The sequence below is a fragment of the Monodelphis domestica genome, chromosome 8 (assembly GCF_027887165.1).
Source record: "Monodelphis domestica isolate mMonDom1 chromosome 8, mMonDom1.pri, whole genome shotgun sequence".
NCBI lineage: Eukaryota > Metazoa > Chordata > Mammalia > Didelphimorphia > Didelphidae > Monodelphis > Monodelphis domestica.
In genome coordinates this window covers 86,517,934-86,590,022 of record NC_077234.1, presented here as the reverse complement: position 1 = coordinate 86,590,022, position 72,089 = coordinate 86,517,934, and the positions used below count along the sequence as shown (strand labels likewise).

Below are 72,089 nucleotides of genomic sequence, written 5' to 3'. Positions count from 1 at the left end.
TGAGATGGAGCTGGCCTAGTGTCACTAGAATCCTTGCTTGGACAGATCTTGTGGTGAGTGATTAAGGACTGATTGATCTTTTCTCTTAGGGCTTAGGCCTGGGTTGGCCAGGACTGGCCAGAGCCGGCTTATCCCTTTCTCATTATTCCCTCTTTTTCTCTCTTTCTCTAATTCCTCATTGTATTAATTAATTAAAATCTCTATAAAACCCATTCCCTGGCGACTACCTTATATATTGATTTAAAAACAAGACACTGTAGTGAAAACATATTTTCTGCGGTCACAATTTACTCATCCACTCTTATATCTACTACAATTTATATCTTCCACTATTTTAATCACTACAGTTTATGGCCTTCAACCATTTTAATTATTACAGTTTATGACTCCCACTATTTTAAATCTTACAATTACCAATATGATTCTCCTCCATGAATGAGTGAAAGGTCAAAATTAAATTGAAGAAGCAGAACTAAAGTGTAAACCTTAAAATTTCTTAGACTTATAAATGTTGGAAATTTCACCATTGGGAAATTTCATACCTGAAAAATTTCCTATTGATAGTGGGAACTCTATTGGAATGTGAACCCCATTGGCATGGGAGGTTCCTCCTCCTCCCTTCTTAAGATTACTTTAGGACAGAAACTTTTTGCTGAACAATGGAAAGGGCTTTGACCTATGCTTAAGCATAGAACAGGAATTTCTTTGAGTCATGATTGATTTTAGAATTGATACAATAGAGATACTTGGAATGACAGAACCAGGTCTTGGAACTTCCAATCTCCACCCCACTCAGTCCTAACAGGATTTAGGAAGGGCTGCAGCAAAGGATCAAGATTTAATTATTTGAGAATATGACCTTCAACAGACATGTGCAAAGCCACAGACCTCTGGGCGGTCCTGGGTTAAGCTAGAGCCACCATTGGCACAGGGAAGACATGGACAGTGATTGGTAGATGTGAGAACTGAGGGGAGGGAACTTGGATGGTTTCCTTAAAGATAAAGGGGTCTGAGGACTAAGGGGTGGTTGGTGGGAGAGGTTTTTGGTCTGAGAGGTGGTGCTTTGAGAGTTGGCTCTGAAGGAAGCTGAAGGTGGGGGCCTCTGAGACTGTTTCTCCATTTTGGTCACGTGAGTAATAGGGACTGATCTCCTTTCTTTGCCCCAGCTATCTAAGGGCTTGGGCCTTTTGGCCCAGCCTAAACAGAAGGGGTATTTAAGCCCTATTCCCTTCTCTCCCCTTTCTCTCTCCCTCTCTCTCTCTATCTCTAATACCTTTCTTCATCCTGTTTGTAATTAAACTCCATAAAAGGTTGACTGCTGACTTGAGTTTTCATTTAGGAATTACATAGCTGAATTCCTTGGCGACCTTAAATTAATATATATCAGTCTTTTAAAGTGATTTCCTTGTCACAAAAGCTAAACCTAGTTGGCCTCTCAAGAAAGAACCATGCTATGACCCTGAAAGTAGAGGATCATAACTTCCTAACACACACACACACACACACACACACACTCACACACTCCTGTATTCTCTTGAAGATGTTCCTTACCTTACCCTCAGCATTGAACAACTTGAATCCCATTGTCAGATTCAAGAGATCTCAGCTGTCACCTAATCAAACATGAACCTGAAAAAAAATTCTTTTCAAACAATATTCCCACAAATGATTATCCAATCTTTGCTTGAAGATGTTCAATGAGGAGAATCTTACCACTTCCAGAGGCAGCAGATTCCATTTTGGTATAGCTCTAATTGTTAGGAAGTTTTCCCAGACATTAAGTCTAAATTAGGTTCTTGTAACTTTGATTCATTGTTCCTAATTTTGCCCTCTGGGACTAAAAAGAACTAATCCCTTTTCCAGATGTTTGCTTTTATAATAATGTCATCAATTAGATCTTCTCTGAGTCTTTTACAATTTCTTCATTAAGTCTTCATATGAGGCCTTTCAGTCAATAAGTACTGGTAAAAGAATTTGTATCAGTTACTCCTGTAAGCACAGAATACAAAGAAAGGGGAAAAAAAAGTCCTTGCCCTCAAGCATCTAGGTGGGACAATGAGTAGAATGTGGAATCTGGAGTCTAGAAGACTCAAATTCAAATTCAGCCTAGAACATTTCCTGGCTGTATGCCCCTGGGCAAGTCACTTAATCTATATCTGCCTAAATTCCCTCAGACATAAAATGGGGATAATAACAGTCCCTACCTCCCAAGTTGGTAGTGAAGATGAAATGAGACAATATTTGAAGGCACTTTGTAAAACTTCAAGTGTTATATAATTGAAGGATATAGTAAACAAAAAATTATATGTACAATTTATGCACAGTACATATAAAACAATCTCAAAGGGAAGGCAATAACTGAGGTGAGGGGAAGGATGGCAGAGTACTTGGAGAGGCTCTCTGCAAAAAATGGAATAAGAAGGCAGGGAAGTCAAAAACAAGAAATAAGTACAGAGAACATTGCTGGGCTTAGCAGTGGACTGCAAGTGAAAAGGCAGAGAAAAACAATTGAACTACATGAAAAAGAATAAAAAAGAACAATGACACTGAATATTGTAATATATAGAAGGGAACAAAAGGTAAGAACATAGGCACAGTAGAAAGGGGCCAATTGTAAAAAGTCTTAAGAGCCAATCAGAACATTTTATAGATGATCCTTAAGGTACAAGGGGATCAAAGGGGTTTTCAGAAAAGGGAGGTAACATAGTTAAACCTGATCTTTAGGAAAATCACTTTTGACAGTTAAGTAAAGAACAACTTAAGACAGAGAGACCAACTGTAAAAACTACTGCAATAGTCTTAGGGCAAGCTGATAAAAACCTGCACCAGAAGGGTGGTTTGAATAGGGAGAAGCAGACATATAAGAGTAGTTGTGCAGGTAGAAACAAGACTTGGCAACAACTTAAACATGAGGGGTGAATGAGAGCTAAACATGGAGGATGACTCAGAAAGGTATTGAGTCTTAAATGACTGGGATGATGGTGGTGACTGGAATGGTAACAGGAAAGTTTGGAAGAGGAGAGGATTTGAGGAGAAAGATGAGTTCTGTTTGGGATATATCAGGTTTGAACTGTTTTGGGGACATCCAGTTTGAGTTGTCCAAGAGGCATTTGATGATGCTTGACTGGAGCTGAGGAGATATTGGGAAAGTGATTGATGCATCTGGGAATCATCTACAGAGGTGATAACTGAACCTATCAGAGATGATAAGATCATTCATGCAAGATAGTAAAAGGGGAAGAAAAGGAGAGGATAGACTTTTGGACTGCATTACAGTAAATATGGCCTAGTTGAAGCTCTAGCAAAGAAGACTGTGGAGAAATGATCATAATATAGGAGAACCAGGAAAGAAAAGTATCTTGAAAACATAAGGAAGAAAGAGTATCTAGCAGAAGAGGGTGATCAAAGGCTGCAGAGAGATCAAGATGGAGAATGACTGAGGATTTGACAATTAAGAAATCACTGGTCACTCTGAAGAGAGCAGTGTCAGTTGAATGATGAAGTCAGATGTCAGACTGCAAAGGGTTTAGAATGGAATGAGAAGATTCCTTTCCTGGCTGCCCTCTAGGGAATACTCTCCAGTTTATCAATGTTTCTCCTAAATTGGAACTGAACTAAAAATGGTATTTCAGATGTATACTGAGTAGGGCAGAATATAGTGAATTATCACAGCCCTGATACTATATATTACGTCTTTTAACATAGCCCAAAATCATATTAATTCTTTGGCAGTCATATTATATAACAGATCCATACTGAGCTCCCAGGCCTTTAAGATACTCTTATCATGGCTTTAGAGTTAGAAGGCACTTTAGGGGTATCAGGTTTAATACTCTCATCTTCATCTCAGTGTCCTCATGAAGAAACTGAAGCTCAGAAGAAAGTAGTACCCAAGGCCACACAGGTTGCACATAGCAGAAGCAATATTTGAAATGTGAGATTTAAATTAGGTTTGACTAAATATGAAAGTTATAAAAGTAAGATTGTGGACTCCGCTTATAAAATATTAACCCTTAAGTCAGAAAAATTGTTAGCAGCTTTTATTTACAACAAGGTAGAGATATTAAAGTGGAAAATATAGGAAGGAAGTAGAGAATTATCTAGCCTACCAGCCTAAATGCTGATCCGGTGAAGTTGGGTTCAATCCCTGGCAAGGGCTCCCTCAAGTCCCAATCTCTATGTGGAAGTCTTGCTGGCGTCTTCAGCCAGAAATCCACCAATGCAAGCATCTTCCCTCAGTCCAAGTTTACTCACCCAGCAAGCCTCTCCAGTGTGTAATGCTTCAGTCCAGGATGTGTCCAGGAAAAAGTGACTGCCTCCAAGAGTCTCCCTTCAGCCCAGTTCACCAACACAGAACGAATGAATGAATCCTTGGGCTGGTCTTTTTAAAGCAGTTTTCTTACATCACTTCCTGTTGCTCCCCCACTTCATGGGAACCTGTTACAACCTCCCAATTTACCTAACACTGCCCAGGGTGGGGCAGTGGTCTTTCGAGGTGTGAGCTTTCTCCCAAAAGTGACTTGTGAACCTTCTTTCTTAATGGTTGGCTAGGCGTTAAGTAGGGGGTACTTTAAGTTCTTGATTTAATTAAATTAAAGGTTGCTTATTGACTACATTAAAAATAAACTAAGAGAGTCTAATTCTCTCTTTACAGAAACTATGCATTTTTGCTCCAAATTCAGTGTTTTTCTATCAAACTAATCTTTTTATACAAATTAACCATATGTTTCCCATCTTATACTTATGAAGTTGATCTTTTGAACCCAAATGTAAAATTTCATATTTGTTCTTTTTAACGTTTCTTTTTATTTGATTCATTCTAATGTTCCAGGCTCTAAGGCCTTTCTAGAGACTGACTCATTCAGAATATAGTTAAAATCTCTCTAAATTCTGTGTAATCTGCATATGTGACAAGTACTCTACTTATTCCTTTATTCAAGTCCTTGATAAAAACAACTCAAGTTCCCTAGGACGCATCACTAGGGACCTCCTTCCAAATAGCCAATTCCAGAATCTCCTAATTTACCACCTCTTGATTCCCCATATTTCCCAAAAGAACAGCATGAGAAAAAAAAGTCAGGTAAACCAAATAAATAGCTTTTCCCTAGTCTGCCAGTTTGAGAACTGTCAAAAAAAAGAGAAAATCAGGTTGCTCTGACATGAGCGGTTCTTGAGGAAGCCATGCTGGCTCTCAGAGATCACTTTTCCCTTGTCCAAATGATCACAAACAATCTCTTTAATAATAAGTTTTAAAATGCTGCCAGAAATTGAAGTCAAGATCATAGGACTATAGTGAAAGGACTGCATTCTCTCCCATTAAAAAAAAAAATCAGCACATCACCCTTTTCCAGTCCTGTAGTACCCTTCCTATTCTCCATCATCTTTCAAATATCACTGAAAGTATATCAACAATCACATCTGCCATTTTTTTCAGCATCCAAGGCAGCAATTTATCTGGGCCAACTGACCTTAATTCATTGAACACTAGCCAGGTACTTTCTTCTTATTATCTCCTTACTCATCTGTGCCATTAACTATTTTTGTTTTATCCTTTCTAGCCCAAAGGTGATTCTCTTTGGAAGGGAAAACAGAAACAAATAATTAAATTCTGCTTTCTCTAGCATTAGTTATCATCACCCAATACACTACCAGCAGGGCTTCTAGACCTCCTTTTATCTTCCTAATTAAAAAAAAAACCAACCAACAAACTTTTTTGTAATCTAGTTTTCCATGCTATAAGATATGGTAAAATGTTTTATAAAACTTTATGAGCTATATAAATGCTAACTATTATTATTGCTATTATTATTATTATTACCAGCCTCAGCTCATTTAGAGGATTAATAATCCTGACACTATTTTTACAGAACTGTGCCATGTTATATTCATTCTGTTATGTGCTCTTACTTTTCCTTTCTCCATGACAATAAACTCTAATGTAGTTGATAAGTTCTTAGTGCATCTATATTAGTCCCTTAAGACAATGTCACTTTTACTGTTCATCAGAATTCTTTTTCTTTTCTTTTTTTTTCAGAATCTCACATGAGAGATAGCATGGACAATAAAGAGCTAGCCTCAGTTAGGAAGACCCAAGCTCAAGTCCTGCCTCTGAAACATACTATTGGGTAACCCCATTTAACATCTCAGGCCCCTATGCAACTCTCTGAGAACCTAACTTGCAGAGGTGTTGGTATTCATTGGGAGATAGAATTTCTCCTTCCCTATTCCCATACTAATGAAATTATGAGTCTAATCCCTATCCCTTCAGAATTTCATTCCTGGGAATTCTCCTTCAATCTTAATTAGGCTGACTATTCCTCCACAATTTTAATTTTTTGGTTTCTATTTCTTCTTTGAAATCTGATCTCCCCAAATCTAAGTTATGTACCAGATTATACCCAGCCTTTTTTTCTTTTTCTCTATCTCAAATGTTAACATGGACTTGTCATTTCCTCCAAGGAAATCATCATTGCACTCCAGAAACAAGTTCTTCCCTGTTGATAAGCATCAGATTAAAAAAAAGTCCAAAAGGTGGTTCCTGTACCTTTTGAAAGTTGAAATTGTCATAAAGACAAATCAGGAAATCATTAGCAGTTTTGCTTTTAAGAGTGCTCCAGAAAATTTGGGACTATCATTAATATAGCATATATCTCTGCTTACAAAGTTTCCTAAGCCTATTTCCTTTTTCTGTCCAGGTAACCTGTTTTTTTTTTTAATTTATTTATTTTAAGTATTTTTCCAAGGTTACATGATTCATGTTCTCTCCCTCCCCTCTTTCTTCCCCCATCCCAGAGCTGACAAGCAATTCTACTGGGTTATACATGTATTATCACTCAATACCTATTTCCATATTATTCATTTTTTAAGTCTTTTAAAACTCAAACCACAAATCCTATACCCATATAAAAAAGTGATAAATCATGTGTTATTCTTCTGCATTTCTTTCTCTTGAGGTGGATAGCATTCTTTCTCAGGATTCTTGAGATTGTCCTGGATCATTGCATTGCCATTGTAGCAAAATCTATTACATTTAATCAACCCATGTTTCAGTTACTGTATACAATGTTCTCCTGGTTCTGCTCATTTCACTCTGCATCAATTCATGGAGGTCTTCCCAGTTCTTATAGAAATCAAGCAGTTCATCAGCCGTATAGCACAATAGTTTTCCATCACCATCATATACCACAATTTGTTCAAGCCATTCCCCAATCGAGGGACACCCTCTCATTTTCCAATTTTTTTGCCCAGGTGACTTGGTATTAAACTGCAACGACAGCATTGCTACTATCTCTATCTCCATCAATGCTCTTGACCATATCTCCCCTTCCGGCTCCTGAATTTTTTCCACAAAAGTATATCTGCTTAATAATATACAATGCACTACCAACTTTTACCTGGCCTGTTTTTGTCTCTTGTATAAATTATATTCTTCAATATTCAAATGCCAATGATGGGTCTCATTATACCAAGTCTCAGTGATACCTCCTTAGATCAATTTTACTTCCTTAGATGTGGAAATACTAGTTTCCTTCCTCTCCTACTTAATACAGTAATCTTCCATAAGAAAGTAAAAGCAAGCCTATCATAGGCTTTTTTTTCTTCTTGAAATGTGCTGTCAGTCTAAAGTTAAAGAGGATATAGTTCAGTGGTCCTGACATCTGACCTTACTATGGACTTCTGAAATGACAGCACTACTTCCACCAAACCTAGATTTATCTAAGTGCTTTATTGAGGCTACATAGCTCTATCTAAAGGTATGAGGAATGGTATTGCTGTGCAAACATAATCCAAGTTTACCCTATAATATGAATATAGGACATCACATTTATTAAATTGTGGTCTACTCTCCTCCCATCCCCAAGATATCTAAAGGCATCTTTCCTCTCTTTCTCCTCATCAAATATACCTATCATCTCCCCCAGATGTCCTACCTTAGCTGTTATTTACATATTTTCATTTTACAATCTTGTATTAGTAGAGTCTCTGATCCTCCCTCTGGGCAAAGGTTAAATTCTAACATGCACTGTTTATCCCTGAGTTCATGGTCTTACTGTTCTTTATGGTTGGCAACAACCAAAACACTTTTTTATCATCCTCCTTTTCTCTCCTCCCTAATCTAGTCCAACCTCAGATATTCAGTCATCAATCCTTAGAATGTAATCACATCTCCTATCAAACAGGAGTTAGGAAGGGAATGGAAGAACATATCACAGTTTACTTTAAGGCACAGAGAACACTATCAGACTTTGTGTTCTTAGATAATTCTTGCCTAAGCCAAGATCATTTTATCCTTTAGTCAATTTAAACCCTTGCTCATTAGTACAGAGATCTGAGATCTTCAATATTACACTAGGAATTAGCTCCCCAGAGAATTTTTAAATCAACTGGATTTTGAAAAGCATATTAAAATATCCACTTGATATATGGGTCAGACACATTTAATATAGATCTCTCCTCACTGAACAATGAGTTACTTTCTGGCACAGCTGGGCAATTGGGCAAGCTCTTAGAAAGGTATGTGTTTACTCATGCTTTTGATACTTTTCCAGTGGAAAGACATGGCCTAATACCTCTGAAGATTCTTCCTTATAGTCTAGCAATTAAAAACCCATAATAGACAAAATACATAGTAAAAAAATTACTTGATTCTTACCTACTTTTACCACTTACTAACTGTGGGAATGTGGACAAGTTACTTTATTTTACTACAAAACAGTTTGGACTTTAAGGTACCTTTCAGCTATAAATCTACTAAAATTTAAACCTAGTTAGTAGAATCATAGATGTTGAGCAAGAAGAAATATTAGTTCAATCACCTCATTTGACAGATAAGGAACTTGAGGTCCATAAAAGTGAAATGACTGATCCAAATTCACATTGATGAGTGGTGAGTGATGAGAGATTCAGGTCCTCTGACTCCATTTTTACACTCTTCCCCTGCATCATGAGGATCTGTGCAACTTAGACTTTTTAAAAGGCCAGGACATGGGACAGTTTTCAGGCATGACAAGTGGCAGAGCTGGAATTCGCTTCCTTGTTAGCCACAGCATCTCTAGGAGATGTGCATGCGGAGTGCTCAATAAAGTTTAGTTTTAATGAATGGGTAGAAGAGGAATGACTGTTCTGATGGAAAGGGCACAAGGAAGTTCCCATGCAAGTTTAGCTAGAACTGAGTTTTTAGGAAGAGTACTTGAAAGTAATAGATTTCAGGTCATCTTTGTTATCACAGTATCAATGGTATTTTTTTCATCTATTTGATGGTTCTTTTGTGGATTATAAGGCTAAATTCTTTTGAGTTATTATAGGTCTCATTTAGAAGACTCTGCAGGGTTCTAGAGGTTAATGAAATCGACACAATATCTTCCACTAACAGTATTTGGTGGGGTATGGGAGAACCTAGGTATCTCAGATAGAGAGCCACGCCTAGAAACGGGAGGTCTTGGGTTCAAATATAATCTCAGACATGTCCTAATTGTGTGACCTGAACAAGTCACTTAATCCCCATTGCCTAACCCTCACCATTCTTCTGCCTTGGAACCAATAAACAGTACTGGTTCTAAGACAGAAGCTAAGAGTTTAAGACAAACAAACAGCATCTATAGGGAATCCTTCATTATGTATAAGGATTCCCTTCTTCATTTCTTCATTTCAATTCATTATCTATAGGGAATCCCTTCTCATTTGATTAGAGTTGGACATTCCCAAAGACAGTAGATACCTTAAATGAGCAAACAGCTAGTCATTTAGTAAGAAGAAAGGATAAATGATGAAAAGCCCTGGCAGTACATTGGTACCTGTACAATGTTAAAGGATCTTGTGAAAGACTGCCAGCATGTACTGTGGAAAGGCAGCAAAGTACAGTAAAAACAGCACTGTATGGGGAGTCAGAAGAACTGGGTTTGAATCCTAATTCTGTCCTTTACTAGCTAAGTTATTTTCAACAAGTCACGCAACTTCTTAGGGTTATAGCCCTTCATCTATAAAATAAGAGGTTTGTACTAGATAGTTTGGAAGGATCGAAGGTCCCTTCCAAATCTATATCTATGATCCTTTGATCCATGGGCTCTCTGAAACAGATATATGGAGTTTACTTTCACCTAGAAATGTTCAAGGAACTCCTAAAGGGAGGAGTTGATAACTGAGTAGGGCCCTGAAGAAACAAAAGTATAGGCATCCACATATTATAACCATTAATGCTACAAGAGTCTCGTCTGCAGACCACCTGGAAAATCCTCATGGACCACACTTTGAGAGCCTTTGTCTTAGAGGAGCTGAGAATTTCCTGTTAGATTCATTTCTGTGGTGAAAGACAAAAACCAGCACAAGCAAATAGTAATTGTATCCAAGAGCAGAGCCAGCTACTCTGTGGCTGCTTGGGGCTGTCTGACCCACCACATTACCATTCTCATCTTCAGTGCCCTCTGTAGTAGGCTGGCACCCTCTTCATCTCTCTCCTTGATGTGGTTGGACCATTTGCTGATCCTTGCAGATGTGACAGCAAGTGTGTACATCTGGAGCAAACAAACTGAACTCTTTAGTTCCAGGGCTTCAGGCAAGACTAAAAAACAGCAAGGCCCCACAAAGGTTCTCCAAGAAATGTTCACCCTATCTCACCCCTCCCAAGCAGAGCAATTGGACAGACAATCTCCTAATGAGACAACATCAAATGGGAACAAATAACCAACCACATTTTAAAATCTTGATTATTTTTTTTTATGTCACATAGGCAAATTCTTAGTCAAACAGCTCCTGGCAATACAGGCTAGCTAACTAGGGCTACCTAAACAGAAGATAAAATTATAAAGAAGCCAAAGAGAAAGCAAATAGGCCTTCCATTTTAATTAAATTTTCCTCAGGAAAAAAGCAATTATTCTGAGGCTTGTATATTTTTAAAGGAAATAAAACTATGGCCAGCTCCATTTCCCTATCACTATTAATAAGATGAGACATATAGTAGTCCTAGAGTTAGAAAAGATCTGGGCTGGACCTTACACTCCCATGAACTCTTTGATCCAGTGGCTCTGGCTTCCTTCCTGTTAGTTGAATAAGACAAGACCCTCCATCTCCTGGCTTCAGGCATTTTCTCTAACTGCCCTCCTGCCTGGGATTCTCTCCAACCTCATCTCCATCTCTTGGCTTTCCTGGCTTATTTCAAGTCCCACTAAAATCTCTTGTTCTCAAGGAAGCCTTTCCTGATCCCCCACAAATCTAGTGTCTTCCCTGTTGATGACCTCCAAATTATCCTGTATGTATGTGGTTTGTACACAATTCTCCTATTGTCTCTTTCATTAGACTGAAGTTCTTCAAGGCAAGGACTGTATTTTGCCTTTCTCTGTATCCCCCATATTTAGCACAGTGCCTGTCATATGCCAGGAACTTGATAAATGTTTATTGATTGACTTACTGGATTTATGTATACTGGCTTCATGATCCTGGTCAAGTCAACTTCTAGATCCTCCAGGTAACTCTAAGATTTTAAGTTACAGCGTAGTTGTTGATGTGCATTAAAAGAAAAAGTTTACCAGTAATTCCTGACATCAATGAAATTACTAGTTCTGACTTTAAAGATGTAATAAGTAGCCAATGTAACAAAGGAGTTGTGCTTCAGACAGCCCCTTTCTTAGCATTTCTCCAAATTAGTCCCAAATGCACTAGCCTGGGCCCAAGACCTGATAACCTTAAAAATAGGAATGAAACATCTCTAATATCATAGCCCCCTTTCCAATCATCTGCTTCTGGAAACCAAGAGTAAACTAACATCACTAACACATTTTCTTTTTGATACTAAAGGGGCTCTTGAATGCTCAGGGTTTCAACTGAGTGCATATTATGCCTCAGTGTGAGAGGACACAATCATAATGATGACAATGGTAGTAATGATAGTTAGCATTTATATAATGCTTTAAAGTTTGTAACATGCTTACAAATATATCAATTAATCCTTTGCAGAGTCTTTTAAAATGGGTCAAAATTGTCCCTATTATGCCAAAGCCTTCCCTTTAAATTATTTTATATTCTCTACAGAAGCATTATTTCCTACCAGGAGAATGTAAACTCTTTGAATCAGGGCCTGTTTTGCCTTATCTTTGTATCCCCAGCACTTAGTACAATGCTTTAAAAAAAAAAACACACGTTTCAAATTTGAATTGTGTTGGATGGACTCTAAGATAGACAGCTTCAAATCTCAGCATTGTTACTTACAATCTGTGTGATTTTAGGCAGATTGCTTGGCTTTCTTGGTGTCCATGGGGGTATCTGGGAGTAGCAGAAAGAACACTGGAATCTTGGATGCATTTCCTGAGTCTTTGGACTTCTCTCTTAGCCTCAGATGCCCCATCAAATAAGTGAGGTTAATCTGAGGTGGGATGCTATCTAAAAGCAGAGAGAGAAGCTATGTGTGAGACTACCTTGTTCAATAGGGAACTCTCAAATGAAGACATTTTCTCCATCTAGACAAGTTGGCACCTTTTCTTCAACTTTATAGTCTCAGAGATAGCTGCCTGGAGCACTGAGGGAGATTCAGTGACTTGCCCAAGGACACACAGCCAGCACTTATGTGAAGAGGGGCTGGCATCTAAGTAATTAAAATCGTCATCATAAGCACAATTATATTGCTCTCCACCAGTGCAGAGAGTCCAAAACTAATGGTTTGGGGGTCTGGGGTTACAAGTTTAATAATAATAATCATAATAGTAACTCCAGTTTCAACACCCATTGCTCCCCACCTATGAAAATAATCTAATAACAGTGGTTTTGGGGGCTGGGGTTACAACTTTAATAAGTAATCCTAGTTGGAAAATTCACTGCTCTCCACCAATGAGGAGAGAGTCCCAATTCAATGGACTTTGGTTTTGTGGGTACAAAGTAATAATGATAGCTAGCATTTATATAGCCCTTTAAGGGTTACAAGACACTTTATTAAATATCATCTTATCCAACTGGGACACTTTATTAAATATCATCTTAGCCACTGGGAGGTAGTTGCTATTATTGTGCCTATTTTGGAATTGAGGAAACTGAGGCAGGTGGAGGTGAAGTGATGCTCCCCCAACTAGGGAACTGCCTGTGGCTGGATTTGAACTCGAGTCATTTTGCCTCCAGTGGTGCCCCCATGCTGCCCTCAGAGTCCTCCTGGCACCAGATCTAGGGTACACTACCTCACCCTTTGGAAGACATGGGGAGTTGCTAGGTGGCTTATAGTGGATAAAGCGACAGGCCTGGATGAATCTGTGTTCCAGGACAAATCATTTGACCCCACCCGCCTGCCTTTACAGTTCTGCCTAGGAAACAATATAAAGTACTGATTCCAAGGTGAAAAGTAAAGGGGGGGAGGGGCAGCGGAAGAGAAGGGGGCAAGGAGAGAGACAGCGAGACGGAGAGAGAGGAAGGGAGGGGGAGAGAGAGACAGAAAGTATGCTCTGTGGTAGTTCCCCCACCTCACGTACAATCAAACAGGTCCCTCCCTAGGCCCCATGCGTCTCCGCTTCTCTCTGCGCAGCTGCGCCAAGAGTTAGAGAGTGGTGAAGCGCAGCGGGGGAGGGGAAGAGAAGAGCCCTGCAGCGTACTACAGGAAACAGTGAAGGACTTGGGCCTGGGCTAAAGAAGCCAGAGTGCTGTTAGCGCGTGCGCGCGCAAGCGCAGACCCCATGCCGGAACTCCCTGTTACTACTACGCATCTGTGTCCCGGGGAGCAAGACCCTCGTCCACGTGTATCTTTCACGCGCTCGCGGGCACGCGCCTATCCCTTTCGACCCGTGCTCACGTTGATCCCGGTGTTCTTCTCGAACAAGGTACTAAGTCAATTACAGGTGGCCCGGGTGCTTGGCGATGACGAAACGCCGCGGCCGGACGGCGTCCCGGGGCCCCGGCAGTAAGCCGCGCCGCTCCGGCAGTAAGCCGCGACTCCTGGCCCCGACGCCGCGGCCCGGGCTGTCGGGGAGCGGTGCGGCGGGGGCTGCGGCGGCGCGGCCCGGGCGGGAGGCCGAGCTGAGGAAGCAGAGGCAGGACGAGATGCGGGAGAAACAGCGCGCCGCCCGGGAGCGGGAGAAGGGCCTGCGGCGCAGCCTAGAGGGCCTGCAGCGCGAGGTACTCCAGCGGCAGCGGGAGCACGAGCAGAGGGAGCGAGACCTGCAGGCCCTGGAGCGGCAGCAGCACCCGCAGCTGGAGCGCGAGGCCTCCAGGAAGGCCTACTATCGCGAGTTCAGGAAGGTGGTAGATGCGGCCGATGTGGTCCTGGAGGTCCTCGATGCCCGAGACCCCCAGAGCTGCCGTTGCCCTCAGGTGGAGCAAGCTGTCCTCCAGGCCGGGGGCAGCAAGAAGCTAGTGCTGGTGCTCAACAAGATCGACCTGGTGCCTAAGGAACTGGTGGAAAAGTGGCTGGCTTATCTGCGCAATGAGTTCCCCACTGTGGCTTTCAAGGCATCCACGCAGCAACAGAACCGGAACCTGCAACAGAGCAAGGTTCCAGCCAGGCAGGCCTCCGCAGAGCTGCTGAGCACAGGCGCCTGCATCGGTGCTGACTGCCTCATGAAGGTCCTGGGCAATTATTGCCGAAGCCAGGACCTCAGGACCGCCATCAGAGTCGGGGTCGTGGGTTTCCCCAACGTGGGAAAGAGCAGTTTGATCAACAGCCTGAAGAGGGCTCGGGCGTGCAATGTGGGAGCCACCCCAGGCGTCACCAAGTGCCTGCAGGAGGTCCACCTGGATAAGTATGTCACGTTGCTGGACTCCCCAGGGATTGTGTTATCCCCCTCCACCTCGGACACTGCCCTTATCCTTAGAAACTGTCTAAAGATTGAACAACTGGCCGACCCTGTGACCCCAGTGGAGGCCATCCTTCGAAGGTGCAGTCATGAGCAGCTCTCCCAGCATTATGGCCTACCTCACTTTAATAACACCATGGAGTTCTTGGTGCTTCTCGCCAGAAGGCTGGGGAGACTGAAGAAGGGAGGGACCCCTGACCAGGAGAAAGCAGCCAAGGCAGTGCTAACTGACTGGATGAATGGGAAAATTGGCTACTTCACCCACCCACCTGAGACACACAAGTTGCCCACACACATCAGTGCTGAAATTGTTTCTGAGATGGGCAAAGCCTTTGATTTTGAGGCCCTAGAGCAGGGCAACATGGAGGCCTTGGCTAGCATGTCCACAGGGCCCATCAGCTTTGGTCAAAAGCCATTCAACCTTACCAGTGAGACAGAAATAGAGATGCCAGAGGAGGAGGAAGAGGAGTTCTGGGATGCTAGAGAAGACCTAGAGGATTTCATGGATGAAGACAAAGACCCTGAGTTTGGTGCCATCACTGTAGAGCTAAAGGGAAGCAAGATTAAGAAGCCAGAAGAGGCTAAACAGAAGCTGCCCCAGGCTCCCAAACTAGAAGAAATCTGGGCCATGGACCCTCTCCATCAGGGACAGGGCCTAGCTGCTGCCTGTAAGAGGAGGAAGAAGCTACAGAAGAGAGCAAATAAACTTGCAACAAAACTGTCTGACAGCCTGGTGGCTGCTTTGGACTTAACTATTACAGATGAATGAACAATCTCTTCTACCTGGCCTTGGTGGAAGTGGAAAAACTGAGAAGCTAATTTAGACTAAAAACTGCAATAAATTACACCCTACATGTTCTAAGCATGAGTGGCTTACTCAGCTAAGGTGCATGGGCAGTCGCTGTTTCCAGGCCATAGCTTGTCCCAGACAGGTGGACTTTGAAGGGTAGACCATAGGCCCTTACTTTAAACAATAGCTTTCTTAATTAAAAAAGTTAGAGCCAGAGGGTAGGCAAGGTCCTGATCAATGGCAGTATGTTGGTGGGTCATTGGCTTGGGGAGAGGGGCTTTTGTTCCAGGACTCTGTGGGAAAGAAACTAGTGAGTGAGCAATGGGGAGGAAATGAAGAGAGCCAATCATCCAGGGAAGTAGAGGGAAGGTTTTTAAGGGCAGCTGGCAGGGTGAAATGAGGTGTGTAGATCTCATTAAATAATTGGATTTCATCAAATGCCCTCGAGTTTTGTGTGCTTGTGTCTGCTAGATAAATTAAGCCCCACCTCAGTACAAGTTGGGCCAGGGGTTGGGGGAATCTTAAGTACTATATAAAAGACAGCTATTATTAATATTAGCAAGAGAGTTGAGCTCCACAGCTTTGTGAATGAGCAACTGTGTGACCTTAGGCAAGTCATAAAACTAATGAGCCAAAGATTTCTCATCTGTAAAATAAGTGTATTGGATTTGATAATTGGCAAGATCCCTTCCAGCCCTAATATTTTATGAGTAGATAGATAGAGATGAATATGTTAGATAGATCAAATGCTATATATGCCAGGTGTTATCCCATAAGACATTGTCTATAATCATAGAAGCTCTGTAATCAGGGCTGACACACCTGACTTGAGGAGAGTTTTCATAGTGCATTTGCCACAAAGGAGCTTCATCTCTTTCAGGCTATTTTATCCCTGAGAACAGTAATGGGGCAACATTTGGAACTCCAGTTGCTGTGAGGGAAGGGATCTGCCATCTCATCTCCTTCCCACAAATTGCTATCTTTCCCAGCCATTCTTTTAGCACTAGGATGGGGGAAGAGAAACCTCACCTGACCCAAAGGCATAGTTCTGACTATGTCATTTTAGTTAAATAAACTTGTGGCTCCTTACTGCCTCCAGTATAAAATATAAAGTCCTGTGACAGCTAAATGGCTCAATGAACTGAGAGCCAGGCCTGGAGTTCAGAGGACCTGGGTTAAAATCTAGCCTCAAATACACTTTCTAGCTGTATGAACTTGGGCAAGTCACTTAACCCCAATTGTCAAGCCTAGAACTGATGCTATCTATTATAAGAAGGTAATGGTTTTACATATGTGTATATATTCACCTATTATTTAAAGACCACCACAATTTGGCCCTAAACCTAACTTTCCATGTTTTGGGGTTTTTTTACACATTACTGCCCTTCCTAAACTCTGCAGTCCAACCAAATTGACCTTGATGTTACTCACACATGGAACTCATCCCCAGGCTCCATGCCTTTGCAGTAGTAGTCCTTCATGCCTAAGACTCACTGTACTTTCCTCTGCCTTCTTTGTTTCTTTTGAAACTTCTGGAGCACTGACTTCTTCATGAGGCTATTCCTGATTCTTCTTGCCCTCTCTCCACCAACACAACCACTCTCCCCAAATTACCTGGTATTGGGGGCAGCTGAGTAGCTCAGTGGATTGAGAGCCAGGCCTAGAGAAGGGAGATCCTAGGTTCAAATCTGGCCTCAGACACTTCTCAGCTGTGTGATCCTGGGCAAGTCACTTAACCCCCATTGCCTAACCCTTACCTCTCTTCTGCCTTGGAACCAATACACAGTATTATGTCTATGTTTCTTTGTGCCATCAAATGTCAACTCTTTAGATACGGAACTTTTATTTTTCACTTTATCCATAACACCTAACAGTGCAAGCACATGATAGAATGCTTAAATGTTAAATACGGATGACCAGGCAAGTCTGTAACACAGCCCCTACAAAGAATTGCTTTGTGAGGTACAAATGTAACCATTCACCCCCCCCCCCCCCAAATTAATGAAAAAGGTCACCAAAATTATTAATATGAAAACTGAATCTAAAATATATATTTGCATAGGCTGTTTAAGGGAAGGGTCTGAAGTAAATCTGATAAAACTAGGGCAAGCGAGAAATGAATATGAAGACTACTGAACAATTGCAGTGACCAATGTAGGTCCCAAAAGAAAAGGTGGTGCAACATCTTTTAATAGAAGTGAAAGATGAAAGGAAAATGTTTCAGTTGGTTTTAATTAATATTGTTAAAAGGGGAGGGGTGCAATAGGATTGGAGGAGAATATGGGGATCAAATTGATAGGAAAACGAGAAGGCATACATTTTAAAAATAGGCAAATCTTTTGAAAACAGCCTGACTGTATAGGGAAGCACTGGGAATCTGGATATCTAATTCTGCCATTCTCATCGGGTGTTCTTGAGCAAGTCCCTGCCCCTTTGTAGGCTTCCCTTTCTTCCTTTGAAGAGAAAAGGGTTGGATGAGATGATCTCTGTTGTACCTTTCAGTGCTAAAGTTCTAGGACTCCTAGAGTTCTGCTTCTGAAACATGATTTGAGGACAGGGAGTGACTGAGAACTATGACTTCACTGATCTCAGTCACAAAGAAAACAGCTTCCTGACCATAGGACCAATTGCTGACTCCAGTTGCTATAGCATCTTTACCTGGAAATGTTTCCTGTACATCCAGCCATTGCCTTGTCCCAGATCCTGGTGATGAACGCTATCCCAGGTCCTCGTACCTTGTTCCAATGTTTGGCTCCTTTAAACTGCTACCCCCAAACCCTTTTACACTCCAGCTCTGGGAAGCACAGCCATCTACAATGGCCTCCACATCAGTGCTGGAGGAAAATGCATTCTTTTGGGCCTGCTGGGTTTTAAAAGCTCACCAAGCCACTTGGAGGGTTTTCAGCTTTTTTTTTTTTGGGAAAATTTTAATTAACTAAATGATTTAAAATATTTTTCCATGGTTACAAGACTCATGTTCTTTCCCTCTCCTCTCCCTACCTCCCTTTGGTATCTGACATGTAATTCCACTGGGTTTAACTAAATGTGTCATTGATCAAGACCCATTTCCATATTATTCATATTTGCACTAGGGTGATCTTTTAGAGTCTACTTTCCCAGTCATAGCCCCATCAACCCATGTGATCCAGCAGTTGTTTTTCTTCTGTGTTTCTGCTCCCACAGTTCTTCCTCTGGATGTGCATAGCGTTCTTTCTCACGTATCTCTCTGAATAGTTCTGGATCATTGCATTGCTACTAGTCCATTATATTTGATGAGTTTTCAGTTTAAATGGTTGTGCTCCCTTTACCTGGAAGAGCAGAAAGAATTCTTGGTAGCCCACATGTCCAGTTGCCAAATCTCGGACATTCCTTCCATGATATCTCTTGTATTCATCTCCATCCCCACTCCTGCAGATACCACCCAATTCAGGCCCTCATTACCTCTTTCCTAGAAGGATGCAGTAGACACCAAATAGGTCTTCCTGGTTCAGTCTTTCCACTTTCCAGTCCGTCTTCCACACAAAGTGTAGGTATGACAGTTATTCCGGTGCTCTGGGAGCTCAGGAGGCTTCCTTTTGCCTCTGAGATAGAATATAGCCCCCTCAGTTAAACATTTAACGGCCTTTCCAGAGCCTCCCTCGCTACATCTCTTATATGTAGGGTTCAATCAAACCAGCCCACTTGTCTCATACACAAAATTCCATTTCCCATCTCTGTGGCTTTGTGTGGGCTGTACACCCCACCTGATACGCAATTTTATTGCCTCTGTCCCTGGCCTTCCTTCAAAGATATCTGTTCAAGTAGCCCACCTCCTATATGTGAAGCCTTTCTAAATCCTCCAAGTTGCTAGTATCTGCTTGATATTTTTACCTTGTTAATTCTTCTCTATATATTTATCATCTATTATATGTGTGTATATTGTCTAGAAGCCCATAAATTCCTTGAGAATAAAGACACTTTCATTTTTGCTTTTTTAATCCTAGCTCCTGTTACAGCATTTTGCACGTAGAAACTATTTCATAAATGCTAGTTCCATTGATTTTTTTAATCAATGGATTATCAATGGATAATATAATCAATGTTTCATCTAGTCATTATCCTACTGTTCAGCCTTGGGCAGACAACCCTGGGTTCAAATTTGTATTCTTTTCTTTTACTGTGTTTAGCATTGTTATCTATTTTGTCCTGGTTAGTGGATAGGTCCACTTACATTGCACTCATATCTTATGATTCCATATCCAGTGTTCTTTCTACTATTCTATATTGTCTGTAAACATTGATAGAAGAGATTTCTTCCCCTGCCAACTATACCCACCACAACCACATTACTATAGATTTCAATCCACAAATGCATAAAGAAAATTCTACCCCCTGAATGTTAGTAATTTCTTTGTCAAAGAGATTTCCAGGTCTTAGAGAAGGGCTCTAGTAGAAAAAAAAGCAAGAGAAGAAATGGTTGTTTACTGGTATAAAATGTTATATATACCATCAGACAGAGTTTGTTGGGTTTTGTTTAAATTTGTCTTTGTTCTGGGTTCAAATCTGACCTCAGACACTTCTGGCTGTATGATCCTGATCAAGTCACTTAATCTTCTGCCTTGGAACCAATAAACAGTGTTGATTCTAAGACAGAAGGCAAGTGTTTTTAAAAAATTGTCCTTATTATAAAGTAGGATTCCATGGAAAAGGCATATTGAAAAATGAACCTTATGTGAAAATGGAAAAGCATAAACAGTAAATGTTATTAATTGTGATTTTTTAAAAAGCTGGGGAATAATCTACATATGTACTCAAGAGAACTTTGTTCTATTCTAGTCCTGCCCTATCTAGATTTTTCCTGCAAAATTCCAGCACATGAGTCCCATCCTATTGTGGGCATTTTCATCCGGGTTATTATTACTTTGGTATTTGCTGAGAAGAAGGGGGGTTTTGGGGGGGGGAGCCTTTCTATTTTCTTAGATTGACAAATCAATACAATTGTAAATCAATAAAAGCGAAAAGTGCCCCAATCACAATCGTGTGTAACAAACGCAGCGATCCTGGCGAAGGGGGAACAGATTCAGAATTCTGACTCTCAACTAAGTTCAAGTGATTTCCCAAGACACTCAGGGTGGAGCCGAGATGCTGCTGATAACATGTATGGCATGGATTGAACAGCATGAAGAAAGCAACTGACTGCAGCTGTCGGTGCGATTTGGCAGCCTCCTAACCATTCAGACGAATCTAAACAAATCACAATCCGTGGTTTCCTGATGCCTGAAGGAAAGTCCTATAATGACTGCTCTGAGCTGGCCTCCCAGGCAGGGGTGGGTGGAAATATGCAGATTCTACAACTTTAGGGTCTTCCTAGGGCTTCTTCCTGCTCCGTGCAGCAGCTGCTGCCCTCCCACAATTTTGGCTGGGTACTGCAAAATCTAAGCTTTCATTCACTCATCATATGTCAGCAGCTCTTCCCGCTGTGATGGTAGCCAGCGCCACGGGCACCCCCACCCCGCGCCCCGTTCAGCCAACAGACCGAGTCTCCCCTCTCAGTTCCGAACCTGTCCTGCCATCTTCAAGAGGGAAGCCGTATTTAAGGAACCTTCGCCCGGAGGGAAGATGCTCTTCGAAAGAAGAGTCTGCCCTTTGGCCTTGGCTTTTCTAGCTCTTCCCCAGAAGCTGCCAGGAGTTCTGATGCCTCAGTAGCCATTGGGAAAATCAGGATTATAGATAGATCAAGCCATTTGCAAAGAAAACAAGGAAAGGGGAAGGAGAGGAGGAGGGAAATCTCGCTGCTGTCTATCTACTCAGCCTTCTCTCCTTCGGATTGATTCTCTCCCTTCCCCCTCCATTCCACTTACACAAAAAACCCAACACCACCTAGATTAGGGAGGCGGAAAAAAAAAATGAACTCCCTGCCTTTCCCCCCAAACGATTTTATAGAGAGCCAGTTATCATGGAACCAAAGTGACGTGAAACTATAATCAGCCACCTGCTGGGACTGCTCTGCTTCCTGCTGAGCACGTGTGCCGAGACCCTGATGGGCTGGGAGAGGCTGCGATTGACAGGGGAACCTGGAAGAGAATGTGCTTGAAACCCCTAGCAGCCAGCACATTTGGGATAGTCACCCTCACATGGGAAAGGGAAGTGAGCAAGCAAGATCTGTTAGCAGATAAAAAAAAGCAATCTGTTTGAGCTGCAGAAACATTTCTGTTCCCTGAATCGTCTTTTCAGTCTCTCGGGAGCCTGTTTTCCAGGGTCTTCTAGTCCCAGGTAGAAAGATGCTGGAAGGACCAGAGTGCAGGGGCCGCTCTCGCTGCATGGCTATAATCATGGAGCCCGGGTGGGAGGGTCTGGTTCAGTACAGGGGCTTCAGGAAAGCTTCTGAGAGGTGGTGGTCGAGGATGATATTCCTTGCTCATGGCTAGGGACCAGATCAATCAGGATCTCACCCCTGGCATGGCCAAGATGAGTGATTAAAGCTCAGAGATGCCTCAGGATCCCCCTAGCCCACCCCTCTCATTTTACTAATGAGGCAACAAACTTAGAAAGCTTTATGCCTTGCCAAAAGCTCCTTGAGGGCAGGCGCTTTCACTTTCATTTTTGTATTCCCAATCGATCAATACACATTTATTAGGTGACAGGCTTCGGGCTAATCATTGAGAACACAGAAGGAGGCAAAAGACAATCGCCTTTCAGTCAGTCAGCAAACAAATATATACAAAGCAAAATAAATAGGAGATAATTAACAGAGGGAAGGCACTGGAATAAAGAGGGATTGGGGAAAGTTTCCTATGAATAAAGGATGAAATGTTTAGTTTCTACTTAAAGGAAGCTAGGGTGGACAGTAGAAGAGAGAGACCATTCCAAGTAGGGGGAACTGCTTGAGAGATGGAGTGTTTGTGGAACAGCTAGGAGGCTTGTGGCTTGTGTCACTGGACCAAAGAGAGGGGGATAAGGTGTAAGAGGACGAGAAAGAAGGGGGCGAGGGATACTACGTTATCATTATTTTATTTGTTGTTGTTATTTTTGTCCAACATATATTATGCTTAATAAATGCTTGTTAATTATTTACATACTTTTTGGGGGGGGGGCAATTGATGTCTTGTATGGTACTGGGAAAGAACAGAGGAAGTAAAATGCCAGGGAATTTATTATTTTTTACAGTATAAATAAAGAAATTTAAAGGAAAAAAAAAGACTTGCTAATTGAATGAACCAGAACTGGAACCCAAGTCTCTTGACTTCCAATCTTTTCACTATAGTATGTTCCCTTTTTCCTGAAAATCATTTTGCCAACATCATTGACAGTACCTTTCCTTTGGATGCTTGTGCCCAAACTATGGGATAGGGAGTCTACAAAGGTGTTTTGTCCCCTGGAAGATGTACTTTTTCAGAAGGACAGAAATTCTCAATGAGCAGATAGAAGTTTGGTCTCCCAGAAGGACAACAGAATCAGTCAGTCAACAGTCATTTATTAAGTGTTTACTCTGTCCCAGACAGGAACTGTGCTAAGGACTGGGATAAAAAGAAAGTCCAAATTTAGAATTTTCCAGTTGGCAGGGTCATCAGAAGAACCTTCTGGTCCAATCCACATCCAAAGAAGAATACCCATGATAGCATAGCTGATAAGTGGTTATACAGTTGCTACTTGAAGACTTCTCATGAGAGGGAATCCACTAACTCCCAAGGCACCCCATTCCAATGTTGAATAGCTCTAAGAGTAAAGAAATATTTCCTAAGTGTTCCTCCTTTGTAGCTTCCAACAACTGAACCTGGTTCTGCCATCTGGGATCAAACAGAGCAAGCTCAATGCTTTTCTACAAGAAAGTCTGTCAGATTCTTGAACACAACCCCTCTGAGTCTTCTCCAGGCACAACCTCCCCAACTCCTTCAAACTGATCGTCTTATGAAAAATGCCCCAGATATTTCATTATCCTGATTGCCCTCCTTTGGTTGCTTTTCATATTATTAGAGTTCTTCTGAAACTAAGAACTGATCAAAATATTCCAGATATTGTCTGAAAAGAACAACATACAGAGGCGTGATCATTTCCTTCTTCCTGAAAGCTGCATCTTTCTTAATGTATCCCAATAGCACTTTAAGGTTTTCTTTTCTTTTCCATTTTATACTGTTAGCTCAGACTTTACTTGTACTCTACTAAAACCCTTTAGGCCCTTTCCAGGCACTGTTTTCTATACATGCCTCCCCCATTTTGTACTTGTGAGACCAATTTTTGAACCCAAGAGTAAGACTTCAGATTTATTCTTATTATATTTCATATGATTCCAGCTTGTTAAAGTCTTCGTGGATCTTGACTTTTGTCCAGAATGTTCGCTATATCTCCCAGTTTCATATCATTTGCCCATATTCAAGTCATTGCTTAAAAAAGGTAACAGCCTATATGTATAACCAACATCAGTTTGTTTAGCCTCTCAAGGAGAGGGAAGGAAGGGGGAGAATTTGGAACTCAAGGTTTTAAAAAATAAAATTTTTAATTGTTTTTACATGTAATTAGGAGTAAAAATAAAATGTTTTTTTTTTCAATTAATAGCACAAAATCAAGTAAAGACCTTTGAATTAGTCTCCTGAAGGCTGCCTTTCAAGTTGAACTTGAATCATTATTGATTACTCCTTGAATACAGAAATTGATCAGTTATAAATCTATCTAGTTATACTGTCTAGCTGACATTTCTCCATGTTTTCTAAAAAGAATAGCTTTTATTATATTTTATTAAGTGCCTATTTAAATATTTTATTAAATGCCTCATTAAAGAACATGATGGTCATCTACCATTACAGATTGCTAGGATCTTTCAAGAAAATAGCAAGAAAAAAGTACTTACATATACAAAAATATAACAGTTTTTTATTGTGGTGGCAAAGAACTGGAAACTAATGAAATGCCCATTCATTGAGGAATGGTTTATCAACTCATGGTATAAGAATGGAATGAAATACTATTATGTTATAAAAAATAAAGAAGGGAATGGCTTCTGAGAACCCTGAGAAGACTTATATGAACTGAAAAGAGTAAAATGAACAGAAACAAGAAAACAATTTATATAATAAAAACAGGCTGAAAGAGTTAAGAATTCTGGTCAGTGCAATGACCCATGATGAAATACATTGCTCACCTTTTGCCAGAGACATAATAGATTCAATGCAGATTGAGATATACACTTTTTTTTACATAGAATTCTGGAAATTTGTTTTAATTATGCATATTTGTCACAAGTGCAACTTTTTTTTCCTCTCTTTTCTAATGAGAAATGTGGCTGAAAAGGGGAGAAAATATATTTTTATTAATTAAAAAAATAACACCAGGTTTGTAGTGCCATCTCCACAGTTAGCAACCAACAACACATCATTAAACTGTTTTATTTCACTGGGGTTGTTTGCTACTGGCAGCTGAATTTTTTCCTTGAACTCTTAATCCTCATGTGATTGGGGTGCCATTAGTGTACCTTGGCAACATTCATATTTCAGTAGAAAATAGAACTGGGGCATAGGTAAGAGAATAATAGCCCAGGAATACATGCTTTAATAATTACTTGAAAGCCTCTTCTTAATCCAACACCAGTGATATGGTGTTCCTTTAAAGAAAGGCCAGTAGTTCAGTCCACTGAGATTAGCCTGATGAAAAAGTCTCTAGCACTTATTGTGTATAACATCTAAATAAGGTAAAACATTTCATCCTAATGGGTCTCTGAGAACTTTATAAATAAAGTGGTCAGGGCATTGCTTGGCCCAAAACATAGAGCAGAACTTATTTTCAGTAGAAGTCCTTTGACCACAAATCTTTCCAATCGAATATACCAACTTCCTGGTGCTATCTGGAACTCAAAAGAGGTCAGTAGTCAAGCTACAGATGTGGGGGTCATCTTTACTTAGGGTCAGTTGCAGATGCAAGAGTAAGATTCTCAGGGATAGAATAGAGAGAGAACTAAGGGAGAGAACACACACACAGTAAGAAGGATAAAATCCTGCAAAGGAGGAAGAAAGATTAGAGAAGTAGAAGCAAAATCTCTGAAGCTGAGAAAGGAAAACATTTTATAGAAGACATGGTCATTAGTATCAAAAATGAGAACGGTCCAGTATTTATGCACCTTAGATAGAGGACCATATGAAATTTTAGGCACAAGAAAATCAGTGTGGGAGGTGTTTGGAGAGGCAATGGGTACCCCTAAAATTGTACCACATAGGCAGTGGTCTAATCAACCTGTTTAAAGAAGTCCTGTACCCTGTATTATGGCTTTATGGGTCATAATATTTTCTTAAATGGGTGTTTGGAAGAGAGAGAAATCTTTATTCCAACCTCTAGAATAAGAGTGGTTTTTTGAGGGGGAAAAAATTTCTCATTTGTAAAGTGACTCCATGATTTCTAGGGTTTCTTCCAGCTATAAATCCCATGATCAGAAGATATTATTCACACTCCCTGGGGCAGCTAGGTAGATAGTGGATAGTGCTGGGCCAGGAGTCAGAAAGATCTGTGTTTAAATTTGGTCTCAGATGCTTACTAGTTGTATGACCCTGAGCAAGTCATTTAACTCTGATTTTTCTCAGTTTCCTCATCTGTAAAATGGGGATAATAATAGCACTTCTCAGGGTGGTTGTGATCAAATGAGATGATAATTGTAAAGCATTATTATTATTATTACTATTATTAGGCATGATAAGCCGTTTTCCAGATAGATTTGAACATGCTCAGATGATCCAGCTTGCTCTATATCTAGATCTTCTGAATCCTTCCCAAGATATAAATAAACGATCATAGATATCATGATCATGATATCACAAATGATGGGTCAGTCTACTGCTGGGCTGAATCAAGCAGATCACTCTTTAGGCTTGGCTCTTCATGGATTCAGCTATTTCTGGAGGTCTCTGCTACCAACTCCATTTGCTTTTCCAACCTTCTGAAGCTCACAAGATAGTAACCTGTTTAATACCATTTCTTTATTTTCATTCTCCCCAAATCATGAAAGAATAGTTACAAAAAAGACAAAATAAATAGTGTTACCATGTATTCACAGACACAGAGTTGCCTAGGGGGAGATAGAGCCCCCACTGGCATATTTCAAGAAAGAGATCTCTCAAAACTTTTATATTCACTATCAGTATATAGCTCCTCAGTCCCGGAGAAGATCCTTCCTCACCATAGTACCAGCTTCTCATCTGGTCAAGTCTGGAAGAAAGCTCACCAAGCTACAAAACACTGGATTAAAACCAGGCAGGGAATATAGCCCACACCCTCTATTATCTACCAGGAAGGGCAAGTCCATGCATGGTTAATGGACTGAGATCTCATTGACCAAGACCCCAACCCTGTTGGACACTGGTGATACTATAAAGGATTGTCTTTCTTCCTCATGAATGCACACTGCTCATGACCCTCTTAGGCAGACACTTCTCAGTCACGTCTGAGTCGGTTTCCATTGAGCCTGATCTCTGATCATCACAGTCTGAGTTCATTAGTGTCCTCGGGAGGTGCGGTCATACCCCTGGGTTTACTCCTACATTCCATAAATTTAACAAGAAAAACAAAGCTCCCACTAGGAAAGCCAGTTAGACAAACAGATGGGATGAATTTCTTGACTAGAAACTCCAGGGAATCAGACAAGAGGACAAACAAATATGGAAGTATAAGAGTCCATAACCCTAACCCTCTGACCCTGTCTCTCCACTATGTGGACAACCTACCTCAAGGGTACTCACTCTGTCTTCTCCAGAACTGGGAGAGCCAGCCTTAGATCGCCAGCATCAGTAGTCCTCCAGTACAGCTGGAAATAGGGCTGCCTTGACACTCCCTTGCAAAAAGAACTGAATAGTTAAGCATGTGTTGAGCCTGATTCCTTCCCAAATACTGTTATTTCTGAATCCATAACATCTCTCATGTACATCCTCTCCTCTCAACTCACACAGCCACTACCTTAGTACTTACCTCATCCCCTTTTGACTAGAATAACCTTCTAACTAGTCTCCCTGTGTTAACTCTCTCCCTTCCCCAGTTCATCCCCTTAGCAGCCAGAATGATTTTTCTAAAGCATAGATCTGCCCATGGCAGTCCCTTCCCAATATACTCGAGTGACTTCCTATTACTTACAAGATCAAATTTAAATCCGACATTTGAAACTCTTAATAACTTGCCCCTCTACTATCTTTCTAGCCTTCTTGCATTTTATTCCCTTAAAAAACTGCAATGCAACTATTCTGGCTTGCTTTCTATTCCTCACTCTTTGCAGCCACAGCTTAGCTTCCCTTGCCCCCTTCCAGACTCAGCTCCAAGTCCTACCTTCTGCAGGGTGTCTTTCTTCTCCCCACCAGCTGCTACTCCCTTTCCCATTGAGATAACTCTAGTTGATCCTAAGCATATCTTATAGGAACCTAATTATTTATAGGTTGCCTCTTCCCTTGAAATGTGAGCTTCTTGAGAGAAAGGTTCTGTTTTTGCCTTCGTTGTGTCACCAGCACCTTCCCACACTGCCTTGAACAAACTAAGTGCTTAATCGACGCACTTGGCTGACTGAGTCTTGCTTCTTGGGTTCTTGTCTCCCTTTCTCTATCAGTAGCCAGCTGACATGATGACCAGTGACTGAACTCAGAATAGGAACACAGCTACCTTCTCCAAGCCAATTTAACTTGGCAACATCTCTTTCAATTACTGGGGCCAATGCAACATACATGGATCCCTTGGTTCATGCATTCATCCAGCAATCATTTATCAAGACTTTACTATGTACCAGGCATTTTCCAGGTACATGCTAGGTTCAAAATGAAACAGCCCCTTCCCACAAAGATCTTACATTATACTGGCAGGAAAGAACAAAGCACATACACATAATGAATGAACAAATGGTTGAATGAATGAATGAAAGCATCTATTAAGTTCCTACCATTCTTCCAGCGTGGTGCCTTGTAAGTGCTAGGGCATCAAATACAAAAGTAAAGATGGTTCCTGCTCTCAGAGGCCTCAGGTTCTAACATGGGGAGAAAGTAAGAAGGTGATTGGAGGTCAGGGAGTGATATTTTGTTTTGGGAAGTCACTAGGGTGGGGAGTGGAACCTTAAGGGGACAAACTATCATCCCCTTTCCAGTAATAATGGCAGGGTGTCAAGGATGGGGGGTGGGGGAAAGAAAGTAGTACCCAGGTACCCAGGGGAAAGAAAGTGGTACCCAGGGGAAAGAAAGTGGTACCCAAAGGAAAGAAAGTGGTACCCAGGTACCCAGGGGAAAGAAAGTGGTACCCAGGTACCCAGGGGAAAGAAAGTGGTACCCAAAGGAAAGAAAGTGTACCCAGGTACCCAGGGGAAAGAAAGTGGTACCCAAGTTCCCAAGGGAAAGAAAGTGCTACCCATGTAACCATGGGAAAGAAAGTGGCACCCATGTACCCAGGGGAAGGAAAATGGTACCCAAGAGGAAGAAGGGCAGCCATTTATGTGACTGGGGAGTAATACAGAGTGATGGTGATAGAAGACCACCTGAAGTACGTACAACATATATATACAAAATAATTCAGGGTAGGTTGAAGACCCTAAAAAGTTTTGTACTGGAAAGTATTTCTGCTTCTGCTATGATGGAGGCCACAGTCCTCTGCAATGAAGCTGATGTCTTGTAAGGACCACACTGAAAATGGTGGCAGGGGTCCCTCCGCTCTAGCTGAGGTGCAAGCCTCAATGAAAATGATGAAGACATAAAATGGTATGCTACAGGCAACATCAATTTTACCACAAGTCGATGAGGCAGCAGCTTATGTAATATGGGTTCTAATCCTGGTTGTGCCGTTAATTGATTATTTGACTTTAAGTAGGTTATTTTCCTTCTTTAGGTCTCAGTTTCCTCACTTTTAAAATGGGGGGGGGAGGCTTGGATGATCTTTCAGGCCCCCTCCCAGCTCTTTCAGCCTATGATTCCTGTCCATTTTCAAGAGGAATTTATTCATGTATTGTAAATGAGTCTGTTTTTCCTTTTATCTACTTTCATCTCTTACCTGCCTCCCTCCCCTCTCCCTGGCAGAAAGGTCCCCAAATATACAGAAATGCAAGCTCTTACAGGTCTCCACACACACACACACATTGCTATGATAGCACTGGCCTACTCAGGGTTGATTTGTTTTGACATGCCCTTACTTCTGGGGAAAGTTTTCAAATTGCTCCAGATAAAACTGTTTCCCTTAGAACAATGCAGTAAGGATGTTCATCATTCCTTATCTAAAGACTCTGTGAAGTGCAGGAAGTGACATTCTAAGCTGGGGCCCTAAGCACTACACACACACATTCCAGTGGATCTCCTCCGGTCAGACTGAGTTTATCTAAATGGTCTCCCTAAGATGAGTGCCAGACAAGACAATGCCTATATACCCCGCCCAAGCCTTGTGGTAGAGGGTCCCCTGGCCAGCAGAAGCTGAGAGTTCCTGGGGTCAGAAGGGCATGGACTTTGAGTTGGAAGGGAATTCAGAAGCCACCTATTTTGGGGTTTTTTCTTACTGGAGAGAAACCAAAGCCCATAAGACTAAAATAACCCGTAGGACTTAAAAAACCCTTACCTTACCTTCTCTGGTGACTTTCCAAAATAAAATATCCCTCCCTGTCTCCAAACTCCTTCCTGTTTTCTCCCCATAGTAGAAGAGCAGCAAGGGCTAGGCAAATGAAATTAAGTGACTTGGAAGTGTGGGAGGCTAGATTTGAACCCAGATGCTCCCTACTTTAGACTTGGTGCTCTATTGTACTACTGCATTACCTCTCTGCCTCTGGGAACCATCTGTTTCAAACCCCTCATTTTACAGTTGAGGAAACTGAGCCCCAGGGAGATGAAGGTGATGAGGTGGTAAATGTCCATGGTGCTCTTTCCACCTGCCATTCTGTCTCCAGCCGTTTAATGGGAGACCCCTAACCATTTCTCATCCATCATTCTGGGGAAATAGAAGTACCAAGGTATGACCCTGATCCATCGCTCAGCTGTCAATCACTCCTGAAGTGTAGTTTATTTGAGTTCAGATGAAAAAGCCCAACTCCCAACCCCATTTCCCAGTGGAGCCCTTAATAAATGCTCAACTGCTTCCAACTATTTGCTCCTATAAAATGGTCACTTGAAATTGCATTGCTCCAAATGGAGAGCAGGTTCCAGGTGGAAGCATCCTAGGGAAGTTCAGTCTGAACTTGACACCCTAGAAGTCAGTTTATTATTTCCGTACCCTGCCTAGAAACAATGGCGAATACCATAAGACGAAGACACAGCAATCCCAACAGTGCTGTAGGAACAGGCAGAGAACTCTCTGCTTAGCTGGTGGTAAACTTTGCAGATTTTTCAAGGAAGTCCTTAGAAGACAATTGATTTAAGTAGCTTTTGAATTAAGACTTTCCTGGGGACACCTGGGCAATGTGGAGGCTAATTGGGGCTCCTGATGCTGATTGGGAAGGTGTTTTTCAATTGTTTGGGGGTTTTTTCCTCCTTCCCTCCACTGGATTCCATCTTCTCTTCTGCCATTTCCTGAGCTCATTCTGAGCTGCCCGTGCATGGGATAGAAAGAGCATTAAATGGAAGTGTGCTTTTGTGTGGAAGTCATTACTGGGAACACCTGTTCACTGTTGAGTTTAATTGGACTACAGCTGGTGCTGACTGTGTGGAAAGGGGGGCTGTTACTCTTTACTGACTAGTTCACTGTCAGTGGTAACAGTGGGGAAGTCAGTGCTCCAAAGTTCAGACAACACATTGTACCCTCATGTACTTTATGTCCTATATGGTTAGTTGCCTCTGAGGTACATTATGGCGGATTTAGGCAGGCGAGGAAAAAGCCAACATCTCAGGTCGATTTTATTGAGCAGCTTTAATTCCAAATAGAGAGATGCGGGCATGTGTGGGGGAGATGATTGATAGAAAGCAGGCAGGATTATTTCCAAAGGAAACAAAGAAATGGAACACTCAGGGCAGGGCTTTTAGCAGTATTAGCCGATCACCTTTGTCCAAAGGCGATAGGCATCATTGGAGAAAAGCACACTGGGATTGACAATAATGAAGCTTAGGGGTAGTCACATAGCACAAAATTAAGATTGCATTCCTGATTAGACTGTGGTGTAAGGAGGAGTCTAGCTGTGGTCCTTAATAAAAATAAACAAAAATAAAGTTCCAGTTGTTGGCTTGAAACGAATCAATGCTGACTTGCGTATTATAATACTTAACAACAGAAACTCAAGATACAAACTGCCCAGAAATTCCCCCTTTTATTTTCTGACCTGGTATCTCCTCCTCCTCCTGTTCTTTCCAATTCTGTCTAGCCCATTCCCCCATGCCCTATATGCCTTGCCTTCCTATCACCGTTCATTCCAAGACCATCAGGCATTAAATCTATGACATTCCAGGGTGGGTTTCTAATTATTCAAGGGGTGGAGCATGAGATATGGAGTCTGAAGATCTAGATTCAAGTCCTTGCTCTGTTCTTTACTAATATATGCTTTTGTCACAAGACTTCTCTGGGCCTCAGTTTCTTTATCTGGAAACTAAGGGGTTGGGCAAGAGAATACTGAGAATCTTTTTAAGCTCTGAAAGTATGGTTCTATGAAACCCTGATGAATCTCAAATGAAAATTAACTTGATGTTGCCTTAAATTCTTTTAATGCACATTTATTTTTAAAAGGGGGGAGTTAGGATGGCATAAAAATCAAAGAAAAGATGATAGCGGGGGCAGTTGGGTGGCTCAGTGGATTGAGAGCCAGCCCTAGAGATGGGAAGTCCTAGGTTCAAATCTGACCTCAGACACTTCCCAGCTGTGTGACCCTGGGCAAGTCACTTGACCCCCATTGCCTAGCCCTTACCACTCTTCTGCCTTGGAGCCAATACACAGTATTGACTCCAAGATGGAAGGTAAGGGTTTTCAAAAAAAAAAAAAAGAAAAGAAAAGAAAAGATGATAGCATATTGTTGATTATTTAGGGGTTGTACACCACAATCATTTCCTAATGAAATTTCATTCATTCAATTTCATAAGTTGCCAGAGCATCACGGCAAGAAGCAAAAACAAAAGCAAACCTTACCCCACAAATTGTCTTGTTTAGGGTGATCTCCATTTGGGCAGAGCTGAAGAAATTAAAGTTTTAGACTAGCAAATATTTGTGTTAATATTGATTTAAAAATTCTGAAAGGAAGCAAAAATTCTAACCCCAGAAAGAACATGTGTTCAAGGAAGAGAATGAGGGTAGGGGATGTTATAGTTCAACCCAAAGAAATTTTAGGGGCAGAAGGTAAGGAAGATATAGCCAGAAAGGTACTACATATAAAGAAGAGACAACTAGCTCATGCTTTAATACATAAAGTTTAAGGCCTGGAGGCAAGAAGATCTGAGTTCAAATTTAGCCTCAGATACTAGTTATGTGACTTTGGGCAAGTTATTTAACCTCTATATTCCTGGAATATGAGGATAATAATAGCACCTACCTCCTAGGATTGTTGTGATCAAAAGAGATAATAATTGTAAAGCTCTTGGTATAGTGCATGGCACATAGTTTAAGCACTATATAGATATTAGCCATTATTAGATTTTAGAAATTGTATTTATTTGTTACATTAAAATTCCCAAGCATCTCCCTCCCATCCTTCCCTCATTGCACTAGAGAGGCATCATTTGATAAAAAGATATGTCTACATAAAACTATGTCTTGCTTGTTTCCATTTATCAGTTCTTTCTCTGAAGGTGAGCATACACAATTCATTCTTTAAATTATTTTTGTTGCTGTATATAATATTCCCTTAGTTTTGCTCGTTTCACTCTTCATAATTTCATGTAGATCTTTCCATGTTTTTCTAAAATTAACCTGCTCGTCATCTCTTATGACCCAGGAGTATTCCATCATAATCATATGCTACAACTTGTGTAGCTATTATTATCCTGGAGAGTTAGTTACTGTGGTTCTGCGATGGACAGTTTTGACCTTAGACCAAGAAAAAGGCCAGGGAGTCAAAAAAGAAAGGACTATACTTTTTATTTGGCCTGAAGAGTGATGGGTGAGTTCTAGTTAGAATGGGGAAAGAGAACTGTAAGTAACTATAAAACACACACACACACACACACACACACATACATCCATGTAACTGGAAAAGGAGGTAGTGTGGCATGTAGTGAGAATGAGGAATAACAGATGGAGAGACAGCCTGGGTGTTACTTTGGTATCCCCCAAATTCCAAAAGGCTTGGGGAAAAAACTCCAGCACTTTGGGTAGATCCTCTATGAAAAGCTTATAAAAGAATACAAATGAAAATCTGATAGAACAACAAAGAATTATTAAGTGTGTACTATTTCATAGTATATGTCATGGGCAACCAGGTGGCACAATGGATAGAGTGTCAGACCTGCAGTCAGGAAGACTCATCTTCCTGAGTTCAAATCAGGCTTCAGACACTTACTAGCAGGAGGATCCTGGGCTTCACCCTGTTTGCCTCAGTTTCTTCATCTGTAAAATGAGCTAGAGAAAGAAATGGAAACCACTCCAGTATCTTTACCAAGGAAACCCTAAATGGGATCAAGAAGAGTCAAACACAACTGAAAGTGACTCAACATCAACAACAACAACACACTGGGCTAGCTCCCAAGGATACAAAGACAAAACAAAAAAACCAGTGCCCTCCTTCAAATGGCTTATATCAAATGGGGGGAATGTGTAATAACACCCCAGGCAGCAATGAAGAAAAACAGTGCTAGAATAAGGATGGGGATAGTCCTGTTGTGCTTTGTGCCAGTCAGATATTCCCCACTGGGAATATTGGGTTATGTTCTATTCTAGGCATCACATTTTAGGAAAGACAGTGAAAAGCTAGAGAAGGATGATGACCAAGAAAGGGATAGAAGCAGAGAACATGCTGTATGTTAAGATTAATTGAAAGAAATGCAGATGTTTAGTTCAGATAAAAACCAAAGAGAAGGGAGGAGGGGGAGAGCCAAAAAGATCATCTTTGTCTAAAGACGATAGGCATCAGAGAAAGGCACACACACAGAAAATAAGGAAGGGGAAAGTTAGATACCACTATAATTTTCCTTTGCATCTAGTTAGAATTTGTTTTGCTTAGGTCTAATCTCTCCCTTAAATATACCATAAATATGAATGTTTAAATTCATATTCATAGGAATTACACCAAGATTCTCCCCACTGAAAAACGAAAACCTAAGAATTCTAAATAGATCTAGAAAAATCAACAGACTACCCTGATTAGCAAATCAAAGCAGGGGGGGGGGGGGGCGGGGAAGAATCAGTGTAAGTCCTTAGTCCTTCCTAGATTGGCAGAGGGAGAAATAAATGTCTGTAAACCCTAGGGATGGGTCTGGCCAGGAGCAAGTGCCTAGGGAATATGCCCAAGAGAATGCCAAGGTCCAAGACCTACATCAGGGCACTGCGACCTCATGAAGGATATGGGACCAGGTGCCAACTGGCAGATTTGTCACCTACTACCCAGTTCCAAATCACAGATTCAAGGCAGACTGAGGAAAGGACCTGTACCCAAAGGTGAGGAGAGGTATCCCTAACATAAAGTTCAAAGTCAAGAAACAGCCTAGAAGAATGAGCCAACAGAAAAAGAATTACACCATAAAAAGGAATTAGGGGGGAAAAAGATTCATGGGACACCAAAAAAGAGAATTAGTCCAAACATTTACTGAAAAAAGCCTCAATGAATAGCACAGCTTGGGTACAAATTCAAATAGAATTCCTAGAAGAAACAAAACAATCATTTTAAAAGGAGTTTAAGGTATTTTATAAATTAAATGAAAGCACTAGAGGAATAAACTTTAAAAGAACTGAGTTATGGAAGAAAGAATTGGAAAGGGAATTAATAGCTTGGCACAAGAAATACAAAATCTTGCCTAAAAAACAAACTTCTTAAAAGTTAAAATGGAACAAACAAAAGCTAATAGACTCCATAAGACAATAAGAGATATTAAAACTAAAGGCAAAATACTTTTAAAAATAGAAGAAAATATGAGATATCTCAGAGCAAAAACAATTGACCTGGAAAACAGATTATAGGGAACAAATGGGTTAAGAACTCCAAAAAGAACCTAGATGTCATTTTTAAGAGATCTTCAAAGAAAACTGCCTGTTCCCCTTAGAACCAGAGGGCAAAATAGAAATAGAAAGAATCGACTGTTCACCTCTTGAAAGAAACCCCCAAAACAAAAATACCCCAAAAACCTTAGAGCCCAAATCCAGAGCTTCCAGATTAAAAAATAATAATAATACTGTAGGCAGCCTGGAAAAAATAAGTACTAAGGAGTCACAATCAAGATCACACACAATTTAGCAGCAACCACTATAAGGAATTGGAGAACTTGGTAAAGATAAAGGATATAAGCTTAAAGCCAAAAATAAAGCAAAACTAGATATAATCCTATGGGGAGAAAAATAGATCTTTAATGAAATGAAGAGTTTCATAGCATTCTCAATGAAAAAATTAGAGCTATTTGGAAACTTTGAAGTTCAAACACCAGAGTTAAGAAAAACACAAAAAGGTAAGTTTGGATGAATAATAATTTTAAAAAGACTAAACAAACCTAAACTTTCATTCTACTATGGGGTGATGATACATGTGTCTCCTCTTAACTTTATTATCATCAGGGGTCATAGAAGGAGTCTAATTAGGCAGAAGGCCTGGAAGTAAGCCTGTAATATCTTGATGTATTTAAGAATGGAAAAAGAGGAATAGAAAAATACACTGGATGGGGATAAGAGGAAAGAAAGGAAGTTTCAGGAAAATCATCTCAAGCAGGATACTCAAGTAAACATCCATACAAACAAGGAAAATAGAATGGGAGGAACAACAAATGAACCTTACTCTCATTTGAATTAGTCAAAGGAAGGAACAATATTCATGTTCATATATTTATATGTAAATACATAGAGAGCTCAGTACAGAATTAAATTTCACTCAACAGAGACTTAAGAGAAAAAGGAGAGAGGAGAGAAATCGAAGGAGGGCAAATTAAAGGAGAGATTAGTCCTAAACAAAACAAACTCCAAATATACACAAATATTTATAGTTCTTTTTAAGGTGGCAAAGAATGGGAATCTGAAAGAGTGTCCAATTGAAGAATGGCTGACCCCCACATATATCATATATATATATATATATATATACATACATATATATCACATATAAGTGTGATATAATATTATTGTGATTTTAGAAATAATGAAGGAGATAGTTCTAGAGAAATCAGGGGAGATCTATATAAACTGATTCAGGTGAAGTAAATGGAAACAAGTGAACAATTTATAAAATGGAAATAAAGTTATAATGACTTTAAAAGACTCAGGAACCCTAATGGGTGTAATGGCCAAATGCAATTCTGGAAGACTAATGAGGAAGCACATTACCATTTCCTGATAGAGAGGTAAAAGACTCGGTAAAGAAAGAGATGTATGTATCTGTTTTCTTTTAGAGGTGGTCTATTCAGAAATTTGCATCAGGGGGTTGGATTTTTGTGTGAAAAAATCTTAACTAAAAAAAATTGAGAGATGACATGATTGCTTCCTAGAAGCTTTTGAAGGATTAGAAATTGTTTGAAGAGAGCAAGCAACACCTGTTGGAGAGTAATGCCCATCAATGAGATCATGGATTTATTGAAAGATGCATGAAGTCATTCCAAGAGGAAATGTGAGCTGGTATACCTGTAGCCTCCCTCCTCTGCTCCCTGAGATGCCTTTGCACTGAAGTAAAATTGTCATCTACATTAATCAACTAGCAGTCTGCTGTGCTGGAGAGGATGGAGTGGGACATGTACTGCTGAAGTACAGGGAAAGATAGTCATCCCAGAAACCTGGCGCTGTCTTCCTCAGAGGTGCTGACAGAAAAATGCCCAAATGATGATGAAAATGGGGATGGGGAAGCTTTCTTTTGGGGACCAGCTTCAGGGTGAGGTTTCACCACCAGCACCTATTAAGAGTTTATTGTTTTAGACTAGAGGATACAAAAGAAGTACAACTCAAGGAATTTCTCACTGGGGAAACAAGACATACATACAGTGGTGTGCCAGCAGTGTGTTGTTTAACAACTGACTCTCCAGGGGAAATAAAATTATTCACACAACACATTTTCAAGTTTTTTCTACATTACTAATATTTTCCCAATCATTTTCTTAATTCTAGACAATCAACAAACAATAAATTAAATCCTAATTCACAGCATTTGCCAACTTCTGAGATGTAAATGCTCACACTGAAAATTTAACATTTAGTTTTTGCAAGCCAGCAAGATGGCACAGTGGATGGAATGCTGGGCCTGGAGTCAAGAAAACTTATTTTCCCCAGTTCTACCCTGACTGTAGGTTATTAGTAGCTGTGTTACCCTGGGCAAGTCACTGAACCCCCTGAGTCAGTTTAAACCAGCTCTAGCACAGTTCTGTATACGGATGTGAAATGGGATAATGCTTTAATGAGTTATCCAAATGGTGCTGCAGACAATATTCCAAGAGAACAGAGGTACTGAGGCCTGTAGCTATGCTAAAAGGTAAGGGAAAACATTCTTAAATTTAAATCTGGATATGCTTCACACAATTTTTTCGTGTGATTTTTGATTTTCCTAATTGTTAGTTCTCCTCCACCCCTAAAGTAATGCCTTACTTTGTAGTGGCTGTTTTTGTTACCTGTACACCTCCTGTTTACCCCCAGCAAAATACAAACCCCTTAAGGGCAGAGTCTGGTCACTTTTTGTTGCTCTATCCCAGCCCCTAGCACAATGCCTGGCACATAGCAAGGGCCTAATTTGTGGAATGGAAGTCAACAAGCTAAGGAGCATAGGAAGCAAAAGAGAAAGATGATAGATTATCTGTTTCCAAAGATAGAGCATCAGAAGTTACACATCCTTCATGTAACCATGGAAAAATATTCTAAATTAATTTATTAAATAAAAAATTTCAATTAAAAAAAGTTACATGTCTTATTCTAATCTTTGATTCTAATCTAGGTCTAATGGAACAAGAAGAGATCAAAGACTGCCATTGGTTGATAACCTCAATGGGCTCCAATGCTATTTCTAGCCAACCAATTTACCAAGGTATGCTATAGTTTCTTGGAGTTACAGTGAGAGGTAGGTGAGATGGAAACCAAAGGTGGATGAGCAGACTTGGAAGAGGTCAGCAAGCCCCTGAAGCAGAGGTGAGTGGAACCAGTAGACCTCAAACTCATCAGTGAGTTAGGGGAGGCTGTCTACCCCAAGCATGTGAACATTTCCCCCCAGTGGAATAGGCAGGTGAGAACAACAGTCATGGAAGCAGCTGAAGGAGATACTGTGGAGTACTTAAAACTTGGGTAGATATTGAAGATACCAAAGTCATCCACTGCATCCAAGCAGTCATCTTGGCTTTTGCCCTGACCCTGGACTTCAGTCACTGTGGAAGAGAGAGCAAGGCCAACAACTTTGTGAAACTCTGCTTTGTTAAAATCCAACTCACTCTAAAGTCAAGAATCACCCTTGTGAGGTCATGGGTTCCCTTCACAAAGGATAAGCAACAACAACAATCCAACCAATTCCATAGTCTGGCTTTTAGGGATGGGCATACCCCATGGGTAGGAGGAATCCCTAAAAACTTTACATAGGCATAAACTAAGATGAATACTCTTCTGCCAAACCACTCTAACTAGAGATGATATAGTATACATTTAAAGAGCAGCTCCCAAACTACCATGGCCATGAAATACTTTGGGACTGAAAATATATGACTCCTAGGCAGAGAGGATAATTAATTAATTAAGAGGGAGATCACTGCAAATTAAAAACGTAAATGAGAGGAAATTAAGTCTATTTAATAACCAAAAAAATGTTAAGGCAGAAACATAAGGTAATGAATTTATTTTAGCTCAAATCCAGGGACAAAGCACCCTAACTTGGAGGATGCCCCCACCACCCCCAGAAGATAGAGCCTTTCCCCACCAAGGTTTCTGAGGACTTTTGTGGGCAGGGCCAAAAGGTGAGTTATGCATAAATTGTTTAATCTCCTTTAAGAAAAAAATCCCTATTTTCTCAAAGGAACATCACAAGAACACCAGCTTTCCACAGAGAGAGTTTGAAAAGTCATTAATGAAGCAAATCGAAAGAACTGGAGCAATTCAAGCCAAATGGAAATTCATCCAAAGTCCTGGCCAAAATAGTCAAATACATGGTTTGTCTTTGGCATCAGCCTCCCTCTTCCATCCTCTATTCCTCCTCCCAGCCCCAGGGTATTTTGTGCTCTCTCTTACACAAAAATTCCTATTAAAGGATAAAGGATTAAAAAAAATTATTTAATTGATTAAGAGAATTTTTCCATAGTTACAAGATTCGTGTTCTTTCCCTCCCCTTATTCCAACCCCCTCCCATACCAACATGCAATTCCACTCAAGACCTATTTCCATATTATTAATATTTGCACCAGGGTGATCATTTAGACTCTACATCCCCAATCATATCCCCATTGAACCATGTGATTAAGCAGTTGTTTTTCCTTCTGTGTTTCTGCTCCCACAGTTCTTCCTCTGGATGTGGATAGTGTTCTTGCTCATAAGTCCCTCAGGATTGTCCTGGATCATTGCATTGCTGATAGCAGAGAAGCCCATTACATTCGATTGTGCCACAGTGTATCTGTGTCTGTGTACAATGTTCTCCTGGTTCTGCTCCTTTCATTCTGCATCAGTTCCTGGAGGTCATTCCAGTTCACATGGAATCCCTCCAGTTCATTACTAAAGGAACTTAATGCTGCTCCTGTCAGTCATTTACCTTTTAGGGGAAATGATTTTGTGGGTTGCTTTCCCCAAACTTAACAATAAAGGAATTCAGCATGTACAGGAGAGTTTTAGGCCCAAGCAAGTCTCTAGATTAGGGGGTTTTGGGGGGTAGGGAGAGTATCCCTAATGTCTGATAATCCCCTACTTCATTCTAAAGCTTGCTGTGCAGATATCTATTATCTATATACAACAGGGAGGTGAGTCCTTCTGAATTAACTGAGCCAAATAATTGTAAGCCCACAGATTTAGTATATTTGCCTTAACATAATGCAAGGTCTGCTGCTTCTTAATAATGAGAACTGACATTTACACATTAATTTTTTAAAGTCTGCAGAATGTTTTACCTATTCTTTCATTTGAGCCTTCCTACAACCTCTCAGAGCAGTACTATAGGTATTGTTATTCCTATTTTGCAGATGAGAGAACTGAGCCCTGAGAGGAGCAGAACAACTTGTCTTGGGTTGCCCAGCCAGTAAATTCAGAATTTGAACCTAGATCTTCCTGATGATGAGCCTAACATTCCACATACTTAGTTAGACTGCCTCGACAAATAAACAATTATTTCTTTCTTGGACATCTGCCATCATAGATACCATAGAGATGGAAAAATATTATTTAACAAGCCTCATAAATGCCCCAGAGGAGTGGTTTTATCCAAAAGTCTTTCTTGGATTCAGTTTTTGGCTGTTTTAATATTGACCAAACTCATTCAAAGGACTTGGGTTCAGATCCCAAACATGTCACTTAGTACCTGTGTAACCTTGGGCAAGTCACAACCTCTCTTGGGTCTCAGTCTCCTCATCTGTAAACAGAGAGGGATGGCCCTGATGACTCTGATTTAGCTCTAGGGAACTCAAAGCCCCATGTTTAATTGTTTGCAAAAGCAGCAGAGGACAGAGTTTCTTATCCTTAGATCAGGTTGGGGAAACTGAGACCAGTAGAAAATTTTGCCCAAGGTCAGTGACAGGACTGGGAGTATCATGCAAGGAGCCCAATCCCCAGATCAGTTTCCTCTCCACCAGCTATTCAGCTCTGCTCTCTCCTAACTTGCTTTAGGGTTTCATTGCTAGTTTTTCAGGCATATTTAAAACAGTCTGGGTGGCTGAGTTCCTGGGAAAGAGAATAGAGCCATATTTAAGGGAGGCGGGTTTGTTTTTCTCCTTTGTTCTCTTTTTAATTAGCCACTATTAATTACTAACTTTATAAAACAGTAAATAGCAAAAGGGTTTCTGCTGAAGGGTGGCTATTTTTTAACTGTGTTTTTCAGTCTTCGTTCTTCATTTTTAAATTCTGTATTACAATGCCTCTCAAAAAAAAAAATTAAAAGAATCATCCTGTATTTCCTAGGACAGATGGCGAGTGTTTTGAGTGCATATAAAAGAGGGTCACTGGCATTCGCTTCTATGGTGGGTATGGTGCCGTGGTAGCTGCCAGTTACTTCACTAATGCCCCCCAAAAGGTTGCAAAATAGGTAGCTGCGAGGCTCATTTAAGCAGATGATGTGAGCAGATAACAGTATTCAGAAAAGAAGGCCCTAAATGGCAGATATCCAGAAGGACCTGGCAAATCATATACCCAGAAAATTGGCACAAACACACCTCCATGCCCACCCATGAGCCACTCTGGCATCAAAAGACTGGGGCCATGGCAACGTCTACCATTTTATTCATAAAGTGATTGGGCATCGTGGGAACAGGGCCAGAAGAAGGAGGCTGGTCTTATTTTCGTGAATAAGGAAATAGAGACACAAAGTATTTCTAGGCTAAAACTGGACTGGATATGATAATTCATGGCACATACTCCCTTCAGCAACAAAAATGTATTTGGGAATATAGATGAGATATAGGCACAGAGAAAGAGAGGACATTTATTAAGGGCTTTCTTTGTGTCAGACACTGCTGAGCTTTGGGGTTAAAAATACATGGAAGCTGGGCAGGTAGTTTGCCAGGACCGGCATCAAGAGTCCCTGGGTTCAAATTTGACCTCAGACACTTCCTAGCTGTGTGACTCTGGGCAAGTCACTTAACCCCAATTGCTTAGCCTTTACCATTCTTTTACCTTGGAAGGGAAGGGTTTTAAAAAAAAATGCATGCAAGCAAAATGGTCCCTGCCTCCAAGGAGCTTACACTCTAATGGGATAGCTAGAAAGAGGGGTGAAGGGAGGAGGGAAGACTATAGGCATAGAGGTGTGATTTGAAGCTGATGATTAGAAAGTGAGATGGGAGCTCCATTTTTCTAGCAGTGGAATCCAAGGTTCCCCTAGTTTGGAGCTGATGGCCAGGAAGGACTGCCTTTTATTAGCAAGCTCAAGAAATTCCATTTGCTGTGACCCAGACAAGGAAAACATTTGTAAACCGTGAAGAGCTGAAGGGCCTCCCAGAATTACAAAAGCCCTTCAGTTGGTCTTGGGGGAGCAAGCCTATTCTGGGGGAGAGGAAGATAGGGGTACTGAGTGGGGTCTGTGCTGGCCATTCCTCCTAGGTAACAGATCAGGTATACAAAGCAAAGTCTGAGCTCATCCATATTCCCTGTGGCCCCCAAGGGGGTCCCTAAGAGCAATTAATTCTATGCTGCTAACTTTGATAACAGACCAACCAGGGAAATGGTCAGGCCAACTACCTTGAATTAGAAAAAAACACAGTATCAAACTTGAGAAAGATTCAGATTGGAAGAGCCAAGACACTACTACTATGTTGGTTTGATCCTTTGAAGTTGATGCAAAGAGCTCTCACGAACCATTCTAAGATGCATCAAACCTATCTTGAATTTTCATAAGGACCCAATAGCACATTGTCATAGGCAGGGTACAGTGCTGGACAGTTTGGATGGTGCAAAGATGAAAAAAATGTCTTGTGCCTTCATGAGGCTTTTATATTATATTATATTATATTATATTATATTATATTATATTATATTATATTATATTATATTATATTATATTATATTATATTATATTATATTATATTATATTATATTATATTATATTATATTATATTATATTATATTGTATTATATTGTATTGTATTGTATTATGTTATATTATTCATATCATATCATATCATATTACATTATATTACATTATGTTATATTATATTACATTATATCATATCATATCATATTACATTATATATCATATTATATTACATTATATTATATCATATCATATTATATTAATTGTGTTGTGTTGTATTGTATTATATTGTATTGTATTGTATTATATTATATCACATCACATCACATCACATCACATCACATCACATCACATCACATCACATCACATCATATCATATCATATCATATCATATCATATCATATCATATTATATTATATTATATTATATTATATTATATTATATTATATTATATTATATTATATTATATATATCAAAGAAAACATTTATCTAGAACTGGAAAGGACCTTGGAGACCATCTACAAAGCCAACACTTAGGATTGTGTTTTAAAGCTTGAATGGTACTTCATAAATATTCTTATTTTTTCTCACAACAACCCTGGGAGAGAAGGGCTCTTGTTATCCTCATTTTATAGATGAGAAAACTGAGGCACAGAGAGACTAAGTAATTTGTGCAGATAGTAAGTATCTGAGGCGGGATTTGAATTGAAGTCTTCTTGACTCCACCTGTGCAGCTGAGATAAGCAGGAAAATTTAAATAGGAAGAAATCTTTGTCACATTTCTTTGATAAAGGTCTCATTTCTAAAATATATAAGGAATTGATTCAAATTTTAAGACTATAGTGATAAATGGTCAAAGAATATAAACAGGCATTTTTCAAGAGGAGAAATCTGAGCCATTTGTTGTTCTATTAAAAAATGCTTCAAATCACTAATAGAGAAATGCAATTTAGATCTCTGAAGTTTGCCTTCACACCCATCAGACTGACAAAAAAAGAAAAAAGATAAATGTTAGAGGAGCTGTGGGGAAATGGGCATGTTGCTACACTCTTTGGTGAAGCTGCAAATTGGTGAATTGGGAAGTTTCATTCTAGAAAGCAATTTGAAAATATGCTCAGCTGTGCTTTTCCTTTAACTCAAAATTGCCATTACTTGGTGTATCCCCACAAAGAGATAAAAAAATCAAGAAAAGGTCCTGAATGTACAAAAATAGTTATAGTAGTTCTATTTATGGTGGGAAAGAACTGGACATTAAAGGAGCATCCATCAATTGGGAAACTGAAGAACAAATCATGGTATATGAATGGAATGGAATGCTATTGATCTGGAAGAAATGATAAAAGGGATGGTTTCAGAGAAACCTGGTAAGCTCCGATGGACTGATGCAAGTGAAGTTAGCAGAACCAGAATAACAATCTATATGCTATAACAATAACATTATTAAAACAAGCAAATTTGAAAGAGGTAAAAAAACTCCAGGTAATACAAGGATCAACTATGATTCCAGAGGACTGATAATAAAGAATATTAGGGGCAGTTAGGTGGCTCAGTGGTTGAGAACCAGACCCAGAGACAGGAGATCCTGGGTTCAAATCTGGCCTCAGGAACTTCCTAGCTATGTGACCTTGGGCAAGTTCTTTATGACCTAACCAATTTCTACTCTTCTGCCTTGGAACCAATATACCGTATTGATTCTAAGATAGAAGGTAAGGGATTTAAAAAAAATAATGTAAAAAATGAATAATATGGATATATGTTTTGAGTGATAATACATGTATAACCCAATGGAGCTGCTTATCTAAGAGAAGGGGGAGGGAAGAGAAGAGAGAGACAATATGAATCATGTAACTTTGGAAAACTCAGGTGTAAATTTGTTATTGGAATAAAATAAAAATAAAAACTAGTAAAGGGGGGGGGGAGAATGTGACTCCTATCCTGGCAGAGAGGCAACAAAGAATTAGAAACACATTTTTAAACATGGCCAATAAAGGAATTTGCTTTTGTGACTATACACATTTGTTACTGTGTATCAATTTTGTACCCCAGGACTTCATTTCCCAGAATCTCACTTTCATCCTCACATTATATCCTTACATTTTGGAGATAAATGTCTATAATTCCACCCCTCTTCTCTCTCTTCTCCCCCTTTCGAGGTCTGATAAACTTGTTTACTCAGGCTTTATCTATTTCCTCTACTTCAAGTGATTATTAATAAATATTATAAAGTATAATACTTGGATTTATTGGATATTAATTTTAATCTTACATTACAAACATTTTGTATTTTTTTATTATTCAGAAAAAGAAAGCAAGTGAAGAGAGGGTAAGAGGGAGAGAAAACAAATGCTTGCTATTTGGAAATAAAATTTAATTTTTAAAAATTCAGTGAGTATGCCAGAGCCCTTGTTGCCCCATTGACCTAGAGATATTCCTGAGCTCTGTCGCTTGATACCAGCACATCCCAAAATCCATCTCAAAGCAGAAGCAAGGTCTCAGATTAGTCACATCCACTTGTATTGGCAGAGGACACAAAGAATCCCTCTTCCATCTGTTCCCCCTAACCCCCAAATATTCCTTCCACCAGTTAAAGTGGTAAAACTCAAAAATTTTTCTGATTTGGTAGTTGTTGCTCAACCTTACTCAAAAGACACTCCTTCCTCTTCCTTGGTTTCCACCTCTCTGGGTTTGATATACTCTGATCAGATTGTACCCATTGAGTGGGTGGGACACATGCCCATCACACACACACACACACACACACACACACACACACACACACACACACACACACACACACACACACACACACACAGCTCCTTCATTGGGAGATGTTACATGGAGATGTTTCCCAATCCCCATTGTTACTTTTGCTTAGGCCAATTTGAAACACTGGTCTCAGGACCAACAAATCTTGCACTGAGGCATGAAACTTACCACTCCTGTGACCAACAAGCCCAGCTGAAAGCCTTTGTCCACACCAGGAAAAAAGCAGGAACTCATCATTATTCTTTGGTCAGTCAACTCAGTACAGACGTATCTGTGACTTTTAGGGAGAGGGTCAGATTTCTGAGTGGAAAGTTCTGTGGCTCTTTTGCCCTCCCAGGCCTGCTGGAACTCTTGAGCCATCCCCCTTCCCACTCCCAATTCAATTTCTCTTCTTATTTCCTTTGGAGGTGGAAGAAAACATTTTAAAGATCTCTCCCACGTGGCAGACAGAGCTTGTGCTGAGACATCTGAAACAAATGATAGCAAGGGGGATGCTGGGTTTAAACTAAAAAAGTCCCAGACATGCATTGTTTCTGGCAGATTGAGAAAATCTCATCCATATGTTTCATATACAATGTTCTCTGATTCTCTAGGTATGTTCTTTTCTATGTGTTCTCTTAGCTTTCAAGGCAATACATTTACAGAGGACCTCTTTAGGGCACTGTGCTAGACTCTCTGAGAGTGCAAAGATGAGTAAAATGTGGTGCCTGCCCTCATGAATCTTACAATTTAGTAGGGGAGATTTTTTTTTAATGGATAAAGGTAATAGTTGTGCCCATCGCTGACCTGGGTCCTTTTTGATCCCACAGACTTGGCTCTTTGTTCTGGCACTAGTGTTGTACCTTGGTAGCTGGGTGATGCAGGATGCAAGAGTACTCAACTTGGAGTCAGAAGACCTGATATAAAACTGTGCTTCAGATAGGATCATACAGAAAATTGGGAAATGAGGAGTTGTCCCTTAATGGGGGGAGTGGCTGAACAAATTGTGGTATGTGATGGTGATGGAATTCTATTGTGATATAAGGAATGTTGAACTGCTTGATTTCTATAAGAGCTGGAAAGACCTCCACGAACTGATGCAGAGTGAAATAAGCAGAACCGGGAGAACATTGTACACAAGAGATTGAAACATCATGGGACGATCGATCGTGATTGACTCTGCAATGCAATGCTCCAGGACAATGCTGAGGGACTTACATGAAAGAATACTATCCACATTGAGAGAAAGAACTGTGGGAATAGAAATTTAGAAGAAAAAATGTGATTTATCACTGGTTTATATGGTTATATGATTTGGGGTTTTGGTTTTAAAAGATTACTTTATTACAAAAATGAATAATTTAGAAATAGGATTTGATTGATAATATGTGTATAACAGTGAAATTGCTTGTTAACTCTGGGAGATGGGAGGGAAGAGGAGAGGGAGGGAGGCAAGAATCATGTAACCATAGGAAAAAATTTAATAAAAAAAATTTTAATTAAAAAAAAAATAGGACCACACTAGTTGTAAGATCCCAATCAATTATTTGACCTATATCTTTCTTGGTTTTCCTATTTGTAAAATAGTGCCTACCTCCTTGGGTTGTTGTGAGGATCAAAGTGCTCTATGAAGGTATAAAAAGGAATTCTTTATTCCTTTTTTAATTTGATGGGGGACCTGGAGGTCCTCTTACCATAGAGATGTATAGTGCTTAACCAGCCCCCAGTGACAGGAAGTAGGACCAGAGAGCCACTTGCTGAGCCAGCATCAGTTGCAGGCTGTCAGTTGCTGACAGTAAGGAGAGTCAATTGCTGGCAGTTGTGGGGAAGTTGGTTGCTGGTGGTGTGGGTTGGTGATTAATTTAGTTGCTGGAATATAAAGGCAGGCCTGAGTTTACTGAGAGGCCTTTTGGCCAATATTCTTTAGAGGAATTTTTGGTTTGGGGGGTTTTGGCTTTTGGTTTGGGCTGCTAGGTTTTTTTCTTTCTTGAACTTTTTGGAAGGTGACTGGTCTTCGTTGGCAGACCTAATTGGGGTTGAATTAAACACTGATTGGGTTGATTTTGAATGAGCTCAATTGGGTTGGATCTTTGTGGGGTGATTGTTATTAGGGGGTAGTTATAGGCAGATATAGGCAGTTTTAAGTGGTAATTATAGGTAGCTATAGGTATTATAGGATAACTAGTATAGACATTGGGAAATTTTCTTTCTCTATCTCTTTCCTATATTTCTCTCCTTTACTATATTCTTTTACTATCTCTATTTTAATTAAGCTAAGTTGCTAATTGTTAAAAGCTTCCAGTTTTCTTTTCTCTGACTTAATTACAACTTTTACTATATTCTCATTAAAATTTAAATTATTAAAAACTGCTCTCTTATTTTGTCAAAACCCCTATTTTAACCCTTACAAAGGTTAGCTACTATTATCATCACTATTCTTAATAATTATTTTTGTTCCATCTCCCTGACAAAAGTGTAAATTCCTCATGGTGAAGCTTCTGCTCTGTCATAGAGTCTTGAGTCTCTGTGTTTTGCTTTGAATTTCTTGCTTTGTCCTAGGTGATTTTCATTCTGTTGATATCCTACTGATGCTTATTGACTGATGATTGATTCATGGTCCATTCATACACTGGAACTATACCACTAAGCTTGGTCTTTAAAAGGGAACAAAGAAGTAGCACAATGAATAGAGCACCAAGCCTAGAGTCAGGAGGATCTGGGTACCAATCTTACCTCAAACTCTTCCTACCTGTGTGCCCCTGGGCAAGTCACTTTAGCCCTGTTACCTTGCCCTTACCACTCTTCTACTTTAGAACCCATACACAGTATTGATTCTAAGATGGAAGGTAAGAGTTTTTAAAAAAGGAACAAAGAGAGGCATATACCCAAATCTAGAGGCTTAAAAACTGGAGAAATGGTAAGAAGGAGAGCAAAGAAAGGAGCTACATAAAGACTCAGAGTGCTTACATATCCACATGGCCACTCCAGTGAGTCACATATCCCTAGAGAGACCAGAAGACAGCAGCAGTAGTAAAGTGGTGAAGAACTCCTGAGGGCAAGCCAGAAACTGCAGGTGAGCTAGCAAGAATAAAGGGGCAACGGTAGAACAACAGAGGAATTCTGGGACCACACTGAGCTCCTAGAATGAGCAGAGTAGTTCCTGGACTTAGCAGGAGCTGTAACCAAGCAACAACAAAATACAGATTCATGACATAGAAGAGTAAACCTGGATCTTTCCCTTCAGTGATTCTCTGAGCTATGTGGACTATGCAGGTATAGAGGAAGAAAAAAAGGACTGATTTTCAGTGTCAAGTATTTTTCCTTTATGTGGGGAAGGCTCTATCTAAGTTAGGAATATTAAATTGGAGGTTTATATATATATCCCTGGGAGGTAGGGTTCATTAGAGTAGTGAATTACTTGACTCTTTAGCAAGAATAATATCTCAACACTGAAGGTAGTTCTATGGGTTGAAAGGATTTGCCTTAATGTGTGGCATGGTAGATAGAGCACTGGGCTTTGAAATCTGGAAAACTCATCTTCATGAGTTCAAATCCAGTCCCAGACACTTGCATAGCTATGTGACCAGAGAATAAAATAGTAAGTAACTTTGGTGTCTTTGCCAAAAAAAAAAAGGGGTGGTGGGTGTCATAAAGAGTTGGACACAACCTAAAGAGTTGGATTTCAACAACTTTGGGAGGAGAGTTATTTTGACTATTTATAACCTAAGTGCCATTCCTTAAGTTGCATTAAGTCAACTTTGTTTGATATTCTGTTGAGTGTTCTCATAGACACTAAGAATCCTTTGACCTAGACATGAGCCAGATTCCAATATTCCTAGGGTAAGCCTTGAGTTGGGGCATGAGCCACTGTGGAGATTCCCACAGGATTGAACCCCACTTGCAGAAAACCAGAGCATTGATTCTAGGCTACAGTTTGGTGCTATTGTTGATTATACCTTTGATTTCAATGTTATAGAGACTTTTCAGGGAGGAAATTCTCTCTACTAATGCAGATCATTATCTGCTCTACAAATTTCAGTCTTAAAGAATAACCTAAGACACAGAGAAGTTAAGCCACTGACAAGTTACAGCTCTTGTTGAGGTTTTTCTCTAGCTAATATTCCATATTACTTTATATTATGTATAAATAAATAATATAAAGGTGAAACATTGAAGATGACTATAGTCTTTTCAAGCAAAAATGACAAAAACTAATAGATATGTCAGCTGACAAACAGTGATTCCCATTAATCCACCAGTGGTCAGCCCAATGGTCAAAAATTTGATGAAACTAGGAAAGGTTCTGGCTAATCAAACAACCATAAAAATGGTGAACAATACTTGTGTTCAGTCTTGCCTCTGATGCTTACTATTGGTGTGACCTTGGGCAAGTCATTTAACTTCTGTGAAGTTTAGTTCCATCCTCTGAAAAATGAAGATTTTGGATTAGATGACCTGTGATGTTTTTTCCAACTCTAAATCCACAACTTTCTGACTATAATACTTTGATGAGTATCATTGGAGTATGTATTGCCTGCAGTGAAGTCAATTATAATCCATCCATGCCTTCCCATCTTGGGTAACTGTTTTCTCCAATAATTTTTACACAAAGTCCACTTAACACTCTGGAAGCCTTCACCCAAATCTCTTGATATTGTGTGGAGAACAATGGAACACAGGGGTTATCTAGGAGTTGTAACTTGTTCTTGCTTTATGATCTGCCTAACTCCTTTTTCAGTCATACATCTTTGAGGCAGAGTGGCATACATGGGATATATAGTGTTGGAGTTGGAGTCAAGAAGACCTGGGTTCAAATCCACCCATGATATTTACTATCTAGGTGATCATAGATAAGAGACAACTTCTCTGAACCCCAGGTAATTCTCTGAGATCTATATACAAAGTTATATAGATGAATTGCCATTTGTTTTGTTGGAGGGAGGGCTTACCCTGATGACATCCTAGATCATTGATGCATTTTCCTTGTGACTACAGATCTTGTTTAGGAGTATCTTCAATTTTCTGGACCCTGTTACCTTCAGTCTGATGAAGTCTGCAGTATCTGGACATCCTTTATGCCACTTCTGCCCAGTTCTTCTTGGCAGTGACTGTGGCCTGCTGACCTACACCATGCAACTCTCCATTGCCCTGTAAGTGACCCTCACATTGAATGCTTCAGAGACTGTGGTATTTCATGACTAACCCATTCCACATCAATAGAAGAATATTTTCTTTTAAAATGAGCCTTTGTTTCAGGGAAAATCTTGAAGTCATTAAAAGCACTGAGCTGTTTCCCAAAGGCAATCTAGCCCACTCTCTTCCTCTTTTTCAAGTCTGGATCCATCTCATTGTCCATCTTCAGTGTCTGTCCAAAATGGACCAGTTGTATGCATGTCAGTCTGAAAAACAGGCCATCTCTGTCTACTTGGTTTTTCTTCTTTAAATTTTAAATTATTTATTACACTGAATGTAAACTATAACCAACATGAAAATGTTCCTATACAAAGAAGAACAGAAGAAGAGGATTGTCTATGAAACTGCAAACTTCCAATATATACAGCTGGGATTTTTAAAAGATTTATAATAAATTCAGCATGTTCATTCTAAAGTCATTCTACTTAAGAATGCTCTGTATTTTCCTTTGAACCTCCTTCAGTTTTCTTCTGTGCATTTAAAAAAGTCCTTTGTTGACACACTTCCCTTCCTTGTCTTCATTATTATTATTTCCCTTCTCCTATCTTCCTTCCTATCAATTTTTAAACCCTCATTTATAATAAAAAGAATATTCAAGTAAACAAATCCAGACATTGTCTATGTCTGAAAATGCAAAATTCATCCCAGATCTCTAGTCCAAAGGGGTCACATGCATGTGGTCTGGAGGCCACATTTTGACCTAAACCACTCCAGAGTAGGGTCAAACCAGATTACATTATAATTGGGAAATATTTAACAAAGAATTAAAAATACAGATGGACACAGATAATGTTCATATGTAGTTTTCTAAGAGAGAAAAGGGAGAGAGAAAAAAGAAAAGAAACAAAGACAAAGAGAGAAAGGGAGGGAAAGAGACAGTGAGAGGGAGAGCATGTTCTAGTATTCATCTGGATAATTAGAGTACCTTTACTTTGCTATATCATGTCTGTGCCAGGCTTGTTATCTACTCCCCAAATCCATCATCATCTCCTTCTTCACCTCCAGTTGTCTGAAATATGTGGCATTTAATAAATGTTTGCTGATTGATTTGCTCCAAGGACAAAATCACTTCTGCTTCACTCTCTCCCCCTTTACTTAGTCTCAGACATGCTGCTCTCTTTTGGCGCCTAGATCTTCTCATTTGAGTCTCTTTTTAACATACTAATATAATCCTTTTTACCAGTCTTGTGTCTTTTGAATAAGGTATGCCCATCCAGAGTTATGGTGTTGTCATTAGTTTCATCCTCCCAAGTTTCAGTGATACCTATTACTTCAAATTTGCTTCATTGGGTTAGAATCTCAAGTTCTTCTTGTCCATTGCTTAAATTCTGAGCATTTATGAATAGATTTGAGGCCACGAGCAGCCAGGTGGCACAGTGGTAGAGTATTTGGTCTTAAGTCAAGATGATCCATCTTTCTGATTTCAAATCTGGCCTCAGACACTTACTAGCTGTGTGACTCTGGGCAAGTCACTTACTCCTATTTGCCCCAATTTCTTATCTATGAAATGAGCTGGAGAAGCAAATGGCAAACTACTCCAGGATCTTTGCAAAACAAAATAAAACAAAACAAATGGGGCCATGAAGAATCAGACATGATTGGAACAACTAAACAACAAAATTTGAAGCCCTGGATTTTACTTCTTCCTTTCCTAAATGGTGTTTTCTGTGAACCTCTGGGTACATCAGTTGCTATTCTTTCTAGCTATTCTCTATAATATCAATCTTGGAGAATACATATAGGGTGTTTTTTCCATCCCCATTCATTAGTTTAAAGGTCCTTTTGATTAAATTTGCAAGAAAACAGACAAATGCAGTCTTTCCTACCTATGTTAGATATAGATCAGTTTGGGCCAGGAACCTGTTATTTCTTTATTTTAAGCCTTTTGAGAAGTACAAATCCTCATTGTTTCATGTTACTTTTTGGGCAAGGTGGCCCAAAACAAATTTTCTCTTCTGTATCCCTTGCTTTCAATAGGCAACAGTGAGGAAAACACAACCTGTGCCTCTGTTGTTTCCAGTTTCTTTTCCAAGTCTTTGTAATCATTGGCTCTGCTTTTGAAATTCTTTCTGACTATCATTTGTGTCCATTTGAACCCCAAGAAGTGGATGGTTGTCCTCTATCTTAAGAAACCTTTGAAGATTCTCTTTTGAGTCTCTCTTGAAACTTCTCTACTGTTATCAGGTCAACAAGTAGCTTATCCCAACATGCCTAAGCAGGAAATCACGAATTACTATTCTTCCTGTGCTCCATACTCAATGGACTTTTGACCATCCATGACTCTCCTGTATCATTCTGGGAGGGGGGGGGAGGGAAGCTTCTTCCTTGGAGCATCCAACTGTTATCTACAGAAAGAACCTCAAATCTGGCTTTTCATTCCAATTGCCCAAATAATCTTTTCCTTCCTTTTCTCCTCTATGTAATACTCTTTTACTCACTATCATCTTTATAAGGGTCAAGTCTCCTTTCCTCTACTTTAAAACTCTTCTTTTCTTATGAAAGCTTTTCTTCTACTTTCTTTTTTTTTTTAATAACCCTTGCCTTCCGTCTTGGCATCAATACTGTGTATTGGCTCCAAGGCAGAAGAGTGGTAAGGGCTAGGCAATGGGGGTCAAGTGACTTGCTCAGGGTCACACAGCTGGGAAGTGTCTGAGGCCAGATTTGAACCTATGATCTCCCATCTCTAGGCCTGGCTCTCAATCCACTGTGCTACCCAGCTGCCCCCTCTTCTACTTGCTTTAGGAAGAAGTGAGCAAAGAACAAGAGAACATCATACCCAGTAGCAGCAATATTCTAAGTATGACCAAATGTGAAAGACTTAGCTGCTCTAATCAAGACAATGAGCCAAGATAATTCCAAAATACCCATGATGAAAAATGCTATCCACCTCCAGCTAGAGAACTGATGACTCTGAGTCTAGAATACATTTTTCACTTTTATTTCTCTTGGGGTTTTTGTCAAATTTTTTTGTAACATGACTGATATAAAAATATGTTTTGCATGGCTTCACATGTATAATCAATATCATATTGTTTGCCTTCTCAAGGGACAGGGGAAGAAAATAATTTAGAACTCAAAAATTTTAAAAAATGAATTTCAGGGCAGCAAAGTGGTTCAGTGGCTAGAGAGTCAGGCCTAGAGATGGAAGGAACTTAACCAATTACCACTCTCTTTTTCTTGGAACTAATACACTATATTAATCCTTGGTCTTGGTCCTCCTTTAATCCTGAAACAGAATCTGCACAAGAACCTGGGCCGTAAGATTGTTCTCCTTCAAATTTTCCTAAATTTCTTCAAAATTTCCTCAAACTTCTTTCCAGCAGCTGAAACACCTGACTTTCCAAAGTACTCCAAGTTGCCCACATGATTTCTTTCTTTATATTAAGTTCAAATCCTTCTCTCTTCTCCAGGTTCTCTCCCCCTCCAACCTTCTCCCACAGAAACTAGAAATAGAATGAATAAAGTAGACAACAGAAAGCCATTGAATATTACTGAGCAGTGAAGAACATCTCAAAGAAGCTTAACCTGGCAGTTCTATGGAGCATGGATTAGAGGAAGGAGAGAAGACCAAGATGGTGATGAGGAGGATATGTTCTAGCATACAAGATAGCAGGAACATAGAGGTGGGTAAAGATATTAGAAATGCATTGAATCAACAGGACCTATTTGTATTTCATCAGAGTTTCTAGATTATGCCCATCTAGAAGGCTGACACTGTTTGCATAAGTCTCTTTGTATAAAAATTAACAGAGGTACTCATTAAATGTGTTTTTACTACTAATAATAATATTAGCACTTATATAATACTTTAAGCTCTGAAAATACTTTTTAATTATCTCATTTTATCTTCACAACAATTTTAGGAGGTGCTATTACAATCCCTATTTTACAGAAAAGGAAACAATGTAAATGTACATATGCACGGGGCTATGGAGCCATTTTTTTATGGAGCCTACTCTGAGGTAGGATTTGAACTCAGGTCTTCCTACCTGCAGGTCCAGAACTCTAGCCACCTTGCTGCCCCACTTTTTAGTTTGAATAATTAAAAAAGAAGCAGGGAAAAAAATTGTACCGTATGCTCCAAAGAAGACAGAAATAGTCATGTAGTCCATTTGGTGTTGGGTAAAAAATGTTTTGCTTTTGACCCTTGGCAAGCACACATATGGGAACGTTCCCCAGGTCTTTTACTTGACCCCCCACAGAATTATCTTTTTTATGCCACAAAATGAGCTTCGTGATTAGTCATGCCCACTTTGGCTGGAAATGTGCCCATGCAAAAGCCTGAGGCTGGTCCAAGTGTTTCTTCCACCAATTTGAGCTGTCAGATCCAGTTATTTCTCTAAGTTGGTAGGGCAGCTCAATCTTCCTCAAAAGATACATTTCCTGAGGGCTGTGCCTCACATTTTGGCCTCCTCCCTCCCCCCCTCCCCAATCCTTCTTATGTCATATCAGGGCTCCTCTCATCTCCTGCCTGCATAAATTGAATGTGAGAAGCAAAAACGCACACTTAATCAGTCTTTGTTCTTGACAATTCCCACATCCAGCTGTGTCTACCATGGAGGTTTTCTATACTGACATGAATCCCAGGATGCCTATTTTCCCATATTTTCCTTCCTCAAAATTCAGGGCAGAGTGTTGTTCACCAATGAACATTGACTTTATAATAATGCTTGTCTATGGCTTAGTAGATAAATCTTATGGAGTTGTCTGAGGCAAACAGAGGTTAAATAACCGGCTCAGCTAGATGAGAGATAGTACAGTTAAGGAAGAGCCAGAGGTAGGATTTGAGCTCAGGTCTTCCTGATTTTGAACCCAGTATGCTATCTATAACCCTAAAGATGGTTCTTTGTTTTCAGTGGTTTTTCAGTCATGACTCCATTTGGGGTTTTCTTGGCAAAGATCCTGGAGTGGTTTGCCATTTCCTTCTCCAGCTAATTTTACAGATGAGGAAACTGAGTCAAGGAGGATTTGACAGATAATAAGTGTCTGAGGCCAGATTTGATCTCAGAAAGATGAGTCTTACTGCCAGTCTGGCAGTCTGTCCAATATGGTGCCACTAGTTGTCTTTATATATAACCTCATGAAAAAATGTCTACATAATGACTTTCAGCTATTTCCTTCTGTTCTTCCTCCAGAACCAGCAATGCCTCTGTTTACTAAATGGCATCATGGTTCCAAAGGTTTATACTAGAGATTATTTCTTATTTTATTTTCACAATATTTCTTCTTAAAGAAATGTTTTACTGTGTTAGATTACAGAGAGGGGCTTCCTCCAATGTAATATTTTAGTCTTACTAGTCTCATCTGCAAAATGAGATTGGCCTAGATGGCCTCTGAGATCTTCTCGAATTCTAGTTCTATAATCTTCTATGTGAATTTGCCGAATTTGAGTAAGTCACATTACTTCTCTGTGACTCAGTTTCCCTCATCTATAAAATGACAGTTGTACAAAATGACCTTATAAGGTCTCTCTTAACAACTCTGTGAACTTTGTAATGAGTTGCTCTGAACAGAATTGTTCAAAGTCTTTCCATTATGACAGGACCTACCAGAACTTACACTGCATTGGTAAAAACCATTCAGAACCTAGCCTCACCTGCATCCACGAGTGTATGTGTTAGAGTCACATCACACCAGCTCAGGAAAGTTGATTGTTAAATGACCAGTATGACCATTTGCACCTCAGAAATCAGCAAACATTAGGGATCAATGCTTGTTGTTTTGTTGATTGTCTAAATTTAAAATAATGGAGAAAATGTTAATAACATAGATTAATTTTAAAACTATGTCATGTGTACTTTTTTTCTCAGAGAGCCAATTTATAAACATTTACCAGTACATCCTTGCCACTATGCCATAATGAGGCACTGGAGGAGGATGTAAGTGAATTTAAAAAATAAAAATAAAAACCCTTACTTTCCATCTTAGAATGCATACTAAGTATCAGTTCCAAGGCAGAAATGCTGCAAGGACTGGGCAATGGGGGTTAAGTGACTTGCCCAGGGTCACACAGCTAAAAAGTATCAGAGCTCACATTTGAATTCAGGGCTTCCCCTCTCTAGACCTGGCTCTTAATCCACTGAGGCACCTACCTGCCCCTCAAATGCATTCCTGTTAACTTCTCTGCTTTGTTCTCCATTTAAATTTTGGGGCATTTAAATGTTTCAGCTGGACCTTGAACCTAATCTGAACTCTTCCCCTAATGTTCTTATCTATATACTCTATGTAGATCTTGTACATACCTAGTAATGAACATGTCTCCCCCATTAGAATGTGAGTTTCCTGACTTTATATCCTCAATACTCAGCATGGAGTAAATGCTTAATTAATATTGGTTGATTGATTGGTAAACTTAGAGGAGAAGGCACTTACAGCTGGAAGGACCAAGAACGTTCTCATGCAGAAAGTGGCGCTTGAACAGAGTTTTGACAGAGACTAGGGATTTCAGAAGGCAGAAGAGTGATGGAGAACATTCTGAGAAGCTATGGGTGACAATAGCCAGTATAAGGGCAGAGACATAAGATAATGTATTTTATAATGTCACTAAAACCCTAGAGCAGTGTTGGCAAACCTTTTAGGAATTGTGTGCCCAAACTGCACCTCCAAGCTGCCTGTGAGCCCCCCTGCATTACCCCTGACAGTGGAGGGAGGAAGTGCTGGCATTGGGCTACTGGACTGGATCGAGGGACAGGGCATGTGAAAAATATCCTTGGGTGCAGTAGAAAGAGAGAACAGAGCAGAATGTCAGCATACACATGCCATGTCTTTGCCAACATGGCCCTAGAGGATTTGGAAGGAGGAATGTGTAACAAAATTGGAACGATGGCAAAGGGCCAGGTTGTGATGGGCTTTAAATGGCCAATAGAGAAGTTCAGATTTGATCTAGAGGTAATAGGAAGCCCCTGGAGTTTCCTGATTAGGGTTAAGACATGGTAAGACCTATGCTTTAAGAAAATCACTTTGGGGACAACTAGGTGTCTCAGTGGATAGAAAGCCAGGCCTGGAGCTGGGAGGTCCTGGGTTCAAATATTACCTCAGATACTTCCTAGTTGGGTGACTCCAGGCAAGTCACTTAACCTCAGTTACCTAGCCCTTATTGCTCTTCTGCCTTTGAGCCCATACCTGGTATGGATGCCAAAACAGAAATTAAGGAATTTTTTTAGAAAGAAAAGAAAATCACTTTGGAGGGTCATGTGGAAGGTGGATTGAAGCTAAGAGACCAATTAGGAAGCTGCTGAAATGGCTTGGGAGAGAGAGATGATGGGACCCTGAATAAGTTTATATGCAAAAAATTATTCTGAAAAAAAAATCAGTCTTTATAAAGTTTACCTCAGTCACCTTGAAGACAGAAAAGTGTGGCAGGCTTCTGATGGAGGAGTTTCTCTTTAAAGTACTTATCTGGCAAATTAGTCAAATCAGAGGTGGAGCAAAGCTTTCTCATTTTGATTTCTTTACATGAATCTCTAGACCACATTCCCTCCCACGTATTTGCCTGTGTTGTATTGCAAATTAACTTTTAAAAGAATATTTTTTACCAAAAAAAAATTTTAAGATTAAAGTCCCCCCACAGTAACCACCCAGGATAATGAACTATAGAAGCTGTCATCTCAAGAGGGCTTAATGACAATATTCACTGTGTGTGTGGACAGCAGTGGCTTTTTGAACAGTTGTCTCCTTGAATGGGCTTCAAGATGTTTTGACTATTATCTGTTGCAAAGAAACTCATTATTAATTGCATATTGTCATAGCTCTTCGTCCCACATAGCTTTTAGTCCAACAGAGTATTATTTCATCTGGAGAATAAGATGGGAATGCTGCCTAATTTTTTCCCCCTTTGGTAAGTTGTTTCTCTCAGGTCTGGGTTGACAAATCAAGTTTGGAAGGTGGTCTCATCCTCAATATATGGCCTTACTGTAGCAGAGGGAAAGATAGATTCAGAATATTTCCAGAATTATAATGTTTTTGTATCATCTATGGAATGTTTCGGAACCAGACATTATGAAGATGATCTGAGAGTGCCAAATAAACCAGAATTCCAAACAACTGTTTGATAATGACAGCCACCTCTTGGGTGATGACAGCCACTTCCTTGCCCTCTCTTCTACCTTGCTTTTTAAGATGAACTGATACCCAAACAGAGCACTGCCATTCTCCTTTTTGAGGGAGAGGGTATGACAGACATAGGTTGAATGATGTGAATGCATGAGATTTAAGGGGAAAAACTGATTAAAAAACAACAAAAAAAGAATGATGTGGATAATGAAGTCTCTTAAACTTTTACACTCCATGAAGGCAGGAGCCCTGCCTTATTAAAACTATGTCTCTTCTGCTACAGCAAGGGAATTTGAAGACTGTCTCACTACACTTCCCTAATACAGTCCTCTACATAGAGTAACCCTACATAAGTTTATGTTGAATCCAATAGTGGAATAGGGAAGGAAAGGAATTATGGGATGGAAAAGTTGGGATCATTTTAAGAATTGAGACAGAAGTGCCCTTATTGTGTCTGCTGTCCTTGCCTCCTTTTTTGGCCCAAGAAGAGTAGACCTCATCATTACTTTGATTATTGGGATTAGCCCACAGTCTGGAGAACCTCAAAGAAAGTTATCACTTATAAATTATGTGTAGAGAGACTATACGAGAAAGAAAGAAAGAAAGAAAGAAAGAAAGAAAGAAAGAAAGAAAGAAAGAAAGAAAGAAAGAAAGAAAGAAAGAAAGAAAGAAAGAAAGAAAGAAAGAAAGAAAGAAAGAAAGAAAGAAAGAAAGGAAGGAAGGAAGGAAGGAAGGAAGGAAGGAAGGAAGGAAGGAAGGAAGGAAGGAAGGAAGGAAGGAAGGAAGGAAGGAAGGAAGGAAGAAAGAAAGAAAGAAAGAAAGAAAGAAAGAAAGAAAGAAAGAAAGAAAGAAAGAAAGAAAGAAAGAAAGAAAGAAAGAAAGAAAGAAAGAGAAAGGAGGGAGGGAGGAAGGGAGAAAGAGAGAGAGAAAGAGAAAGAGAGAGAGAGAGAGAGAGAGAGAGAGAAAGAAAGAAAAAAGAAAGGAAGGAAGGAAGGAAGGAAGGAAGGAAGGAAGGAAGGAAGGAAGGAAGGAAGGAAGGAAGGAAGGAAGGAAGACTGCACACACCACAATTAGAGGCTTTTGGAGCAGTTTCCCAAACAGATTTTTGGTACATAGGCTCACAATCAGATCTGTAATGGGAATGAAAAGGAATTTCCTAACCTTGTGGTCAAATAAGTCTGGTACTACAGACTTTGTCTAACTAACAGACAAAGATAAAAGAATAAACTTAATCTTAGCCTGGAGTATTCTGCTAGCTTTTATTGACCTCTCTATCTTGGTGTGGTGCCTTATTGCCTTGGCTTTGCATTAAAAAAGCTCAGCCCACAGGGGACATTTTCCAGCTATTATTTCTGGGTAGATGGTAACTGAGAGCAGCTCAGAGACAGAGTCAACCCAAAGATGGGCAGAAACACAACACTCAGCAGAGAGTATCAGAATGATATCATTGCTCTGGCTTCACATGACCCCATGTGTGCATCCTCCAAAGTGTGTTCCTTGGCCACATGAGTTCCTCACGAATGCCTTTTTTAATGCATATTTTCTAAGCACATGTGTGATTTTTTCCCCCACTGCTGACTTGGTAGCCTGAGGAAGAGTCTCTCCCATGTGTTCATGGTGAGGATCATTCCTTGACATTCCCCCCCCCCCATATTGTCTAATTACATGCCTTTTGTTTTGAACTTATGCTTTCTTGAGTTAAAAAAAAGTCAACATCCATGGGAGACTGTGAGTTCCCATCAATGGATACTGACGCATGGTGTTCCTTGAACCCAGGGTAACTTCTCTGGGAACAACAGTAACTCTATAAGAATACTAATTAAATACATACATGCATATGTTTACCTGTTGCATACTGTATATATATATATTTTTTTCTTTAATTTATTTCAGGATTCTGCTTCTCCCAGCAAATAAAGACTTCATCCCCATTCAAGACACAATGATATAACTGAAGAGGTACTATAAGGTTGTACCTCAATAGCAATGCCATCATTCTCCCCTCCTTATCATTGGAGTCAATTTTAATAAATTAGACCAGCACTCCCCAACCAATAGATTGTGATCTTCTAATGGATCTTGAAACCTTATCTATTAGGTTTGCAAACTTCTGCCACAACCCTTACTTCTGCCCTTGATACCTCAGAGGGAATTCTATCTTATCAGGAAAGGGAATAAAACCAATAACTCTCCTCCCAATTTCTTTATTGGTGGCTTGATTTCTCTTAACCAATTTCTTCTTATTCTTATCCCTGTCACTATCTTGACAAGAGAGCATCATCTCTAAAAGATCAATGGTAATATGCTTGAAATAACCACCTTTACTTTCTTCCCCATTAATATTAGTTTATTAAATAAGTCAGTTTTCACCTTAGGAGACAAAGAAAACCTAATCTTTTCAGTAGGAGATAGAGATCAGGCATTTCATGAAAGATAAGATATTGTAATATGCTGTAGTCACTAAAGAACTGATCTTAATTTTAGGAAACCTGAGTTCAAATCCTTCTCCTGATATATAGTAACTATGGGCAATTCACTTAAACACTTAAACTCCAAACAAAATCAATGCAGCTAAAATTAGAAGAAAAGCAAAAAACAGGAGAAAAATTTGTAGGAAAGATCTCTGATAAAGGTCCCATTTTAAGACTTACTTTGAACTTAGTCAAATTTATAAGAAAAAGAGGCATTGCCCAATTAATGAATTATTAAGGGATATGGATATAGATAGTTTTCAGAGAGAAAAAAAAAAACCCAAGTTATCAATAACCATATGAAAATTACTCTAAGTTGCTAATTAAATAAATGTAAATTAAAATAATTCTTAGATATTGCCTTGTACCCAACATATTTTTGAAGATGATAAAAAAAAAAGAAAATGACAAAATGCTAAAGGGGCTGCAGGAAAATAGGTACATTAATGTTGGTAGAACTGTAAATTAGTCCAACTCTTCTGAAAAGCAATTTGAAACTATGATCAAAAAGCCAATTGGGCACACTTTTTGACCTAGAAACATCACTACTACTAGGCCTATACCCCAAAGATATCAAAGAAAAAGGAAAACATCCATATGTTATACACACACACACACACACACACACACACACACACATATTTACAGCAGCTTTCTGTAGTGGCAAAGAATTGGAAGCCTAGCAAATATCAATCACCTGGGAAATGGCTGAGCAGCAAGTTAAGATGTATAAATGTGATGGAATATTACTGTGCTATAAGAAATGATGAAGGAGATGGTTCCAGAAATGCCTGGGAAAGGGGCAGTTAGGTGTCCCAGAGCCTTAGACCAATAAGATAGAAGGTAAGGGGAGAAAGAAAGAAAGAAAAAGAGAAGAGACAAAAGAAAGAAAGAAAGGAAAAGAAAGAAAGAAGAAAAGAAAAGAAAGAAAAAGAAGCAAGAAAGAAGAAAGAAAGAAAGAAAGAAAGAGACCAAGAAAGAAAGAAAGAAAGAAAGAAAGAAAGAAAGAAAGAAAGAAAGAAAGAAAGAAAGAAAGAAAGAAAGAAAGAAAGAAAGAAAGAAAGAAAGAAAGAAAGAAAGAAAGAAAGAAAGAAAGAAAGAAAGAAAGAAAGAAAGAAAGAAAGAAAGAAAAAGAAAGAAAGAAAGAAAGAAAGAAAGAAGAAGAAAGAAAGAAAAAGAAAGAAAGAAAGAAAGAAAGAAAGAAAGAAAGAAAGAAAGAAAGAAGAAAGAAAGAAAGAGAGAAAGAGAGAAAGAGAGAAAGAGAGAGAGAGAGAGAGAGAGAGAGAGAGAGAGAGAGAGAGAGAGAGAGAGAGGGAGAGAGGGAGGGAGGGAGGGAGGGAGGGAGGAAGGAAGGAAGGAAGGAAGGAAGGAAGGAAGGAAGGAAGGAAGGAAGGAAGGAAGGAAGGAAGGAAGGAAGGAAGGAAGGAAGGAAGGAAGGAAAGCCTGAGAAAACTTGTATTGAGTTGATGCAAAATACATTGAACCAGGAAAACAATTTGCACAATAACAGCGATATTATAAGATACTCAACTTTGAAAGATTAGCACCTCTGATCAACAAAATGACCACCTATAGTTCTATAGGACTTATGATGAAACATTATCTACTTTCAGATAGAGAACTGATGGACTTAGAATGCAAACTGAAGTTTATTTTCCTTTTTATTCTGACATGGCTAATACAAAGATTTATGTTCCATGGCTATACATTTGTAATAGATTTGTTTTTCTTACTTTGTCAATGAATGGGAGAAACAGGAGAGAGGAAGATAATTTAAATACTAAAATAAAATTTAATTAAGAAATAAATAAATAATCCCTCAGTGCCCCCAAACTCTCTAGGACTGTAAATTATAATAAGTTACAGATCTGCATTGGTGGAGGAAGTTTCCATGCCAGAAGTTCTTTATGCTAATGAAGTCATTGAACTGGACAAGTTTGACCAAGATCAAAGAGTATGGCAGCAAACAGTCTTCAGTTCCCCAGGAGGTTTTTGATGAGATGTTTTCTGTGTCTGTGTGTGTGCCCAAAGCATCTTTCCAGGGCAAGAGAATCTTCAGTTGTGGCCTAGGGCTAATATTCTTGTCATGACACTGCTAAACAGAGGGAGGGGCTTGTGAAGTCTGTGCCCTTGTGTGTGACCTATCTGCAAGGTTCTGTTAAAGTCAAGTCTCAATCTCATAAATCTGTAGTGAGTCCTTGGCTAAATGATGTTCCTTTTTGGTTTCTCAAATCAGGGAGAATGTTTGCTCCCCCTCCCTCCTGACACGGCTTGCAGCAAAGATTAATGAGATAATCACGTCTATACATTTTTTTAAGATACTTTGGTGGGGGCAGGAGTGGTAAAAGGAGTAATGATTGCCATCATTAGCCCTTCTAGTTTAGAGCAAGGGCTCCTTAGAGGGAGGAACTCCACCCCTTCCTCCTACTCCATGTTTATTATTCTCTTCATATTTCTGGGGCCGGAGGCCTGAGGCAGATTTTAAGGCACATATTAATGTGGAGCCCAGCCCAGCCCAGCCCAGGTGCTGGTTGGAATTCGATGCTGGTTGCTATTAAAAACCAGCAACCCCAATGTCAGCGTATTTGCAACACATTTCAAGATGGGTCAGAAGGCCAGGAGCTGATGATGGATTTTTTATTTATTTATATATTTATTGTGCTTACTGGCAAATTTGGGATTTGTAGGGTTTTCAAAGCAGCTGCTGTAAAATCGTCAGGTTACACAGAATAGGCGCTGGAGGAAGAAAAATAGATCTTGCCTGTGACATATTGTCTAGTCAGCAGATCACATTTATTTTCCCTTTCCCCTTGGATGGGGTAAGGTGATGGGAGCAGAGGCACAGGGGTGTTCAGCACAACCCCCACCAGAGACTCTGGCAGGCACAGCAGGATTCTAACAGTAAATCAATTTTCCATTTTTAGTTAATCGGTCAACTGATCCATCCCTGCTGTCTCTTACCAAGAGCAGGTGTGGTCAAGGCCTACCAGGGTCTTATCAGCAAAATCCAGCCATTCAATATTCAATAAATACATATTATCTGCAGAGCAATGGGGGAGAGGGGTGGTAGGAGGGAAGTAGTGATACAAAGATGAGATATAATATTGTCCCTACCCTCAAAGAGCTTCTGGTCTCAGCTATAACCTGTGTCCTCGAATTCCAGCTCTAGGTTTACACAGGCCAACTGCTAAGCATCTCATGAAATGTCTCTTTGGTTGATGTCCCAATCCAGAGTTTTCCCTGGGTATCCCAGGATTCTGTGGATAGCAAGATCTCTGCAGACATGGGCAAGGAGGGCTTTTAGATCCCCTGAAAAAACTCAGTAACTAAAAATATATAACAGATACAGGGAAGACCTAATCTCATACTGTAGCAAGAAGGAAAAATCTTCCAAATCATAACCATTCAAGGACAATTCTCTTCTCTCTTTGAAGTTCCATCTTCCGCTTCAAGGATCTCTAATTCTCTAGACTCATCGTGCTACTCTGCAGTGAATAATCACCCTGAAAAGGAAACACCCTTTGAAACTGATAGATGAACCTTCATCTCCTTATGGAACTCTTAGAGACCCTTAGGATTCCTCCAGAATTAGAGGGCCATCTAAGGACTGGGACCCTTCTGAAGGGAATTTTGCATTTGAGTTTGCTAAAACCTGCCCCCCCCCCACCTCTTTCCATCCAACCTGCTTCCATCCGACCTATGTACAATCTGCATAATTTACAGGAATAGAGAAGGGAAAGGAGCATGTTGGGCTTTCCAAGTTGTGGTTTCGTCCCTTGCTGCTTTTCAGTCTGTTTCTCTCCTCTCTGCTTCCTCTTCTCTCCTCTCCTAATGGAACTTCTTTTTCCCCTCCCTCCCCATCAGAAAGCTGGATTTCGATACTGACCAGGAAATCAGAGTTGTAAAACAATAAAAAAAAAATTCTTAAAATCATCTCCTCTCTCTAGGAAGCTGAACCTAGGAAATCGTAATTGTTCAGGAAATCAATGTTGCCAAGGAAATCCCTCTCCTCCCTAGAGGAGGCCTGGCAAATCCATTCTGGTCATTCCAGTGCTATTCCTTCACCTTCTACACAGCTTGTAAAAGATCTAGACAGTGGGCTCTCATTTGGGGGCTTGGGGTGGACTGGGGAGGTTGGGGAGGACAGGGACCAAGTTTTATACTTCTCATAGGAAGCAGGTGGTTGGCTCCCTCGTTGCATGGACTTGGACAGTTCACTGAATTCCAAGCTTAACATCCTCATCTGTAAAATGGAGAGGATCATCTTGCCAATTCTCAATTATTCCAGGGTTGATTATGGATTATGCAGTCCCCTGTTCCCAAGCTACCTTAAAGAAATGTTCCTACTGGGAAAGCAGAATCCTATACATTGGAAATCTAAAGAGTTATTTAATAACCGGTGATGTTATTACTTTGCATTTCCTGAGATTTGAGGATGAGGGTGATAGTGTAACAAACACAGTCAGTAACACTGGCAACCAATAATCTGGCCCCTATAGCAACATAATACAGTAATGCTTTTCAGCTGCCTGGAAGCTCTTCAACAATGCTTTAAAATTCTTCAGAGAGGCTCTATTTTTTTCTTTTTCTTTTAAAAAAAAAAACATTCCTGTCTTCCAGTGTGGAGTAGTGGAAAGAATACTATATTTGATGTCCAAAGATTTGGCTTTGAATTCTTCTGGATTTGATATTTATTAGCTGCATGCCTTCCCTCTGAGATTATGTCCAAATTATCCTGTCTCCATTTTGCTTGTACATAACTGCTTGCTTGACATTTCCTCCTTTAGACTGTGAGATCCTTGTGGGCAGGGACTGACTTTTGCTTCTCTTTGTAGCCCCAGCAGTCAGCACAGTGACTGGAACATAATAAGCACTTAAAGCCTTGTTGACTTGACTTTATTGAGTAAAGAGTATCTCTGGGATTCAATTTCCTCATCTCTGAGATGGGAATAAAACTTGTCCAATCTTCTGCCTAGTGGTTATTGTGGAGCTGGGATTAGAAGGAGTGTGGAATATGGCCATGGAACCCTGAACAAAATGGCCATGATTTAGTGAGCTCATTAGTATAGGGCTCTAAGTCAGGCAACCATCCATAAGCCCCACTCTCTTAGCCCTATACTGTAACAAACTACAGCAAATGCAGTTTGACTCAATTTAAAGTTGCTTAAAGGCTGCTTAGCCCACCTGGACCAAGAGGTACTTATTTATAAGAAATGAAAGGGAGATGATATTCAGCCTTTGGTATGGCATTCCCTTGTATCATATTCCTTCTGGGCAGCCCTGCTTTAGATGTTGGTCCGATCTGTGATCTCTAATTGGTGGCATAGAACAGTGTGTCAGATTTGTGATCAGAAGCCCCAAGTTCATATCTGTTCTCTGTCACTTCCTTTGGTAAATTAGTCAAGTCATATAATCCCATCCCCTACCTCAGTTTCCTCATCTCTTAAAAAGAGAGGAAGGTATGCTAAAGATTCTAAGTTCCTTTCCAGGTCCAAATCTCTAATCTATGACCTCAAATAGTGGGAGTTGGGGGAACAGTAGATAACTGGTCTGGATGGCTAGTAATGAACGCCCTCAACAAGGTCCAGTAATGCCCAAGTTGACCAGGGGCAGGACCTCTCTTAAATGTGGGTAAAATAAATAGGATTTCCAGAACATCAACATGGAGCCTACTCCACACATTCCTTCTCTGTTGGTTGCTAATTCCAGGAAACAAAACTTTTAATTAGTCAGAGAGAAGACAAATTCCAGTATCTCTCAAAGAAGTAACATCAACTTCTATTCATGCTGGGGCATAAATGGCCGATATTTTTTCCTGAGAGTAAGGTTTTATGTGAAGACCATAAACTTTGTTTACTTCATCACACAGAGCATAGAAATCCTGGGGGCAATTTCTGACCAAGCAAGACACAGAGAACATTACCAGATACATAATGCTAATTTTGATTCCATTAAATTAAAAAGGGGTTGCAGAAATGAAACCAATGCAACCAAGATTAGAAGAGAAACAACAAACTGGGGGGGGGGGAAATTTATGCCAAATGTCTCTGACAAGTGTTTCATTTCTCAACTACAGAGAACTGTCAAATTTATAAGAATATGAGTTATTCCCCTATTATAAATGGTGATTGGATATGAACAGGCAGTTCTCAGATGAAGAAACTAAAACTATCTTTAGTCATCAAAAATGCCCCAAATCTCTTAATTAGAGAAATGCCACTGTGAGATGCCAACTCATCCCAAACCTAGGGTTGGGACAGAACTGAATCTGGCTCAGGAAGGAGGATTCCAAAGGATTTTCTTTAGGTAGACTAGAGAGGGCTATTGTCCCTAGGATATGGTTTTTGTAACACTGAATTTAAACTAGTCAAAACAAAAGAGTATATAGTAAATATCTTTACAGTTGTTCAAATGAATGTTTCTTCTGCTTTAAAAACAAAAACTAAAAACCCTTATCTTCTGTTTTAGTATCAATTCTAAGAGAGAAGAAAAGCAATAGCCAGGCAATTGGAGATAAGTGACTTGTCCAGAGCCACACAGCTAGGAAGTGTCTAAGGTCAAATTTGAACCCAGGTCCTTCTGACTCCAAGCCTGATGCTCTATCCACTGTGTTACCTAGCTGCCCCTTTCCTCTGCTATTAGTTGTAGAGGGTTCAGGAGTAATTAATGGACTTTTTTTCTAATTAGGGCAATAGAGGGGAGAGGGGAGGGATGGAATTATCAGAAGGTCACCTCCAAATAAAAGACAACTTAGTTTAGTTTTGTTTGTTTTTGAGCTAAAATACAAAAGGCTTAGGTTGTCCATTACCAAAAAGTGAAAATGAAAGTTTACAAAGTATAACAGACACCAAAACTGTATTTAAGCTTCATTTGGTGGGAAAGGGGGAGGAAACTAGATGAATAAGAGAAACAGAGTCAGAAAAAGAAAGAGATGGACAGAAAAAAAGAAATGGAAACAGAGAACAGAAAGGAAAGATTCAGAGAAAAAAAGGGGGGATTAGACAAGGAGAAGATCAGGAAGGTGGGGAAGAAGGGTTTAGGGCAAAGAAGTAGAAGGAAGAAAGTGAAAAGTAAGAGAGAAAAGAAAAATTGAGGGACTGAACTCTTGGGGATCTCACTTCAGAGGCAGTGAAATATTCCAAGACTTGAAGCAATCAGGAAAATGATAGTGTCTACCTTCCTCCACCATATTGTCCACTCATACCCAAAGAATTTCTTCCTTTTATTCCCCCTGCTTCTGAAAGTCCCATCACCCAGTCTCCCCCCTGTCTACCTCAATTACATGGAAGCAGGACTTTCCGTGTACTATTATGCCTAATGAATCCAACAGGTACTGTGGCTGGCTTCTTTTCACTGATATGCTTAAGGAATCCCTTGGTATTTTAGGGCTCCTTGAAGTAATTCTGGCCCATCTAGTTTCTGGTTTGCCTCTGATCCACCAGACTTTATAGACTCTTTCTGTTCTTACTTAAAGGATTTTTCCATTGTTTGGAATGATGACTTTCTTCCCCTCTATTTTTCTTACATCTTTGTTGGTTCTTCATACTATTTGTTTTTAAGCATATTTTACACGTGATCCCCACAACACATTTATGGCACACATCAGATATTTTACTAATAATATGCAGGCTTCTTGTAAAATTACTGCCTCTAAAAATATCTTTCTTAACGTCTGATCAACCATTTTCCACCCCCACCCCCAAATCAGTATCTGTATTTCTTGGGTTCTATCTTCTTAAGTTGAATTACTGTGTGATGGGCTTTTGGTTTTGGTTTACTTTGGGGTTTTTTGTTTTGTTTCCCTTCTCTCACTGGGAGATTGAATTGAACTGTGTTATAATCACTATTATCTGGTGGATGTTCCACAGTGAAATGTGTAATTTTTCAAACACTAATAATCCCAGTTTGTAGCTTTTTTGAGATAATGATACTAAAGTCTTTTAAAGATATGTTGCATTTTTACAACAATAAATACTGACTACTTTTCAAAAGCTAGGGGAGTACCTGACAAAACCTTCTTTTATAACTATTCTGAGCTAAATGAAATTCAGCCAAGAAAACTGGAGCCTTTCTATTTTTGGCTTATATGTGTAACTGAAGTTCAAGAACCCCCGATCTCATTTCTCATATACCACTCCCACTGTTAGTATGCACATGAGAAGGTGACACTCCTGCCAGCCACAACCACAGAAACCTCCAAGGAGAGTTGTGGCAATGTGACAAGTTTGGATAGAGCAGAAAAATGAACAGGTTGAAGAGCTCTGGGGATCCGTATGGAAAACAAAGCAGTAGAAGGTAATTCTGTTTAGACCAAGGACAAAGTGAATGCTCAAGTCAGAGAAGAGGGCCAATTTATAAGGTGACTAGGAAGAAATGAGTGGGGCCACTGCTGAAGAGCTAGATGATAAGTGGCATGGCAATACCACCTCGGGATCTTAAATAATCTTTCATGATTTGTTCATTTGACAATTTGACTGTACTATGATTTGTGTTGATGCTGGAAAATGATCACGGATGATATGGCACCATTCCCCCAACCTCTCCAGGGATGCATTTATATAACTTCTGGGATATCACTGAGTTGTGGAGAATCCAGATGTCCCCAAAACTCCATTTTCCTTATATCCTCTTGTCTCAGATTCATTCCTTTAGCTTAAGATTTTAATCCATATGATGTAAATCAATCATGATCTCTGTAAGGGGGAAAGGGGTTATTTATAAAAGGGTTAGGCTTGATTTTTTAAGAGTGTGGTCACCAAGAATTTAAGATTTATTTGCAATTTATTTATAAATTGTAGAAAGAGTGAAGTAAGAAATCAGAGAGAGAATAAGATGAAATATCTAGCCTAAACATTAAGTCATTTATCTCCAGCACCCTGGCTCAACCCAGGCAGGGGAGTTTAGTCCTCAATTAGATAGGCCTTGGCCCTTGTAGCCCAGGTCCTAGGAAAGTCTCTTCAGAAAATTCCAGCAGTTAAGAGTTAGCTTTTCACTCACCACGTGTCAGTCTAAGGAACAGGGTCTCAGGTCCAGTTAGCAGATCCTTCTACCTCTCTTCACCAGTCTCAACTCGAAAGCATGAAGAATTGAATTCTTCAGGAAGTTGTCACTCCCTTTTAAAGACATTTTCTCTTGCATCACTTCCTGTGTCTTCCCCTAATTTTCCATCTACCAATCACAGTTGATGCTCTGCTCTAGGACTGCCCAGAAGAAGGCAGTCAGTCAATTCTGTTTCATTACCTACTATAGCACACGTGGGTCACAGACCTCCCATTCAATGATTAAGTGGGATGTTTACACTTTTGGTGATTAGATCTAAAAATGGGCAGATCTTCATATTCAACTTTAAGTAGGGTGTTCTAAAAATAGTCAGGGGTTATAATTTAATCTTCACAATCAGGGGAGAGTTAATTAATTTCATTGTTATAATCAGGGGAGAGTTAAATTTAACCTTTACATCTCATTGATGTAGGAACCCTCTTTAAGGTACATATTGCAACTTATCTATACTTCCTATGCAATTCTAGTCCAAGTTCTTTCTTTTTTTTCTTTAAATCCTTACCTTCCATATTAGAATCTGCTGGACAGAGGGGTGGGGCATGCAAAAAAATGTTCTCAGGCATGGTGGAGAGGGGGAACAGATCAGTTCCCCTCTATGCCACCAAGGCATGCATGACACATCTTCGCCAACATGGGAGTTCTTGCCACTCTTCTGCCTTGCAACCAATTCTTATTGTAATATGGAAGGTAAGGATTTAAAGGAAAAAAAAATATGAGTACTTCCTCTTCCACTCTCTGTGGTTATGGGTTGGGGGGGGGGGGTCACAGGCATCTTGAAGGTGCAGTTTGGGCACACAATCTCAAGAAGTTTCCCCAATGCTGGGCTAGGTAATTAGGGTTAAGTGACTTGCCCAGGGTCACAGAGCTAGGAAGTACTTGAGGTTATATTAGAACCCAAGAACTCTCATTTCTGGGACTGGTTCTCTAGCCACTGAGCAACCTAGTTTCCCCTCTTGTCCAAGTCTTTTCATGAACCCTCCACCAAAGATCCATATAATACTCCAGAGTCCTTCCTTTTGATCTTTTAATATGACTTGGGTACCAATGAAATACTTAAGGTGTTTGCTTTGCTTTCACTATGACCAACCCAGCTCCTTTTCAGATCACATTTTCTAAAGTCCTAAAGTGCATACATCTCTTGTGCTACTTTCTATGTGCAAATCACATGTGGTTATTCATCACATACATTGTCCTTTTAGCCACCCATGATTTTAATTCTTCAGAGATTATGATGTTCCATGAGTCATAGCCATATACCATCACTGAAAAAACACTGGTGTTTAAGAGATTTGTGTATCCTAGAACATCTTGGGATTGTTGAAAATCCATTACAATTTCCCAGTCCAGTTCTGTCTGCTCTTCCATATGAATTCCATTTAGTTATCAAA

General features: G+C 39.9%; 1 protein-coding gene and 2 long non-coding RNA genes across 5 annotated transcripts; all 3 read left to right on the top strand.

Moving 5' to 3' along the window:
• Positions 1–13,581: 13,581 nt before the first annotated feature.
• GNL3L (G protein nucleolar 3 like) lies at positions 13,582–15,990 on the top strand. The gene has a single exon (XM_001370950.4). It carries the CDS (start codon positions 13,828–13,830, stop codon positions 15,529–15,531), a length of 1,704 nt encoding a protein of 567 aa, XP_001370987.1. The 5' UTR covers positions 13,582–13,827; the 3' UTR covers positions 15,532–15,990.
• Positions 15,991–33,442: 17,452 nt separating this feature from the next.
• On the top strand, positions 33,443–39,770 carry LOC130455981 (uncharacterized). Its single transcript, XR_008914265.1, has 3 exons — positions 33,443–33,526; positions 38,474–38,563; positions 39,536–39,770. It is a non-coding gene; the product is annotated as an uncharacterized LOC130455981 (long non-coding RNA).
• A 9,038-nt stretch (positions 39,771–48,808) lies between these two features.
• Positions 48,809–61,369, top strand: LOC103105576 (uncharacterized). 3 transcript variants are annotated; one of them, XR_001624353.2, is made up of 5 exons: positions 49,099–49,198; positions 50,664–50,802; positions 50,921–51,075; positions 54,529–54,741; positions 61,064–61,369. It is a non-coding gene; the product is annotated as an uncharacterized LOC103105576 (long non-coding RNA). The 3 variants fall into 3 exon arrangements; XR_471792.3 differs by lacking the exons at positions 49,099–49,198; positions 50,664–50,802 and adding an exon at positions 48,809–48,998; XR_471790.3 differs by lacking the exon at positions 50,664–50,802 and having other exon boundaries at positions 49,077–49,198.
• Positions 61,370–72,089: the final 10,720 nt, after the last annotated feature.

What these genes read in the sequence shown, in the direction of transcription:
- GNL3L (XM_001370950.4), top strand. Translation starts at nt 13,828, where the DNA reads ATGACGAAACGCCGCGGCCGGACGGCGTCCCGGGGCCCCGGCAGTAAG.